Genomic DNA, 71788 nt, shown 5'->3' on the forward strand with positions numbered 1-71788 from the left:
TACATAGTTGGTTTTTCGGCCCGGTCCGGCCTGGCCCGTTACATGCATTAACCAAGCCCGGCCCGGCCCGGCCCGACACATTGAATGAATTGAACAGGCCTGTCCCGGCCCGGCCCGTTACACGTAGTTCAGTTGTAATTTTTATATTTTTTTACATAAAATCAATGATTTGAATTCATATTTGCTTTAGCGTCGTGTATTATTCATTTCTTTTGATAATTGTTCGTTACATTTGTTCTTAGAAGCTAATACTCATTTGAATTATCTTTCATTTTAACTTTGGATTAAATGAGAATCAAGTTCGGCCCGGCCCGTTAACTTCCAAAATTTTAAAAGCCCGACCCGGCCCGGCCCGGCCCGTTAATTTCCAAAATTTTAAAAGCCCGGCCCGATACAATTTTCAAAAGTGGAAAGCCCGGCCCGTGCAGGACTCTGGTATAAGGCAGTGTCGGTTGAATCTCGAGCCGACTACGTTGGCCCAACGTCGATTTTGCTACTGGGGACTTTGGAATGTATCCTTTATTGTAAGGGCCAATAAGTGACAAAATCACTGGTTTAGAATTTGATTTTGACAAGCACTTTAAATATCGTTGAATTCCTTTTCCGGATTAACCAATTTTTTCTTATTTTGCTGCCTGGTTGGCGTTATATCGTCAAACACTAATCGCTCCAAACTTTTTTTACGCTGCTTGTCTGATGAAAGTTAATATCACGCTTGAATGGAACTTGTTTTAAATGAGGCACAAACCATTTGTTTAATTTTTCAGTCAAAGACTGATTTTTCAAAATTGAGGCTCTCGCATCAATTGAATACAATATCGCACCCAGATGAGAACATTACTCTCCGAGCCCGGCCATACAAGAACAGTGGGCTGTTAATATTTCCCCCTCTTCTCTTGCAACTATCCAATAATACAAATGATTCTCAGTCGCTTTTTGAGAATGCTTAACCTTGAAAGTAAATGGTAGTAATCAAAATAGGTTCAAGGTTCATGTAAAATGGCATCTAAAATCACCCCTTTATATAATAGCGTTTCGCACTTACCTTTCCCAAAACCAATTTCAATTCTTTGTATAATTTTCTGACTAGAACTGTACCTATATTGCCGTTTGTTAGGAAAGTATAAGATTCTAGGCTTTTGTGATTCTTCATTTCGTCTAGTGTCACAGAGTGTGTCGTATGTAAAAGATACATAGAAATATCTGGGAACTGAACCCTTGGGCCTTGGCCATTCTGATGCTTCACTGGTATAATTATCAAGTTTCTCTTCGTAAGGATCGAAACTAACAAACTTTAGGAACTTTTTTTATTCTGGGAGCGCTCCGCGAGGACCCAAAGGAAAACGCTATTAATGTAAAGCAGCAAAAACAATTTGATTGGTCGGTTACGAAAGTTCAAGAGTCCACCGCTAACCTAGCCGGCGCTAATGACGAATTACTGGCAGCACTGTAAAGCGTCCTTTTTTAAAAATTCACAACCGTCAAAAAACTTGAACGAACCTTAAAGTAAGTTGTATGCAAAAATTATTTCATTTTTTTATACATTTTGAAAGATAGACTTATTTTTAAGAATTTGAATGTTTATTAACATAAGCTAGTTAAAAATGTACTGTGAGCAAAATAATCAATGTTAAAATATAAAATTTGTGAATTTTTTGGTAGAAAATCAAAATGTCAGGTATGACTTTCAATGGTGCGGTGAATGGCTTGACATTAAATGTCAATTACGAAAACGGAGGTCGCCGAGGAAGAGGTGGTCGTAGAGGTAGAGGGGGTCGTCAATTTGACAACAAAAACCCTTATGGGCGTGGTGGCAAGCCGCGCACCTGCTACAAATGCAGAAAACCTGGGCATTTCATACAGAATTGCCCAGAAATGAAAGGTGAAACATTTTTCTTATTATCTGTCCCAGCATCCTTTTTGTAACATCGTGTATTTTTAGATGGAATCGAACAAACAGAAATGGATTTAGCAACTTTGGCCACAGATGTGGCCAATGTTTTAACTGTCAATGGGGCTCCGGCTATGGAAGAAGCGGCTCAGGCAGCAAATGAAACTGTTCCGCCTACAGGTGGAACAGTTTTAGAGGAAAATAAATTACCAAATGAAGGGGAGACAAGCGTTTAAAAATGAAAAAAAAAATATAAAAAAAAACTTTATTTAAAATGTTTTATTCCGGTGCGGGGGGAAAAGTTGAAAAATAAAAGGCAATTAGCTCATTGTAATGAAGAAAGTTCCTGTTTCATATAAAGATTTTTTGTCTTGCTTAAACTTTTAGTATATTGCTAAATTTTTATTTACCTTGAAAAATAATTAAAATTTTAAAAAATAAACAAAAAATATTTAAATTGAAATAAATATATAATAAATATAAAATAAAATATGTAAAATGTAATGCATAAAAAACTAAAATGTAATAAATGAAACTAAAATGTAATAAATGAAACTAAAATGTAACAATAAAAATAAACAAAAAACATTTCGAATGTAATAAAATAAAAAATATGTAATAGAAATAATAAAATAATATGTTGTGAATAGTTTTTCTGTGAACTTCATTTATAACAATTAATCCTTGAAAAATATCAAAAAATTATATTAAAAAAATCAAATTCTATGAAAAATTAAGGAAAATTTCTACAATTTTTTATAGAACTTCTTGAAGAACCTATATTTAAGAATCAATTAATGAACTGGTCCCGAAGATCAGTAACCCCATGTATTTTTTAAATTTAAAAACTACTCCATGCAATTAATAAATAGGTTTTGAACCAGAGGGATTGTGGTATTTTCATATAATTATAATAAAGATATCATTTTGTTTTACCAGTGGTCCCTTTTTGGTTTCTACCTTTAAAATTTAGGTCCCTATTTTACCCTATTTTTATTGTGAAAAGTCCCTTTTTGCCCTATTTATTTTTGAGATTTTGGTGGCATCCCTGTCATCGGGGGAAAGAAAAATCAGGAGATTCGTCACAAAAATCCAAAAATCTGCATAAATACAAGAAAAACAATAGTAACTTGTAGAAATCTGACATCTTTGAGAAAGTACTATACCTGTTTGAGAATCTATATGACCCCTTTATGAAACCCAAAGCACTTGACGTTTAACTTTTATTTTTTATAGTTAATTTTTTTAGCAAATTTTATCACCAAAAACGTTTTCGTGGAATTTTGTTTCTTCAACTTTCATTGTTCCTCCTTTACGATTATCTCTTATGAATTTGTATTTTATTTTGTTTCCTCCAACACCTTTCCATTATAATAATCTACTAACTCTATATGTAATAAAAGGGATTTCTGAAGTACTGGTACTGCTGAAAAAGGCTGACGATTATACATTGCTTTTGTGGGTAACGTTGGTACTAAAACTAAAAATTGTACTGACTGCAGCTTCAACTATCATTAGCCATCATTTGTAAAACATGTTAAAAGTGGGTCATCAATTGTAGTCCTTTGAATTAAATTAAAATAATTGTGGACTATTAATTTAAGAAAAAAAGGTATAGGCCTACTGTTAATACTTTACTTGGCAAATCACCGTTGACGACAGTGTTATTTCTTGCGTTTAATAGCTATCAATTTACACAGAAATGTTACGTTGGGGAGGAATGTGGATATCTGCTGTAGTAAACATGGTCTTTTTTAAAGCATTACCTGATTTAAGATTCTATTCATTTGGATAGAAATGCCAATTTCTAATTAATACAATGGAGATATCAAAATAAAAGTAACAGATAATAGCACATGTGTACTAAAGAACACAACTACATTGTTAACACTATATATATTTAAGTGACTGTGTTATTCTCTATTGCTATTCTCCCTTGATTTGACTATATTAGATACAGTATCTTAAATTACTATTATTTAGCGGTACTGTTACCTTAGTTACCAGCAAACTCGATTTTTAAACTTGGGTCCCAACTCCCTAGTTTTGTTTTGACCAAGGCTTACCGAAATAAACTAATTTACAAATTACCTGATAAATCACACATATAAAGTGTATTATATTTAACTATTATTAAGTTTTTGAAACGAAAGAAAGTGAAATCAAACCTTATTATCCACCTATCTCTACCAAAAGTAAATAAATGAGGTTTTAACCGTCTTATCGACACTCGACAGCGCGTGGATTCATTCAACTTTTCAAGATTAATTCACCTTCAATGGACCATTTCATCCATAATGCTTTAGGAATAAACGCTGGAGTTATAATAAGGCAACTAAACCCTAATAAAGGCTAGTTTTGATCGCGCTGTCATTTTTCAGTAAATCGGTGTATGCCTAGTATAATATCGCAAATCAAGATATGCCGTAAATATTGTCAAAATGAATACTTAGACTTAATTTTTATCCATGAAAATCGCTTAGCGCCTAGTAAAATGTTTTACCTTTCATTTAAAACCGTTTTTAAGTCTAACAAACGTATATTTAATTCTAAAAGTGCCTGGACAAAATCGTTGTTTTCAAAAAAAATCCCATGTTATTTCTATGGGAAATTTCAAGTTTTTCGTCAAAAGGGCTGATTAATTTTATGCAAATGAAAACCACCCTTAGCAACTTTATTTTTTATAAAATAAACTAATGGATGGATCTTTTTGAAATTTTAACCACATATTGAGGACCCGAATTGTAGTTCTGTGGATTTTTTTCAAAACAGTTAATACAATACAAAAAAAATTACATCCAAACAAATAACTCTCCTTATACATTAAGAGCAGTATGAGGTCTTATCTAAGAGAGCTATCGCTCTCCTAGAATAAATAACGGTAGAACCATAAACTTATGTTCTACCATTAAGTTTCTATGACTAAAGTGAACTAGTCTGTCTGTCACCCTGCAGCTTATAATGCGTGATTCCGTCTCACCCTCAACCTGGTATAAAATATACGAGATATTACTGCGGTGAAAGCCTTCCCTTTAGTGTTCTCTAAGTATGAAACACGAGGGTTGAGTAAAAAACAAGTTGGGAAACCAAAATAAACCTCTCCGTGTCGAGACGCCATTAAGAGGCTTTTCTTAAAAAATTAAATAAATATGATTGATATTAATTATTTTAATCGTCAGTAATTTAAGAAACGTTTTTCCTAAAATAATTCAAAACATAGCTGTTGTTGACGTTTGAATTCAAGCGTATGCCTCTTTAAATATTTTCGGAAATTTAGGGTATATAAGGCGATTGATTCACTATGGCCTAAACGATAAGAAAACCCGCAATTGCGTGAGCTTTCGGTGGAGGCCCTGCCATTGTGAGGCTGGATGCTTCTCGTAACCGTAGCCGATCGTCGCGTACATTTCAACCCTAACGATGATAATGGTGGAGAAGCCAACGTTGCTTTCTGTGAACAGCGAACGCGGTCCGGATATTGCATATATACGTTTGCTCCGATTTGCCAACTGCGAACGCGGTGACAGACACACACAGATACGTCCAGTATAATACCTCGCCGTGACGTCATCGTCACTCGGAGCGGTGAAAAGCTTTCCTTGATTTCTGGCGAGGTTTTCGTTCAGTAATTTTCTCCCCCAAATAGTCTATACAATAGCATATGTTAGCTGAATAAACTATGATAAAAATGTTTTTGTCTCTTGACCTGGTTTTTATTTTTCGAATCTTAAAAACATCAGTAAAATTAAGATGGAATTTGCCTGTGTCCCTGTTAAAAAAAAGAAAAACACGGACGCCCAATCTTTATTAGGAACTGACGTAAAAAGGGGGCATAAGACTAGGATTCGAATTAAAAAAACTGCGGGTTTTATTGGGTTTTATCCACCATTAAAACCCAGTTAATAAAACCCATCACTAAGATCATCAATTTTGATGAATTTGATTGCTAGAATAACTTCATTTTATTGATTTTTGTTAGATATTTGTTGTTTCAACTTTAAATGCACTATTTAATAATATTTATTATTTTTAATGAAACAGTTTAAGACTTTATTTATTAAGCAGTTACTTTTGAATGACAATTTCTACCATGCACGCAACTGCTAAAGATAAAAAACCCAAATACCCAATAAAACCCGGTGGGCTGGGTTTTTTGAACCCTGCAGAAGCCGTTCCACAAAAGACCTAATAATGGACACTTTATGAGAGTGATTCACTTATGGTAGAGCTTATACATTGTCCTCTACTTTCTATTAATCTATACCCTTACAATCTATTCTGTTATGGACTTCAACGTCCCCTTGGTGCCGAAAGACTTATTTATTCTGCAGTTTAATTAACTAATGCGTGCTGTTATCTAGAAACGTGAAACGAGATCATTTCGTTTTTTCCTTTTCAAGGAGTTAAGCTCTGTTTTCATAGAAGCTAAAAATTCAGTTCTACCAAGAGAAAACTACTTGTGTCAAAATTTTACTTTAGCCCCGCTTTCTACCTCGTTTGAGGGTCGTCCAATTTTTTACTCCCTCCCCTCTAAAACTTCAAGCAGCCCATCAAGAGGCTAGAGGTTAGATATTGTGTTTTTGGAAAGTAGCGCTACTCATGGAATTGTGGGAGAGGGAGCCTCTCCTCGTCCGCCGCCGCTAAGCCCGTAGTGTGCTTTGAGAAAACTGTTTTTCTCTCTCTAAAAGCTGTGAGGATACTATCCTGGGAGGGGGGGTCGCGGTAGAATGAAATCTAACCCCTCAAACAAAGAGCATCACGCTGAAGCAGATCTTGGTTGGTTCTAGCAAGGAGAATGTATGATAGGGGAGACTAAGTCAGACAAAACGCACGTAGTCTACCGTTATAGAAATCCTTATATCTTTGGTTGGGATTTCTAGGGTATTCTTTATGTTCTTGGAAGAGGCTTTATTATTTAAAAAAACGTAACGACTGAAAAATACGTTTGTTTTGTTTAGTTATTTTAAAATTTTCTAAGTATTTTTCTCCATTTGGGAGAGGTTGAGAAATACTCGAGAGCGACTATCGTTTTCCGTTGACTCGTGTAAGCATTCTGGTTTATTTTTCAAAAGCATTTAACAATCTCGGTCCTGTGACCGTACAAATGGGTTTTTTATAGCTAGAGAGCGTGGCCCAGGGGTTTAACGAGTGACCACCCATTTTTTTCCATGACCTCAAAGATGTTTATCTCACACGTGCATCACTGGTAAATCCCTGGACCCCAACTCTCTTGCTTCACAAAGGTATATTTAGGTTTACAAAAAATAGTATTAGATACAGTATTGAGGAAAAAAAGAGTTTAGTAGTTTTATTTGTACAGGTGTTTTTCAAGATTTTGAAACAGAGTTTAATAGTTAAGAAAAAAAAATAAAAATAAAAAAATACAAAGAAATATTTGAATATTTCACACTTCCGCGAGTAATACATAGTATTACTAGGATGTTTTTGGCTTATTAATTTTACAATTTTAAACAATTTATTCATTTGATACATTTTCATTTTGATCTAGCTCTAGCGCGTACAATAATTGGATTGGTCGCTTAATTTCACTACCATTTCCCTTTTTAACTAAACAAGATCTTATTTTTGAATCTCTTCCCACCATTACTTCTTTTATTACCTCTAGCTTCCATATGTGTTTAGGTACGTGGTCCTCATGGACAATCATGACGTCTCCCACTTTAACTTGACTATGGGTTTTAGCTAATTTAACGTGGTGGGCACTTCTTAACTCTAAGAGGTACTCTTGACTCCAACGTTTCCAGAGTCTTTTTTGGAGAGCTAACCTATATCTTAGCCTTTTGGCAAATTCGGTTTGGGTGCTAGGGTTTTTTAGAGGTTTTTAATTTTGGGGTGGCAAACATGTTAATCGTTTTCCAATTATCAAATGCGCTGGCGATAATGGTTCGGGTTCGTTAGCGTTGTTGAAAACGTATGTTATCGGTCGCGAGTTCACGACCGCCTCCGTTTCGTGTAGTATTGTCTCGACTTCCTGGTAGGTCAAAAACGCCTTTCCTAAAGTTTTTCTAAGGATAACCTTTGTTGACTTTATTAGCCTTTCATAGTGTCCCCCACCAGGGTGCGCGTTCCACGATAAACTTCCAGTGGATTCCTTTTTTCCAAAGAATTGTTTAACCGTGTCGCTTTTTAAATTTTCCCACATAGATTTTAAATCACTTTCGGCCTTTTTAAATGTTTCGTCGTTGGGATACCGCGACGGGAAATCATTCTTCTCCGAGCCATGAGAAACTCGTAGGTACTTTGTGACGGTACGAGCTCAAGGTGTACCGCGCGCGTTACACTGCACGTAAATAAACAGATGTACGATTTTTCTATTTTTCCCCCGAGTTTAACCATCAACGGACCGCAAAAGTCAATGCCAATTAACGAAAAGGGGGGTGCTTCCTTTATCCTATCCTTAGGTAAAAATCCCATATCCGTGTCGCAAGGCTTAGCGTTGAACTTTTTACATTTGTAACAGCTTGTTACTACATGTTTTAATAATTGCTTTCCAGCAATTATCCAATATTTTTTACGTGATTGCGTCACAGTGGCCTGGATGCCTTCCTGATTTACTTGCTCATGGCTTCGTAACATGAGCAGGTGAGCCAATCTTTCTTTTTTGTGGAGAATAACCGGGTGTTTTATGGCATACCTGAATTCAGCCTCTTCTATTCTCCCGCCGAGACACAATAACCCTTGGTCGTTTAATTTTGGATTAAGTGACAAGATATTTGACGTTTTGGGTAGCAGTTTCTTTTCTTGAAGCGCTTTTATTTCTTCTTCATAAGACGACATTTGGACATCCTTGATTAATTTGATTTCCGCTCTTGAAATTTCATCCGCTGTTATTGGGCCGGCGTTTTTCTTTCCTTATTTGAATCGGTACATATAGGCTATAATTCTGATAATTTTGTCTAAGGAATTATGCCTGTTCAAGTCTATGATTTCCAAAATTCCTGTTTTTTGTCTAACTACGACTGTCATAACGACTTTTCTCCTTTCTTTCTCCACGCCTTCTATTTCCGCGCCTTTCTTGTTTTCTACGGGCCACTTGGACTCGTCTTCCGTAAGCCAAGAGGGTCCGTGCCACCAAAGAGTATTTTCTTTTAAATCCTTTCCTTTGATACCACGAGTTGGCAATTCGCCCGGATTTTGTTTTCCAGGGCAGTGGGACCAATTTTGTGGATCCACTAACCCTTGTATCTCCGCTGCCCTGTTTTGAACGAAAGGTTTCCAGATCTTGGCTGGGCTTCTTATCCAAGCCAAGCATGCTTCTGAATCCGACCACATTTTTATGGGAATTTCCTGGTTTTCAAATATCTTTGCCACGTTTTTGCCTAAACGTGCTCCTAGCAAGCAGCCCATGAGCTCCAATTTTGGTATTTCGAGCCTTTCGTCCTTTAGAGGAGCTACTCTACTCTTTGCCTTGACGAAACTGACGTGAATTTGATTGTCTGACGTCACGAACCGCAGATAAACGATGGCCGCGTATGCCTTTTTGCTGGAGTCCGTAAAACAGTGAATTTCTTGTTTTATGGTTTCATTTTCCGGTTGGAAGTAGCATCGAGGGATCTTGACTTCCATCAAATATTTCATTTCCTTGTGCCAGCTCATGAAATTTTCTCTTAGGTTTTCAGGGAGCTCTTCGTCCCATTTTAATTTTTATTCCCATAGACCTTGAAAGATTATTTTTGCCCGTATGGTATGTGGCGCGAGAATACCGATGGGATCAAAAATCTGAGCGACAGTGCTGAGGAGAGTTCTTTATGTAATTTTGTTTTCCGGCGACATCTTGACTAATTTTTCTAGGTCAACTGATAGCGCATCGGACTTTGGGTCCCAGACGTAGCCCAGTATTTTTTGAACCTTTGATTCCGATTCTCCGCTGAATTCGATTTTCGTGTTTGGATCCTCAGTTTCATTCTTCCATATTTCTCTTAAACTGTCGGAATTCGTTTGCCACTTCCGCAACTCCATTTTTGCGCCCGCCATAATTTTTTACGCAGATTTTGATATTTCATACGTGCTTTGGAAGTCGTCCTCTCCTCCCGCGAGGTCATCGACGTACAAGCTTTCATTCTGAATTTCGAAGGCTTTTGGTTCCGTTTCCTGGTATTTTTTAATGTGGGCTTTCACGGTGGCTGCCAAAAGGTACGGGCTTGACGTGACGCCGAATGGTACCCTTGCCATGCGCATAACTTGAAATTCCTTTAGATTTAATTTTCCATCTTCTCTGATCCACAAGAAACGGACCGAGTCTCTATCATTCGAGTCCAATGAAACTTGTAAGAACGCTGTGGTGATATCGGCAACTATGGCAATTTTCTTCACTCTGAATTTTAAGAGTAACTGCAGCATATCGGGGTTTAAGTTTGGACCGTTGCTGAGACAGTCGTTGAGCGAGGGTGCTCCATGGGCGTGGCTTGATGCGTCGAAAACGACTCTTAATTTTGTAGTCAAACTTTCCAAGCGTACGACCGGCTGGTGGGGTACATAATACGTTCCAGGCTTCTTGTTTCCAGGGTCCAAAACTACTTCCGCGACGCCTCGTTTGATTTGGTCGTCGATTATAGCTATATAATCCGCGTAAAGTTCGGGTTGTTTTTCGAATTTTCGCGCCAATCTCTCCATTCCTTTGGTAGCTATAGCTAAGTTGTCGGGAAGGGCTTCTTTCTTTCTTATTAACGGAAATTTAACCACGTAGCGTCCGTTTTCCTGCTTGATATCTTCCTGGAAGGTTTCTAATATTTCCAAGTTGGTAGGATCACTTGGTTTTTCTGTGATTCCCATTCCTTCGAGATTCCAGAAGGACTCAACGACTTTGGAGATGTGTTAAACTGAATTATAGACGCAGACCGCGTAACTTCCGACGGCGATGTTGCCCAACTTTACGGGACCTTGAATAGTCCAACCGAGGGTCGTTTCCAGGGCGACTAATCTTTGGGTAAAACGCTCAATTTTTCCTGTAGCGAATTCCCAATATACGTCTCCGCCGATTAGGATTCCAATTTTTATCATTTCTGGCGTTTGGCCACAAATTTCGTCTGCTAATTGATAACCTTTTTTCTTTACTTGGCATTCTATTTTCTGGACCGTGCCCGAATTTCGTGTGGCTTCACCTTCGCAGATATACGGTACTTCGACAGCTGCGATCTCGATTTTTTCTTCTTCAAGCTTCGCGTTTTTAAGAGTAAGCTTCACAATATTTCTAACCGCTTCCGTTGGATTTTCAATTCCGAAGTTTCTTATTTTAAATTCGCATTTTCCGATGACGGGTAGGTTTAACATTTTTGATATTTCTTCACTGACGAAGCTACCTTGGCTTCCATTGTAGAGAAGACAGCGAACTCGCATTTCCTGGTGGGTTGACGGATTTCCAGCCACCGCTTGGGCTGTTTGAAGTAAAACCGATCTTTCACACGTGACCGAATTGCTGTTCACAACTTGTTTTTCTACGTCTTGCTTGCAATTATTTTTCTTATTCGCGTTGTTTTTCTCGCACAAGGCCGCGTTATGATTCGAATTGTTACAGATTTTGCACGTTTTGTAGGGCGAAGTGCAATCTTTTGTTGGGTGCCCGAATCTAAAAACAAATTTCACATCGCTCGTTATCTTTAATGGGCTTTATTTTTTCCTCCAACCCGAAGTTGGTGCAGTGTGACGTGTGATGCGTTTGCTCTTTGCAAAATATACAATACGGGCCTCTGTTTCTTGAGGCGTTACCTGAGGAATTACTTTTAATTTGTGACGTAAGCACTGACGCGCTAGCCCTATTTGGCTTATTTTCGTATTTTTGTTTTGGTTTTGGATTTTCATGCACAGTTGGCTTCACAGAGTCGCCATACATACTACCCAATAAGCGACATGTTTGCCTAGATTCAACCTCTGACCCCAAAAATTCAAGGATCGCTTCCGCGTCCCATTAGGCCGCGACACCCTTTTCTTTTGTAAATTCTAACCTCATATCTTTGGGTATACAACTTAATAATTTTGGACATAAGTATAACCCGTTTTCTGATTTATGAATTCCTACCGATTTCAAACTTCTAACATGCGTGTCCGCGATATTATATAAATTTTCTAAAGCGACCAAATTCTTAGAGCTTTCTACAGGTTTTAAAGAGAATAAAACCTTCATGTGGCTATGCGAGACCAGTTCGTCTCTACCGAATTGGTTTTTTAAAATTCTTACGGCTTCATCATAGCTTTGATCTGAAGGTTTCATTCCCGATATTTTTCTTAATACTTTGCCTCCAAAATAGGACTTTAAGTAGCTGAATTTCTGTACCTTTTTCATGTTGGTCTTGGAGTCGACGACGCTTTCGAAGTTGCTCCAAAATCCTGTCCATTCCGTGGGGTCCCCGTAGAACTTTTCGACAGTCAAGGGTGCCAGCCTGGCTTCTTGAGTCGCTTGTAGTAAGGTGATTAAATCCTGTTGAGTGGCTGAGGACGCTGGATTGGCAGCCTTTGACGATGATGCAATGGATAGTTGGTCGTCGAGAACAATTCCCGCCTTTTTTAAGGCCCTCGTCACTTGGTTTTTGATGAGTTTGATTTCAGTTCTGTATTTTTCGACTGAGTCAAATTCACTGGCGAGTTCCGTTTCATCACAACCGTCCGCGAGCGAATAAATTACGGCGTTTAAATGTTCCAGAGCCGATTATTTTAATTCCAGGATAGCTAATTGATCCTCAATATCGTCAGAATTAATTACCGTGGCTTTAATTAATTTTTGAAGCTGATATATAGCCGTTGTTGTGTTAGCGCGAACAGTCTTGCGCGATGCTCTTTGTTTCTTTAATTCCGTCGCGTCAGCTAAGGCTTTCGCGATTTCTTCTGGCGTTTGATTTACCGCCATAATTGTTTATTGTTTAATTTTTAAATTTGTAACTTTACCGTTTTGGGTCCATTTGGGTCCGTAAACGAGTTCACTTGCACTTTTGTTTCACGCGTTTAAATTAATCCTTTTGGGTACGCGCTCGCGTTTCAATCCTTTTGGGCTTGTTAACGCGTTTTTGGATTTTGTCCAATTTTAGTCCTTTGTTTTTTAAAAACCGAGTGTTTTTCCCGGGTTTGCAATGCACCATATAGAACATCCTTATACTTTTGGTTGGGATTTCTAGGGTATTCTTTTTTGCTCTTGGGAGAGACTTAATTATTTAATAAACGTACTGACTGAAAAAATACGTTTAATAATTCTTTGTTTAATTATTTTAATTTTTTTTCTAAGTGTTTTTTCTCCATTTGGGAGAGGGTTGAGAAAACTCGAGAGCGACTATCCTTGTTGACTCGTGTAAGCATTCTGGTTTATTTTTCAAAAGCATTTTACAATCTCTCGGTTCTGGGACCGTACAAAGGGTTTTTTATATCTAGAGAGCGTGGCCCATGGGTTTACCAAGTGACACCCATTTTATCCATGACGTCAAAGATGTTTATCTCACACGTGCATCACTGGTAAATCCCTGGACCCCAACTCTCTTGCTTCACAAAGGTATTTTAAGGTTTTACAAAAAAATGGGATTAGATACAGTATAAAACAACTTGGGAAAACCAAAATATTACCTCTCCGAGTCAAGAGGTATACTACTACAAACTTATTAACCTAGATATGGAATTATTTCACTTTTTTGAAGTAAAAATGTGCGAAATATTGAAGCAGTATTCCAAACATAGCGAATGTACAGTAAAGCAGACGACATTTTACATCCAATAAGGATAAATCTTGGACACATGGAAATCAGTCAATGCGGAAAAGAACATTAAATGAAGTCTACGTTTCAGCTGTTTACCCTATATTCTGATAGCTACATTCACAACTGGTTTACAGTGTAAACACTATCGTCTTGTCTCACCTCAACAATATTCTTAGTTTGCCAACATGAATGTTAACGTTAACGTTAAATAACACCAGAGCTCAATTGTAGCTAGACGCACTAATAGTCAATGCGCACCATAAAGAGATTAATAAGTCTGTACCTACTACCCGTTTACCATTAGCCTTTTTACTAATTAAATTGCCACCATGATCTTTTCTTCCATTATAAAATCTTAGCATGATTATTTAAGAGTGTATTTAACTTTCGGCTCACTCTGAACCGTTGATGTCTCTTCATTTCAGACACGAAAATCAAAGCCCAAAGTTTACTTCACCTCAGGCCTCAATTATTTACTCTTTGTTTCAATAAGCCTATTGCGGATGATACTTAATATACCCGCCGGAGTCTACGTCTTAGTTTTCTTCATGAAATCACTAAACCAAGGATTATTTTATATACAGATGTAGTATAGCTTAAGTAATATATAAACAGCCATTTCAAATAACAATATTAAAAAAATCTTTGGAATATCAAAATGAAACAGAGCGTTAAAGCTACAAAAATACTAAATGCATCATGATTACGAAAAATACTTCCACATATTCACTTTATATTATAGAAAAAGGGAATATTAAGGTTCTGTATGATTTCTTAACATATCAACACAAGGCTAACTGCTAACGCGACGCACTAGTGTAACAATGGACACAGACAAAAACATAGACTGCTTTTTAACTCTTTCCGTATTAATTTTGAGTTGAGAAACTAGATTATCTTTAATATTTAAATAAATATAATTATTTTTAATTATTTTAATCTTCAATAATTAACATTAATAATTGTTAAATCGTTTAAAATAAAGTTATACCTATTATCATCTCAAACTTTGCTAATATTGACGTTTAAAGTGAAGGGTACCCCTCTTGCCCGCTTTCTTCAAATTTTGGGTATATATACGATTCGTTTCCATTATGATAGTAAGGAAAAAGCGCAATTGCGAAAAACTTTGGTGGCGATCCCACCTTAGGGAGGCTAGACGTTTCTCGTAACCCTAACTGATCGCCGCGTATATCTTAACCTTGACGATGATAATGGAGTAGAAGCCAAAGCTACAGATTGGCATGCGTGTGGAATGCACGAAAGACCAGAAGATGGTGGTGTTTAGAAGCCAGTAAATACAGGCTGGTATGCATGTAGAATGCACGAAAGAGCAGGATGTGGTAGTGTATAGGAGCCAGTAAGTTCAGGCTGGTATGCATGTGGAATGCACGAAAGAACAGAAGGTGGTGGTGTATAGAAGCCAGGAAGAAGAGTGTGGCGTCTATGTGTTATAGATGGAGAACTACTGCGTTGTAGTGGTTTAAGAGCAACAATATTATCAATGTGTGCGGAAATTGCAAACACCTTTGCTCCGATTTACCAACTGCGAACGCGGTGACAGACAGACACACAGACACACGGACACACAGACACGTCCGGTGTAATACCTCTCCGTGACGTCATCGTCACTCGAAGAGGAAAAAATTAAAGTCCGGGCCTGAACTGTTTTCAAAGGGGGATGTAAAATTGGAGGCCCCCCAGGGGCGTCCAATTTTTCAGCCTATGTGTGAAAAAATCCTAGCGACGCCACTGGGTTGACTTTCTTTCAATAAGCCCAGTCGTTCTTCCATTAACTTGAAGTATTTCAAGAACTCTTGGGATGACGCGTAGTCTCGAGTACTTAATGACATTATAAGTTGCTCGTCTCGTAGACCAGTTATCAAGTAGTCTATCATTGCCGAGTCCGAAATTCCAGCCAAACGAGCCTTCGTCATTTTATCGTGGCAATATGCTTCTACCGATTCGTTGCGTTGTTTAACGCGCTTCCATTTCGCGATAAAGTCTCTGAGTTCCTTTTACCATTCCACCAACAACACCTTCCACTCATCCCAAGAATGATTGACGCTTGATAGTCCTTCATACCAGATGCGAGCCGTTCCCTTGAGTTTGGATACTGCGTGGCTAACAATAACTCTGTCTGACCAATTATAGGCCGCCGCGGTCTCATCAACCTTCTTAATCCATAGATCAACTGTCTGGTGTAGAGACGTAGAAGGGTCGAAGTCTGCTATTAACTTTCCTGTATCGCCCCAGTGATGGTGTTCTGTAGGAGTAGCCGCCGGTGGTTGGTTATTCACCTGATTCGCTTGGTTGTTTTGAGCAGTGATAAGCTGTTGTTGAAACTGTACTTGAACTTGTGTCATTGCAGAAAGTGCTTGCTGTACCGCTGTAGCAGGCGCATTCTTAATTGCATCCTCAAGTCCCGTAAGGGGGGCCGCCGCCGTTCCCTGCGTGTTTTGATTCGTATCGGTCATTGTCCGCCACGAATCTTCGTTGGGACCTTTACGATTTACGTCGAAATTATCGTAAGGTGATTCTCTGTAAGTTTCCATAACGTCGAAGCAGTCGCTCCCGTGGTCTCTGACTTGTTCGTTAAACTCTCGTCCCAAGTCCCTTATCCCGATATTATAGTACCTTCCTTCGTGGAGGGCGCCGTCGACAAAATTTGGGTGTAAGTATTCTTCGCGTGAATCGCTCTCGATGAATGTATGACCACTAACTTCGTTATCTTCTAAGTCAACCGACACTCCTTCAATTTCTCGTGATCTTCCGTTGGAAAAAGTCGGCTTTAATCCTTTCCCGAGTAAACGTGTGGTAGTTGGATACTTCGCTGCCGCCTTTGCCCTCGCGATCTTTGATCTTGAATTTGTCGAGTAGGCCTTTCTCTCACCCTTTTCCTTTAGTCGCTTGCCGAACCTTGAGGCAGAATTCGTAGCCTCGTCATGGTCCGTGGTTAACTTTTCCTTCACGAACCGCTTTCAATTACCTCGACTTCGGAACACGTTCTCGTAACTTTCGACAATATCGCGCAAAAAATAAAACATTCCGATTTTTTTTTTGTCGTTTGAGTGTCTAAGTTCGGTCCATTGGACAACACCCCACTTCTGAATTATGTTAGCTCTATTTTAAAGCTAAGTCAGTAATGCGCCGAGTAACATAATGAAGTTTTTAAAAGTTAAATTAAAATAGTTTATTAACTTGAGTTTACATATCGAGATCACGAACAGGAATGATTTTAATCTTACAATTGTCTCTCGACGTTTTTAAAATCATGACGTCATACTTTAGATAACAAAAAGCGTTTTTATAAATTTATCAGTTGTTATCACTCATGTTTATTATTAGCCTATTATTACGCATGTCTATTATTAGCCTATTCTAACGCTTTCAATACGATTCGTTTCCATTATGATAGTAAGGAAAAAGCGCAATTGCGAAAACCTTTGGTGGCGATCCCACCTTAGGGAGGCTAGACGTTTCTCGTAACCCTAGCTGATCGCCGCGTATATCCTAAAACCAAACGATGATAATGGAGTAGAAGCCAATGATACAGATTGGTGTCTATGTGGAATAGACGGAAGACCAGTGGATTGTGGTGTTAGAAGCCAATGATACAGATTGGTGTCTATGTGGAATAGACGGAAGACCAGTGGATGGTGGTGTTAGAAGCCAATGATACAGATAGGTGTCTAGGTGGAATAGACGAAGGACCAGTGGATAGTGGTGTTAGAAGCCAGTGTAAGTGCAGACTCGTGTCAATGTGGGATTGACAAAGAATAGAAGATGGTGGTGTGAGAACTCAAGTATAGAGTCGGAAACGGAGAGAAATACAATTTTCCAAATTTCTGTGAACTGTCAATGCGGTCCGGAAATTGGGAACACGTTTGCTCCGATACGAAAACTGCGAACGCGGTCACGTGGGTGTAACAACGGACAGACAGACAGACACACAGACACACAAACAGACAGACACGGCCGTTACAGAACCTCTCCTGGACTACGTCACACGGAGAGGTAAAAACTCTCCGCGCCTCCAAGGTTTACAGTTTGCCCCAGCCAGAACTGAAGGAAGGGGGATCATGTGGAATGGATGGTGGTGGTGAGGAAATCTAAATATAAACTTTTCCTCTTCTGCTCTTTGGGACTTTGTCTTATACAAAAACTCGCTCACTACGAGAGGTTTAAGTTTGAGGGGAAAATAGGATAGGATTCGCATCTCTTCCTATAGGACCTAAAATCATCTTTCGAAAGAAAAGAAAAATGTCTTCAAAGCTGGCTTTTCTAGCTGGTAATCTTTGAAAACTATATCGTACGGGTTTACGATTTTTGGGGAGTCTCTAGGGTTGGTTTTGTTGGGTGTTTATAGAGGTCGAAACAATACATACGGCTAATTGGAATCATTGTGTAGCCATTTTCTCAACTTATCTAAGCAGATTTTATACGAATAACTATAGGGTCTTTGCGCGTGACGTCAAGTTACCTTCCCCGGTTCCTCTCCCCTTGCCGGCTGCCCGCTCTGGCCACGTTAGGACGCCTTGTTGACATCAGTAGTACATAAATGCCGATCCCAAAAGAGTACACAGGAAGGCAGGGAGGATTGAGGATTGAGGATATGAGGATTAAGGATATGAGGATTGAGGATTGAGGATTGCAAGATCGCGGGTGAGAAAACTTATGCCTTTTTGATTGACTCACCCCTCTCTCAGACCTACAAGTGGGCGTTTTTTTGATTGACTCACCCCTCTCATCCCCGCACCTGCAAGGGGTGTTTTTGATTGACAGGTCAATGAAGCGTGTTCGATTCTCGGATGTAGAAGTACATACATTGGAGTATGAAGATAGGGTGAATTATGATTTAAGAAATAAACAGTATTTTAATATGTTAATTAGATTAAAATTTGAACCATTAATTTCTCCGGTATTAATCAAATGGTTAAGGGGGTATGAATCTCCAGATAACGTTGGGGAAAAATAAAGAATCCCCAAAAACCCAGCTCAACGATTATTCTAGATCATTCCAGAAAATGAAAAATACCCCGTAAAACCCAGGTTAACGTTGTTTAAGGCCATGACGTAAAATGTACAGTCAAAGTTTTAGATTGTCGACAATAATCTTCCCGAAAAAACCCACGGCGTAAACACCATTAATGTACAGTCAAAGCTAGGACGATGATCTTATTGAATAGTTTAAATAACCAGGACCCCAAGTTAAACCATCATCACAATCTCACTTTTTGTTGAACCGTATTAATCGGGAAGTTATAGACTTAAATGGAGTAGGATGTCCCAAAGTTAAGGAAATCGATGATGACGGTCCGATGATTACATGCATGCTTAATCATAAAACTGTACGTAATAATAAGAAGTATTTATGCGCGCTATCTAAATGGATATTATTTTACGAGTGGATTTATAATCACAGGGAAATTGTACAAAGTCATTTAAGAGACGAATAAGTCGAATGAAATAACAACTATAAAATGTCTTTAATTGTACACGTATGCATCCTCTAAATTTCCTGCATCCTCTAAATTTCCTAAAGTTTCTCTTAAAATGAAACGATTTATGTGGTTTAGGACCGTCCGGTCAAATTCCAGCAATTGAGGGACCATCTCGGCATCGCCGGGGTTGATTGTCCGGGCGTCCCTCCTCCTAATGAATATCGCGTAGATCGCAGCCAAGACACTTAAAACAATGAAATAATCGAACAAATTATTAAATGACAATGCATAATTATGTTGAAAACTAATTAATAAAGTACCTAAAGCCGTCGCAGTTAGGGTTTATGTAGGCTCCAGTCGGGGTGTATCTAAAATCATCCTCATTCCTCTCCGGGCTAAATACATATGTAAATAAATATACAATTCCCTATACTATTTATATAATTAAAAACTCATACATGGGGTGCATCTGTTCGGCGGTGATGTCACCAACACCCTCAACAAGTATGCTTGTTAACAATAAATTCCTTATGAAGGCAATTATTCTATAATTGCAATTATATTAGTACTATTTATCACACCAATTATAACACCCTGTTTATTTACTTAAACCCATCACAATTCATAACGCTGGCGTTAAACTGTGGCGTAGAGTTTCCGGTGTAATAGTCTAATGAATTTCTTTAGAATTCAGGTTTAATCACTGGGTGGTCACTCACTAGTTCGGATTATACTGATAACTCAAAAGAAATGGTACATGAAATAGTACATACCCGACCCCTCGTTTGGAACCACCTTGGCGACGAAGCCGCGTACGTCATCGTTCTACTGGACTTCCCACGTCTATTTAACTTCTCGACCGAGAGGTTAAACATCCTTGATCTATGGCACATATCACGCTTGGAAATCAGGTTGTAGCCCGCCGATGGGCAAGGTATTAAGAGAATCATACCTATTACTATGGTTTAAGATGGGGTAGCTTGGGTTTTTTAAAGTAGAGCGTAGTTTTGAGAGAGGGAGTTGACACGTCGAGGAATCATGTTGAGTTTACACTACCTAGAAAGTAATCCGAATTGGGATGAAGTTGTCAACCACCTCAATACAAATACGATGCTCTTTTCGTATTACACCAAGTTTGAACCAAGTGAGATGGATGACGTCAATGTGAATTCCGTAATACTGTGTTATATTGCGAATTTGCAACGTAAAAACTTAAAAACCTAGAAAACACACGTAGAAAGACACTGTTAAGGTTGACAATAATTTTGGCCGATAAGAAAATTAGGAAAGGATGACCAGGCATAAACAACGCTGGGAAAAATTAAAAAACCGTAAAATACGCGAAGAGTTGAAACTATTTTAAAACAAATAAACAGAGTTGCTAAAAGGGTAAAACTTTGTCGAAAGTGTTTTTAAATGACTAAATCTTGGTTAAAAGCGTGGTTAAATGACTACATCTTGGCTGAAAGTGTTGTTAAATGACTAAATCTAGGTTGAAAGTGTTGTTAAAGGACTAAATCTTGGTGAAAAGCGTGGTTAAATGACTAATCTTGGCTGAAAGTTTTGTTAAATAACTAAATCTAGGTTGAAAGTGTTCTTAAATGACTAAATCTTGGTTGAAAGTGTTGTCAAAAGAATAACAAGTTGGGAAAACCAAAATATTACCTCTCCGTGTTGAGAAGATTATATAACCTTAAGTATCCAATGAAAACGTCGACCTTTTTGCCCTCATCCTTTCCCTCGCTTTGCGCTTCCGCATTTCATCCTTACTCTTAACATTATCTTCCTCCATTTTACATACAAAAATTAAATACTCACAAAAAGAAGCGGCAAAAACCTGCTGGCTCTTTACAACCACTTAATTTGACTTAATATCCAATTTCCAACATTAATAATATACCGGTAGTTTATTTGACAACCTACTAGCATCGAAATTCTCATTAAGAATGGCTCCCGCATATAAAAAAGGGCAATTTTCAACTAGGTGGGCGTTATCTCATTAGATTTGAAAAATATCATTTGTCTTTTTTACCAATGCCACGAGAAGAACAAATACCAAATTGCCCCGCTTGGACATGCCAAAACTTGGAGGGGACATAACTCAATTCAACTCTTTCTGGAGCAGATTTAAGGCTGCTGTGGATGATGATGAAACCATCCCAAAGGTAGAGAAATTTAATTATTTAGTTTCATAGCTAGAAGGTGAAGAAAAGGGTGCTGTTACAAACAATAACGCTTCAGATGAAGCTTATGATGAAATAGTTAAAGACTTAAAAAACAGATTTGGGAGGTCAGATTTAATAATGCTAACTCATATGAACAATTTGATTAACTTAACACCTGTCAAATCAACTAGAGATATTAAGGCCTTACGCCAACTTTTAGAAATTTGTGAAGTAAATTTAAGGAGTTTAAAAGGGTTGGGTATTGACACGGCCTCCAAAAACACGTGTTTGGCTCCCTCGATTTTGCAAAGCATTCCGGAAGAAACTCGTTTAGAGTACAGTCGTACACGCGTTTCGGACGATGATTGGAACGCGGAAACTCTGGTAGACTTTTTAAGAAAGGATGTAGAAAGCCGAGAAAGGGCTAATATTTTGGGAACCAACCTCTTTGGAGCCTCCTCCTCAGGGAGCCAATGGTCAGAGAGAGATAAATACCCCGTAAAAGCAAAGACTGACTTCCGTCATAAAACACCTAACAAGTATGGCTATACGCGTAACGGACGCGGAGCCGCTGTTTCTTCAGCATCCGTACTATTTACACAAACAAAGAAAGCGGGTTATTGCATCTTTTGCAAAAATGATAAACATCCGTCGGTCAACTGCACTGTCCATTCCCTAAAAGACAAAAGGGATTTGATAAAGGCATCGATGCGATGTTTTGCGAATGGTACATTCTCTATCTGAGTGCAGATCATATTTGCAAGGCTGCATGTTACGAAAATTGGCACGTTTTCCAAAGAATTTTACTTTTCGTTTTCGATTCTCTAAACAATGTTCGTTTTCCGGCAAGACCGGCAAAGTCTTGAAAATTGGCTAAGAAATAATTTCTCACAATTTTGGGATCGAATTGATTGGGTTTCCATGCAAACATATGCAGTCTATAGATTTTTGTCTTTAAAATACGTAAAAAATTCTCCATCAATGCTTTGGCAAGTTTTCCAATTATCAATTTAAAGTAACACATCCAGCAGATCTTTGAAACACGTAATGGAGTTGCTGAATTTTACAGAACTTGACAAGAAAACCTATTGATCGGCAGGAATTATTGTATTGCAAAAAAATGTTTTGTGTAAGATTTTTCGATAATTCAACTACAAATAAACTATTTCCACTTCTTCTAAATCTTAGGCATTTTAAACCATGTACATTGGCTTCAGATTCGTGCAACATTTCCAAGGACCAATCACATGCATCTAAGTTTTCCATCTGATATCCTAAAAATTCTCGGGCTAGTTTTTTCTGAGAATATACTTCCATTTAAGTGTAAGGCATTCTGATTCCGAGGTGCGCTCATTTATCAAAAATGATGCAGTTTCTGTATTTGTGAAATTTGATGGTTGATCTAAAACTGGAGTTGTTCCACTCAGCGGTAATGTAGCAGTTGTAGTCTAAACTGTACTATTTTCAGAAGATTCTTCATTTTCTACCATTGGCTCAGTTATATTTAACGGTGTTCCAATATTCTTCTCAAATAGCAGGCCTAGGCCATAGATTTGGTCACCTGAAGCTGAATTTCAAACACTTGAAAAATTTGAACCCTGTGAAAATATGCACAACCTAGGTTAACTATTTGGGCTTGCTGAGAATTTGAAAAAGAACTGCTTTCCAAAGTAATGTTCGCCTATTCTACAGGGCCGGTAGGCCCTTGTAGATATGACTTGATACCGTTTTGTAACGTTAAAGTAATATTCTCCCGCTTTTGCTAATTTCCTATGGAGATTAACATGGGTTTTTCGTGATTTTTCCCCACCGATAACTTAAAAACTACAGCGAAGATACTTTTCGGAATTATCTTAAATTAACAATTAAGTATTCAGGGTGTGCTATCAGCCAGTTTGATCAAAACAATTAAGTCTAAGTATGTTAATTTTAGTTAATTACAGAAGTACGGCTTTGACCATCGTGATTGGACATAATAATTAGCTAGATCTCTTGGAAACTCAGTGTTATTACGTATCTGTAGTGTGGTGGTTATCACGTCCGCTTCACACGCGGAAGGTCCCAGGTTCGAGCCCTGGTAGATACATGTTTTGACCATCGTGATTGGACATAATAATTAGTTTGATCTCTTGGAAAACTTAGACTTACCACGTGTCTGTGGTGTAGTGTTTATAATAAATATTTAACAATTATTTCACTTCACTTGGTTTAATAATGTGACATAGGTAGCATACTTTTTCCCTACTTTTAAAACCATTAAACTAAGTAATATTAGAAGTTCAACAGATTGTCAAAAACAAAGATGTGTAAAGCCACTGTAAATGGTGCTTAAATGCCTAATACTTCCAAATAATATTAGTAAATGGCGTGAATTGATCATAGAAATGGGGTTAAAGTACACCCTAAATGATGTCTTTTTTGGCACTGGAAAAAACAGCATATATGGTGTTTGAATGCACCATTATATTTAATGGTGCTTAAATGCCTAATATTTCCTTAATACCTCCAAATAATATAAGTAAATGGCGTGAATTGATCATAGAAATGGGGTTAAAGTACACCCTAAATGATGTCTTTTTTGGCACTGGAAAAAACAGCATATATTGTGTTTGAATGCACCATTATATTTTAGAGTGCAAATGTATGACGGTTAAGCAAACATAATTATTCAAAATTTAATTACATTAAGACTGAAGTGACAGATATTATATAAAAACGTCTTGGTTTGGACCAAGGCCGAAAAAACAAACGATATGTGTGAGGTTTATCAATTGACTGAAGTTTCAGATATTGAAATTCTTTTCTAGTTATTTTTATCCACTCAATCCTTAATCAATATTTAATTCAATCAACTGATTTTACGGTTAATCGATCTAGTCCCTCTAAATTAATTTAAAAAGTGACATATCTACGCTTTTTCAAGAACAATTACATTTTCGAAAGTATTTTATCATGAAATTAATATCTGTTACTTCAGGCAATTAATTTATAAACTTATCTCTTTCTTTTTCTAGTCTTTGTCTGCAAAGACAGTTTTTATTAATGTAGAATTAGAACCCTTTTAAGAATGGCGCAAACATGCTCTTCTGTTAGATTTAGTTATTTAATATATTGAAAAACGTAGCGGATTTAATCGAGATGGTGCCTTAAGACTTCATTAATAAAAGGCTGTTTCTATTTAGGCCCAAGTTTTGTACTTCAAAAAGCCAGGAACACTATTTAGGACCATCCTCTCTTAATAAAAATCATGGCGTTGCTTTTGCCTCCTCTTCTTGTTTAAGAAAAGACATAAGAGATTCAGACAAGACAGTCTGATTGGGCAATGGGACATGAGAGCCTGTCATATTTGACACTGTGATTTCAGGACCAGTTAGGGTTAAATTATCCGCCATTAAATCTTCTTCATCCTAATTGGTGGAAATACAGTGTAATTTTACTAATTTCATTGTTAAGCTGCTAAAAAAACCAACTTACCCAATTGTTCCTTGCATCTTGTTCTTTAATGGGAGTTGACTGACAACTAAAAGAAAAATAAAATAAAATTAACTTATAGATTTAACAGATTTACAAAACAATTAATTAATTTATACAAACTTAGGACTGAAATTTGACAATCTAGATGCGGTATTTGATGCCATGCCTGACTTGGGCTTATAATTTTCTTTCAATAAATCTCCCCATCTTGTTTGAATTTCATTTGATGTTGATTTTGTAGGTGATTTAGTAGAATTTGTGTTTGAAATAATTGGTTCGGGCAACGGTTCGTGTGTAGATCTATCAAAATTATATTAATAATTGAAATTAATTTACTTCTCAGATATTACCCAAAATGCATTTTTTACTAATTACTAGCTTCATAAAGGAAACCGCGGTCCTATACCGACAAGTATGCGGTCGGATTTTTACAAAACTTTAGAAATGAACATTTTTCACTTCATATTTACCAAAAATTAAGGAATTAACCTTTCCAGGAAAATGTCTTTACTTACTCTTCAACTAAGTCCATAAACATAGTTTTCAGTCCTTCTTCTGTTGGGTGTTCACTACTCTTGTAATTGTTTACGAATCTGCGCCGAAACATTCTAGCCGCATTTTCTCTGCTTCTAACACTTACGCCCAATTCAATCGCAATTTGTCGAAAATGAACAAGTTGATGAATCGGATCCAGGGGTACTTGTTGATTTAAGTACCTTTCGTATAAGGACCTTGCTATTACCTTATTGCTAATTTTGTGTTCGGCTTCGAAAACCATTATTAATGTTTTTTATAGTTAAACAACCTTCTCGAAATGACCAAGCAGCTAAAATATTTTGATAACATACGAAACGCCTATAATTTCAGCTCGGTTAAAGGGATAATGAAATGGTCAGACAACCTTTTTTTTATCGCTTTATATGTATAAAGGTTTCACTAAGTTTCGATATGATCTTAACCTTATAAATCGATGAAAAAACTGACCATTTAATTATGCTTTTAAAAAACCCTGATAAAACAGATTTTTTTATCTCACTCTTTACCATTCCGAGTGACGATGACGTCACGGAGAGGTATTACACTGGACGTATCTGTGTGTATATTTGTGTTAGTCACCACGTTGGCAGTTGGCAAATCGGAGCAAACGTATACACTACATCCGACCGCGTTCGCAGTTCACAGAAAGGAATATTGGCTTCAGCTCCATTATCATCATTGGGGTTATCGTCGCGGCGATCGGCTAGGGATGCGAGTAACGTCTAGCCTCCCAATGGCTTTCACCAAAGGTTCACACCATTGGGGTTTTCTTATCATTTATTATAAATCAATATACCCTAAATTTCCAAAACTTCTTAAAGCGGCATATGCTAGAATTCAAACCTCAACAATAGCTGTTTAAGATGGTTTTAGGAATAACTTTCTTAAAACAACTTAACTAGAATAAAGGAAAATTACTGACGATTAAAACCTCGACTCGGAGAGGTTTACATAGGTTTCTCAACTTGTTATATTGTACATGTTAGTATTTCTTAAAAATATATATTTATTATTTGTAAATTTACTTTTTAACATATTGGTGGATATTTTACACAGGATAGAAATTAATGGGATGGTTTTTGAAGTAATAAAAAAAGGCATAAGGTTTCTTATCTTTGTGAAGCTACTAGGAAAGAGAAAATGTTTTGGTAGAAACATAAGCATATGGTATAATCATAAGTCTTTTATGTAAGGCCCCCATAATTCAGAAACAAAGTCAATTTAAGTCAAGAGCAAATGCCCCTAATGAAGGAAGCAGGTCAGGAAATTTCATCGCCCCATGTCGGACTCTGGAGGTACCACAAAGCGGATCTGACGTAATCGAATTTCTTATTGCGCATGTCCTAGTCTTAAAGATCGAATCGTAGGCAGGTTTAAAAATGGCGGCGGCCAGGAATGGAGCTGGGAGGTATTAGCCTAAACTAAAGTAGTATTTAAATGAAGAAGTGCGTTTAATTAACACATAAAGAGGTAGAATGTATTGAAGGTTATTGGAAAACAATTTGCACAAAAAGTATATAGTGTTACTATTAGATTATCTTTTTAACACCGTTAAAGATGTTTAATCTGAAGTTAAGCCTTGCTATTAAAAGTCTTATCAAGAAAATCTGCCCGATCCATTACTTCAGTCAGTTAACTGAAAGTGTAGCTTGTTTTCATCTTGTAACTTAACTTAATCCTCCACCATGGATTTATAATAGAAGCTTACGCTTCCTGGATATTTCACTGCAGCCTTCAGTAAGGCATTTTGATTTTAAACACATTTATGCCTAAAAAATTCGCGCGCGTGGGGACTGGGGGGCTGATGACGTAGAAATTGAGGCAAACTTTTTTCTCTCGGAGCGCGTGTGCGCGCGCTTTTCTAAAAATTATTTCTCGCGCGCTATTAAAAATTAGAACTCGTACGCGTGAAAAGCTTCCACCCCCTCTGAATTTGCCTCAATTTCTACGTTATCAGCCCCCCAGTCCCCACGCGCGCGAATTTTTATGGCATAAATGTTGTGCGCGTTTTAAGGCGAGTGGAATATCCAGGAAGCGTTAGCTTCTATTATAAATCCATGCCTCCACGTAAAGATGACAATGACCGCTTTTATTTGTCTCCGCCATTAAATTCAAAGTATGTGAGATGATTTTACCAAATTAACAACAATGTAAACGGTACCCGCCGCCATTCCCCAATTGGTGAAAAAGTTGAAAGTTCTACCCTAACATCCGGTATAAGCAAACAGCCTAGGAATTATAGATGGCGCTTTTATCGTACCCCCCAAATTTTCAAAATGTTAATACGAGAACAATGCCGGTAGTATAAGACCTAATTGGGGACTCATACTTATGGGGACCTTACATAATAGACTGGTATAATTAACATTGGTAATTACCTCTCCGAGTGACATATGTCACGGAGAGGTTCTGTAACGATCGTATGTGTCTGTCTGTGTGTCTGTTGTTACACCCACGTGACCGCGTTCGCAGTTTCCAAATCGGAGCAAACGTGTTCGCCATTTCCGAACTGCTTTCACAGTCACGGAAATGGCTCCTCTACTTGAGTTCTCACACCACCATCTTCTGGTCTTTTTCCATCCCACACGGACACCAGTCTGTACTTACTGGCTTCTAATCACCACCATCTTTTGGTCTTCGTCCATCCCACACGGACACCAGTCTGTACATACTGGCTTCTAATCACCACCATCTTCTGGTCTTCGTCCATTCCACTTGGACACCAGTCTGTACATACTGGCTTCTATTCACCACCATATTTTGGTCTTCGTCCATCCCACTTGGAAACCAGTCTGTACATACTGGCTTCTATTCACCACCATCTTTTGGTCTTCGTCCATCCCACATGGACACCAGTCTGTATATACTGGCTTCTAATCACCACCATCTTTTGGTCTTCGTCCATCCCACATGGACACCAGTCTGTACAAACTGGCTTCTAATCACCACCATCTTCTGGTCTTCGTCCATTCCACTTGGACATCAGTCTGTACACCTGGCTTCTACTCCATCTTCGGGTTTAAGACATTCGCGGCGATCAGCTAGGGTTACGAGAAACGTCTAGCCTCCCTAAGGTGGGATCGCCTCCAAAGGTTTTCGCAATTGCGGTTGTTCTTGCTTTTAACTGTAGTTCGACACCCTTATATACTACCTATTTGAGTAAGGGGAAGCAACCGGCGTATGCTTCATTTCAAACGCCAATATTAGTGAAGTCTCTCAAGAATGTTTAATTGTTCTTTTTTAAAACGATGTTACGTTCAATAAGTCGAATAACTATCGAAGAAAATATTTAAAATTAATTATATTTATTTTAATATTTAAGATAATCATGTTTCTAAGTTCAAAATTAATACGGAAAGAGTTAAAAAGCAGTCTATGTTTTTGTCTGTGTGTGTCCGTCCGTTGTTACACTAGTGCGCTGCGTTAGAAGTTCGTTTTGTTTTGATGTGTAAAGAAATCCTACAGAACCATAATATTCCCTTTATCCATAATATAAAGTGAATATGTGGAAATATTTTTCGTAATTATGATGCATTTTGTACGTTTGTAGCTTTAAAGCTCTGTTTCATTTTGATATTCCAACGATTCTTTTTTAAATTGTTATTTGAAATGGTTGTTTATATATTACTTAAGCTATACTACATTTGTATATAGAATAATCCTTGGTTTCGTAATTTCATGAAGAAAGCTAAGATCTAGACTCCGGTGGGTATATCTAGTATTACCCGCAATTGGCTTAATGAAATGTCGTCCGCACTCAGCTCGCCTATCTCTCCGGATGAAGTGACCTCAACAATGAAGAGCATGAGAAACCGTAAGGCTCCCGGTCCTGATGGTCTCACCGCGATGTTTTACCGCACGTACTGGTTTGCCCTAAGAAATGTCCTGACTGACGTTTTTAATGAAAGTTTACAGAACGGTTCCTTTACAGACTCTTTCCGGTCGGGCATCGTCAGCCTCTTATGTAAGGACGCTGACAAATGTCGCAAACTTTCTTCTTGGCGACCCTTGACGCTTCTTAATCTGGATCGTAAGATTTTCGCCAAGGCAAGGTTCTGGAAAACCGACTTTCCTCCGTCATGGAGAGTATTATTGGCTGTACTCAGACGGCAGGGGTCAAGCACCGCACACTCTACAGCAGCTTGCTGTATTACGTAATACTTTAGTTCACACGGCTGACCGGGGCGCCTCTGGCTTCCTCCTGTCGCTCGACCTCAATAAAGCGTTTGACCGCATCGATCACGAGTTTCTATTCAAAGCCATGGCCGGATTCGGCTTCCCTGATTCCTGCACTACAATGATCCGATCGCTCTACAAGAACGCCTACAGTAGAGTTTTGGTGAATGGCCACTTCACGGAGAGCGTCCTGATTGAACGAGGTGTCCGGCAAGGGTGTCCTCTTTCCCCGGTTTTTTTCACAATTGCTATCGAAATCCTGCTTCACAACGTCCGCACAAATAAGAACATACTGGGGCTGGTGGGCCCTGGGTCACCATGCACAGACGCTGTTAAATCATTGAGCCATGCGGATGTCGTCAACTTCCTTCTGGAGGACACCGCCTCGGTCATCAACACAGTCAACACGATACGAGATTTCTGCTCCGTTTCTGGCAGCAAAACGAACCTTGAAAAAACAAAGATCCTCGAAATTGGCCGCAGGGGAGTGCTTGAAATCCCTCCCTCACTAAACGTAAAGATAACTGACTCCCTGTTGAAGATTCTGGGCATCCTCTTTTCAAACTCGCGACCCTGCATTTATAACGACCACGTCTTCACTAAACGCTTTACGGACCTTCTCGCGGCTTGGAGTGGGAGAAATTTATCGTTCCTGGGCAAAGCTCATGTTGTCCGGCAGATTGGCGTGCCCATTCTTACGTATGGAACACCCGTGGTCTCCATCAGTCGCGACAGCATTGACAAGATGACCAAAGCGATGTTCCGTTTTCTTTGGTCGGGCAAACCAGAATGGGTGTCACGGGAGACAGTCTTTTTATCTCCCAAGGATGGTGGTCTGGGACTTCCCAACTTGGAAACTGAAATAGCAGTAGCCAGTTTTTTAAGAAACGCTCGAAGCATATCAACCACGAGCCATCCTGTTCACCATTCAATTCGATATTTTATTCGCAAACGCCACTGAATAGGGCGGCATTCTAATGGAACCTGGGAGAGAAGGATACCTAGCAGACGACGTTAGTGGGAATTAATGTGGTTTAGCAAATTGGCTATTTATTTTATAATTATGCCTCAACCAAGCAATGTTTATTGCTCTGTTCCTCAGTGCAATTCATCTAAAAAAGATGTATACCTGGTTTAAGTATGCACGCCTTCCCCTGAGATAAAAAACAGCGGTCTTTGTGGCAAATTAAACTCAAAATAGGTAAAAACATAGCAAATTCGATGCGAGTCTGTAGCCTACATTTCCTACGGTCAGACTACTTCTTCCCAGGTTAGTACTATTTTGGTTGTGGTATTTAATTTTAAATTAATTAATGTTTTTCATAGATTTACCGAGTGAGAAAAAAAGATTAAAGAGAGGAGTTATACCCTCTAGATGCTTGCCAGTTAGTCAGTTGGAAGTTAATGTAATTATTAAACGGAAAATTCCCCGGAAAAGTCCACGCAAAAGCCCCAGAAAGAGCCCCTTTAAGAAGAGAAATGAAAATTTAAATGAAGCTGGGATTGAGGCAAGGGGGGACTATCTCTCAAACTTTGGGCTTTCTTCCGAAATTCGTCGCACTCGAGCCTGCATGGGGTGAGTGACGTAGCTGAATGTCTAGGATTTCCTCCAAAACATGTAAGGCGGGCTCATAGTATGTATGACTTTGTCTGTCTCTATTGAACATGGGAATTAAAAAGGGTGTTTGCTTCAACTGAGATATTAAAAGTGAATTCACTGAATTGATACCTTACTATATTAAATAAAACACAACCATTGATATTTTAAAAATTTATTTGCTTCAACTGAGGTTTGCTATACAGCGCAGTGTAAACTCAGCATTATTTGCCTTAGGAAATTCCCTATCAAATACAAAATATCAACCTGACTAATTGAACCTGTAAGAATTAAGCCTTGGTTAACTACACTTTAGAAATTAGATTACATTGGTTGTCAGTCTAAAATTAACGTGACACGGACAGTGTGAAAACTAAATATTTAAATACTAAATAATATAATTATTTATTTATTTATTTACCTTGGTTGAACGCTGTGAATCATTATATTTTAATATATATGAAATGCAACGGACATGAACCCGAGCGGCGGCCGAGCCGAAGTCCCCAAGCTGACGGGTACTCTACCATAGATAATATATTATATATTAAGATATTATCTATGACTCTACTCGAGACTCTCGGGTAGAAGATGGGATGGGAGAGGCAAGGAGAGAGGAATGGAAAAAAATCGAGGGCAAAAACGCTACGTCTTGTTTTATTTTTTAAGACATTCAGTGACGTCTCTCCTAGGGAAATCATAGGTGTCGTGCCCCCCCACCATCCGTTCCAAAACTCCGAAAAATTACCCCCCATTATAAGCCAACCTATATAAGCCGATGCGAGTTTAAGAACCTTGGGATTGAGGTAGAAGAAACAAGTCACATCCGAGAATGCACTTTACGGGAAGCTGATGTTCAATGTGACAGTTGTGAAATGGCAGATGTTTCTGTGCAAGTTAAAACGCTGACAATAGAGAAATTTAGCCAATAGTCTCATTAAGACTGATAAAGATCTAAATACGATGTGCGGTCTTCCATCTTTTGAGTGTTTTCGAACAATTGTAAACTGCATGGAAGACATTATCACAGTGAAAACCTTACTGCCCGTTGAAGGTCTCGTAACTTTGGTTCTTACAAAAATGAAGCTCAATTTGACATACAGTGTGCTCTCAACTATGTTTAAAATTCCCGAAACTAGTTGTAGACGATATTTTCAAGGAGCAGTGTTAGCGTTAGCGGATGTTTTGAGAGATACAGTAGAATGGCCATCAAAGGATGAAATACAGAAAAATATACCACAATGTTTCGAGAATTTCAAAAACATAGTGGTAGTTTTAGACTGTACTGAAATACCTATTGAGAAGCCAAAGTGTCTGAGGTGTAGTTTGTTGACATACTCATTCTACAAGGGAGTTAACACAGCTAAGTTTTTAGTTGGTATTTCTCCCGCAGGGCACATAACATTTTTCAGTGAGGCTTATGGTGGTAGAGCCTCGGACAAATTTATCACGTCAGACACTAAAATTCTTGACCGATTAATACCTTACGTAGATGGGGTCATGGTAGACAAAGGCTTTTACATAGAGCAAGATTGTTACAACAAACGTTTAAGTTGGTTAAAGCCATCCCAAGTTGAATCTGGCCATAATATTTGTGTTTCTTTTTTAGGGCATAAACCCCATTGGTTTTAGTCAAATACTTAATTTTTTTGTTGTCAAATATTTTATCGAGAGAATCATTTTGGGCTTCGAAGGAGCATTTAACTTTAATTAGGGCTACTGGTATGCCTCCTTCCAAAACTATTCCATCTGGGCTATAGCCTAGCCACGGCAATAAATAATTAATAATAAGGCCTGTAGATACAACAGTTGAGCCCGTTACTTCTTGGTATTTCCTAATTGCGTTTAATTCGTTGGCCTGACCAAATTTTGCATACTTATTTCCCTTGAACTCAATGCTTTTTAAGTGATTTGTTAATTTTTTCACCCAATCCCCATTATACGTAAATAAGGCATAGCTGGTTGATCCTGTAATTCGAACTCTCCTGAGTTGTACCCAAATTTCATTACAGTCGGAGCCATCACCACCCTGCTTTTTAGTCTCGATAGCGATTTTTAAAGCTTCTTCTTCAGTGATAACAATTCTTTCGCGGTAAAAGTTTTGCTGTTCCAGCTTTTCTATTTCCATCTGAGGTGCACTAATGCTGTCTATTACACAATTGTTATCTGAAGCGTGCTTCAACAAAACCCTACATGATTCTTTATTTGTGTCCAAATTGCTATCCAAATTACCTTCATTCTGAAATTGATTAAAATAATTGATAACGCCACACAATGTTTACATTTCTCTAGAGGGCCTGATTTGCAAGAGCAAACAACCGAGAAGTCGCCTTTAACATTTAATGAACAATTTAATTCGTGGGGTTCGCCTTTTAAATCACTCTGTAACGGAAAATTGTTCGTCCCGTTCCGTTGACATGGGCGTTCAGTCAATCCTTATAAAAGGAGGACCATCGTCACAACGCTTAGTGTTAAAATCAAATTACCCAGGTTCTTCTTCGTTGTGCCGCTTTCTGGAGATCCGCGATTGGAGACTAACTCTTAAGTAAATATTGAATCGGGCGCTAAAAGGCGTGAAAAACGGAGGAAAAGTGACCTTTTCTTGAAAAGTCAAAAAGGCGCACTCCATAGGTTTTTGAAACCGAACGTACCAATTCTACCGAAGAATACTGATAATTATGAAAGTGACGTAGAAAGCGTCGAAAGAGAAGCTCCTAAAAATCCAAATGAGCCGTCATTACCAGCTTTAATAGGAAAAAACGACGTCAAAATTGCGGGTATTGAACTTGAAAGCAGTCAAAAGACTCAAAGCACGTCGCCGTCCAGTGTAATAACTGAGAATTTAATAGACTCAAACAATATTAACGCTAGTATTGACACATCACTAGTAAACAATGTTTCGTCATGTTTTGAGACTCGTGAAGACTGTGAATCTCTAAGGAACGATGAAAAAGAACGTAATGATGATCGGGACGAAAGTATCATGGAAAACTATGTGGACATTTATAAGAGTAAGAAAAGCATCTTTGATTTTTCTAAAGATTCTACTTTCGTTCGCAATATAAGCCAAGATAAAGATTGGATACCTGTCCAGCCAAAATTGACATTATACCCAAAAAAACGTGCTGGCAATCAATACCGAAGTTTGAGCCACTCTTGTTACGATAATTTTGATATGATATAATATTCGGTGAAATACGACAAAGTTTATTGTTTTTGTTGTCGCCATTTTTTAAACTCCGAGAATTCCTCTTTTGTCACTGGATTTTCTGATTGGAAAAATTTGAAGAGAAGATGTAAAGAACACTTCTGTTCTGAAAAATCTAATCACCAATTATCATACCAAAAATATTTGAACTATTTAAAATGTAAGAAAACTGGTTCTATATCAACTCAAATTAACTCCCAACAGCGGGTCGACGTATTGAGAAACCGCGAAGTTTTATCGGCCCACTTTGAGGTAATTTTACTCTGTGCACAGCAAGACATACCTCTTAGAGGTCATAGAAGCAATAGCGAACTTGAAAATCGAGGTAACTTTATAGAAATATTAGAGCTGCTCAAACGAAAATGTCCGGAATTAAAAACCAAATGCGACAGCATGCCAAACAACTCAAAATACTTGCATAGCACTATACAAAATGAGCTTATCAATATTGGAGGAATTTTAATACGACAGATGATTGTCGGAGAAATAAACGATTCAGGTGGGCTATATTCCTTGATAGCGGATGAGACGAAAGATAATGGGGGAGTCGAACAGTTATGAGTCCTATGAGTTGAGCATGATTCAGTTATATACTTGGTCCGTTGGTCTAGGGGTATGATACTCGCTTCGGGTGTGAGTGGTCCCGGGTTCAAATCCCGGACGGACCCGAGTTTTTGCAGAAGTAATTTAGAGACTATTTAAATGCAACTATTGACAGGGTAGTCCTATGAGTCGAGCATGTTTCAGCTACATACATGGTCCGTTGGTCGAGGGGTATGATACTCGCTTTAAGTGCGAGTGGTCCCGGGTTCAAATCCCGGACGGGCTCAATTTTTGCAGAAGGAATTTAGTGACTATTTAATTGCAACTATTGACAGGGTAGTCCTATGAGTTGAGCATGATTCAGTTACATACATGGTCCATTGGTCTAGGGGTATGATACTCGCTTCGGGTGTGAGTGGTCACGGGTTCAAATCCCGGACGGGCCCGAGCTTTTGCAGAAGTAATCGACTATTTAAACACAAATAGTAAAATTGTAGGCCTATGAGTTTAGCATGTTTCAGTGTCATACAGTCCCGTTGGTCTAGGGGTATGATACTCGCTTTGGGTGCGAGTGGTCCTGGGTTCATATCCCGGACGGACCCGAGTTTTGCAGAAGTAATTTAGTGACAATTTAAATGCAACTATTGACAGGGTATTCCTACGAGTTGAGCATGTTTCAGTTATATACATGGTCCGTTGGTCTAGGGGTATGATACTCGCTTCGGGTGTGAGTGGTCCCGGGTTCAAATCCCGGACGGACCCGAGGTTTTGTAGATAGAATTTAGTGACTATTTAATCGCAACTATTGACAGGGTATTCCTATGAGTTGAGCATGTTTCAGTTACATACATGGTCCGTTGGTCTAGGGGTATGATACTCGCTTCGGGTGTGAGTGGTCCCGGGTTCAAATCCCGGACGGACCCGAGTTTTTGCAGAAGTAATTTAGAGACTATTTAAATGCAACTATTGACAGGGTAGTCCTATTAGTCGAGCATGTTTCAGTTACATACATGATCCGTTGGTCAAGGGGTATGATACTCGCTTTGGGTGCGAGTGGTCCCGGGTTCAAATGCCGGACGGACCCGAGTTTTTGCAGAAGTAATTTAGAGACTATTTAAATGCAACTATTGACAGGGTAGTACTATGAGTCGAGCATGTTTCAGCTTCATACATGGTCCGTTGGTCGACGAGTATGATACTCGCTTTAAGTGCGAGTGGTCCCGGGTTCAAATCCCGGACGGACCCGATTTTTGCAGAAGGAATTTAGTGACTATTTAATTGCAACTATTTACAGGGTAGTCCTATGAGTTGAGCATGATCCAGTTACATACATGGACCGTTGGTCTAGGGGTATGATACTCGCTTCGGGTGTGAGTGGTCACGGGTTCAAATCCCGGACGGACCCGAGTTTATGCAGAAGTAATCGACTATTTAAACACAAATAGTAAAATTGTAGGCCTATGAGTTTAGCATGTTCCAGTGTCATACAGTCCCGTTGGTCTAGGGGTATGATACTCGGTTTGGGTGCGAGTGGTCCTGGGTTCATATCCCGGACGGACCCGAGTTTAGCAGAAGTAATTTAGCGACAATTTAAATACAACAAGTTAAATTATAAGCCTATGAGTTTAGCATGTTTCAGTGGCATACATTCCCGTTGGTCTAAGGGTATGATACTCGCTATGGGCGCGAGTAGTCCTGGGTTCATATCCCGGACGGACCCGAGTTTTGCAGAAGTAATTTAGTGACAATTTAAATGCAACTAGTTAAATTGTAGGCCTACGAGTTGAGCATGTTTCAGTTTCATAATTGGTCCGTTGGTCTAGGGGTATGATACACGCTTCGGGTGTGAGTGGTCCTGGGTTCAAATCCCGGACGGACCCGAGTTTTTGTAGAAGTAATTTAGTGACTATTTAAATTCAACTAGTTAAATTGAAGGCCTACGAGTTGAGCATGTTTCAGTGTCATACTTGGTCCGTTGGTCTAGGGGTATGATACTCGCTACGGGTGTGAGTGGTCCCGGGTTCAAATCCCGGACGGACCCGATTTTTGCAGAAGGAATTTAGGGACTATTTAATTGCAACTATTGACAGGGTAGTCCTATGAGTTGAGCATGATTCAGTTACATACTTGGTCCGTTGGTCTAGGGGTATGATACTCAATTCGGGTGTGAGTGGTCCCGGGTTCAAGTCCCGGACGGACCCGATTTTGCAGAAGGAATTTAGGGACTATTTAATTGCAACTATTGACAGGGTAGTCCTATGAGTTGAGCATGATTCAGTTACATACTTGGTCCGTTGGTCTAGGGGTATGATACTCGCTTCGGGTGTGAGTGGTCCCGGGTTCAAATCCCGGACGGACCCGAGTTTTTGCAGAAGTAATTTAGAGACTATTTAAATGCAACTATTGACAGGTTAGTCCTATGAGTCGAGCATGTTTCAGCTACATACATGATCCGTTGGTCAAGGGGTATGATACTCGCTTTGGGTGCGAATGGTCCCGGGTTCAAATCCCGGACGGACCCGATTTTTGCAGAAGGAATTTAGTGACTATTTAATTGCAACTATTGACAGGGTAGTCCTATGAGTTGAGCATGATTCAGTTACATACTTGGTCCGTTGGTCTAGGGGTATGATACTCGCTTCGGGTGTGAGTGGTCCCGGGTTCAAATCCCGGACGGACCCGAGTTTTTGCAGAAGTAATTTAGAGACTATTTAAATGCAACTATTGACAGGGTAGTCCTATGAGTCGAGCATGTTTCAGCTACATACATGGTCCGTTGGTCGAGGGGTATGATACTCGCTTTAAGTGCGAGTGGTCCCGGGTTCAAATCCCGGACGGACCCGATTTTTGCAGAAGGAATTTAGTGACTATTTAATTGCAACTATTGACAGGGTAGTCCTATGAGTTGAGCATGATTCAGTTACATACATGGTCCGTTGGTCTAGGGGTATGATACTCGCTTCGGGTGTGAGTGGTCACGGGTTCAAATCCCGGACGGGCCCGAGTTTTTGCAGAAGTAATCGACTATTTAAACACAAATAGTAAAATTGTAGGCCTATGAGTTTAGCATGTTTCAGTGTCATACAGTCCCGTTGGTCTAGGGGTATGATACTCGCTTTGGGTGCGAGTGGTCCTGGGTTCATATCCCGGACGGACCCGAGTTTTGCAGAAGTAATTTAGTGCCTATTTAAATGCAACTAGTTAAATTGTACCCTACGAGTTGAGCATGTTATACTTTCATACTTGGTCCGTTGGTCTAGGGGTATGATACTCGCTTCGGGTGTGAGTGGTCCCGGGTTCAAATCCCGGACGGACCCTAGTCTTTGTAGAAGGAATTTAGTGACTATTTAATCGCAACTATTGACAGGGTAGTCCTACGAGTTGAGCATGTTTCAGTTCCATACATGGTTCGTTGGTCTAGGGGTATGATACTCGCTTTGGGTGCGAGTGGTCCCGGGTTAAAATCCCGGACGGACCCGAGTTTTGCAGAAGTGATTTAGTGACTATTTGAATGCAACATGTTAAATTGTACCCTACGAGTTGAGCATGTTTCAGTTACATGCGTGGCGCGATGGTCTAGGGGTATGATACTCGCTTTGGGTGCGAGTGGTCCCGGGTTCAAATCCCGGACGGACCCGAGTTTTGCACAAGTAATTTAGTGACTATTTAAATGCAACTAGTTAAATTGTAGGCCTAAAAGTTGAGCATGTTTCAGTTTCATAATTGGTCCGTTGGTCTAGGGGTATGATACTCGCTTCGGGTGTGAGTGGTGCTGGGTTCAAATCCCGGACCGATCCGAGTTTTTGTAGAAGTAATTTAGTGACTATTTAAATGCAACTAGTTAAATTGTAGACCTATGAATTTAGCATGTTTCAATGTCATACAGTCCCGTTGGTCTAGGGGGTATGATACTCGCTTTGGTTGCGAGTAGTCCTGGGTTCAAATCCCGGACGGACCCGAGTCTTGCACAAGTAATTTAGTGACTATTTAAATGCAACTAGTTAAATTGTAGGCCTATGAATTTAGCATGTTTCAGTGTCATACACTCCCGTTGGTCTAGGGGTATGATACTCGCTTTGGGTGCGAGTAGTCCTGGGTTCATGTCCCGGACGGACCCGAGTTTTGCAGAAGTAATTTAGTGACTATTTAAATGCAACTAGTTAAATTGTACCCTACGAGTTGAGCATGTTTCAGTGTCATACTTGGTCCGTTGGTCGAGGGGTATGATACTCGCTTCGGGTGTGAGTGGTCCCGGGTTCAAATCCCGGACGGACCCGAGTTTTTGCAGAAGGAATTTAGTGACTATTTAATTGCTACTATTGACAGGGTAGTCCTATGAGTTGAGCATGTTTCAGTTACATACATGGTCCGTTGGTCTAGGGGTATGATACTCGCTTCGGGTGTGAGTGGTCCCGGGTTCAAATCCCGGACGGACCCGAGTTTTTGCAGAAGTAATTTAGAGACTATTTAAATGCAACTATTGACAGGGTAGTCCTATGAGTCGAGCATGTTTCAGCTACATACATGGTCCGTTGGTCGAGGGGTATGATACTCGCTTTAAGTGCGAGTGGTCCCGGGTTCAAATCCCGGACGGACTCGATTTTTGCAGAAGGAATTTAGTGACTATTTAATTGCAACTATTGACAGGGTAGTCCTATGAGTTGAGCATGATTCAGTTACATACATGGTCCATTGGTCTAGGGGTATGATACTCGCTTCGGGTGTGAGTGGTCACGGGTTCAAATCCCGGACGGGCCCGAGCTTTTGCAGAAGTAATCGACTATTTAAACACAAATAGTAAAATTGTAGGCCTATGAGTTTAGCATGTTTCAGTGTCATACAGTCCCGTTGGTCTAGGGGTATGATACTCGCTTTGGGTGCGAGTGGTCCTGGGTTCATATCCCGGACGGACCCGAGTTTTGCAGAAGTAATTTAGTGACAATTTAAATGCAACTATTGACAGGGTATTCCTACGAGTTGAGCATGTTTCAGTTATATACATGGTCCGTTGGTCTAGGGGTATGATACTCGCTTCGGGTGTGAGTGGTCCCGGGTTCAAATCCCGGACGGACCCGAGGTTTTGTAGATAGAATTTAGTGACTATTTAATCGCAACTATTGACAGGGTATTCCTATGAGTTGAGCATGTTTCAGTTACATACATGGTCCGTTGGTCTAGGGGTATGATACTCGCTTCGGGTGTGAGTGGTCCCGGGTTCAAATCCCGGACGGACCCGAGTTTTTGCAGAAGTAATTTAGAGACTATTTAAATGCAACTATTGACAGGGTAGTCCTATTAGTCGAGCATGTTTCAGTTACATACATGATCCGTTGGTCAAGGGGTATGATACTCGCTTTGGGTGCGAGTGGTCCCGGGTTCAAATGCCGGACGGACCCGAGTTTTTGCAGAAGTAATTTAGAGACTATTTAAATGCAACTATTGACAGGGTAGTACTATGAGTCGAGCATGTTTCAGCTTCATACATGGTCCGTTGGTCGACGAGTATGATACTCGCTTTAAGTGCGAGTGGTCCCGGGTTCAAATCCCGGACGGACCCGATTTTTGCAGAAGGAATTTAGTGACTATTTAATTGCAACTATTTACAGGGTAGTCCTATGAGTTGAGCATGATCCAGTTACATACATGGTCCGTTGGTCTAGGGGTATGATACTCGCTTCGGGTGTGAGTGGTCACGGGTTCAAATCCCGGACGGACCCGAGTTTATGCAGAAGTAATCGACTATTTAAACACAAATAGTAAAATTGTAGGCCTATGAGTTTAGCATGTTCCAGTGTCATACAGTCCCGTTGGTCTAGGGGTATGATACTCGGTTTGGGTGCGAGTGGTCCTGGGTTCATATCCCGGACGGACCCGAGTTTAGCAGAAGTAATTTAGCGACAATTTAAATACAACAAGTTAAATTATAAGCCTATGAGTTTAGCATGTTTCAGTGGCATACATTCCCGTTGGTCTAAGGGTATGATACTCGCTATGGGCGCGAGTAGTCCTGGGTTCATATCCCGGACGGACCCGAGTTTTGCAGAAGTAATTTAGTGACAATTTAAATGCAACTAGTTAAATTGTAGGCCTACGAGTTGAGCATGTTTCAGTGTCATACTTGGTCCGTTGGTCTAGGGGTATGATACTCGCTACGGGTGTGAGTGGTCCCGGGTTCAAATCCCGGACGGACCCGATTTTTGCAGAAGGAATTTAGGGACTATTTAATTGCAACTATTGACAGGGTAGTCCTATGAGTTGAGCATGATTCAGTTACATACTTGGTCCGTTGGTCTAGGGGTATGATACTCAATTCGGGTGTGAGTGGTCCCGGGTTCAAGTCCCGGACGGACCCGATTTTGCAGAAGGAATTTAGGGACTATTTAATTGCAACTATTGACAGGGTAGTCCTATGAGTTGAGCATGATTCAGTTACATACTTGGTCCGTTGGTCTAGGGGTATGATACTCGCTTCGGGTGTGAGTGGTCCCGGGTTCAAATCCCGGACGGACCCGAGTTTTTGCAGAAGTAATTTAGAGACTATTTAAATGCAACTATTGACAGGTTAGTCCTATGAGTCGAGCATGTTTCAGCTACATACATGATCCGTTGGTCAAGGGGTATGATACTCGCTTTGGGTGCGAATGGTCCCGGGTTCAAATCCCGGACGGACCCGATTTTTGCAGAAGGAATTTAGTGACTATTTAATTGCAACTATTGACAGGGTAGTCCTATGAGTTGAGCATGATTCAGTTACATACTTGGTCCGTTGGTCTAGGGGTATGATACTCGCTTCGGGTGTGAGTGGTCCCGGGTTCAAATCCCGGACGGACCCGAGTTTTTGCAGAAGTAATTTAGAGACTATTTAAATGCAACTATTGACAGGGTAGTCCTATGAGTCGAGCATGTTTCAGCTACATACATGGTCCGTTGGTCGAGGGGTATGATACTCGCTTTAAGTGCGAGTGGTCCCGGGTTCAAATCCCGGACGGACCCGATTTTTGCAGAAGGAATTTAGTGACTATTTAATTGCAACTATTGACAGGGTAGTCCTATGAGTTGAGCATGATTCAGTTACATACATGGTCCGTTGGTCTAGGGGTATGATACTCGCTTCGGGTGTGAGTGGTCACGGGTTCAAATCCCGGACGGGCCCGAGTTTTTGCAGAAGTAATCGACTATTTAAACACAAATAGTAAAATTGTAGGCCTATGAGTTTAGCATGTTTCAGTGTCATACAGTCCCGTTGGTCTAGGGGTATGATACTCGCTTTGGGTGCGAGTGGTCCTGGGTTCATATCCCGGACGGACCCGAGTTTTGCAGAAGTAATTTAGTGCCTATTTAAATGCAACTAGTTAAATTGTACCCTACGAGTTGAGCATGTTATACTTTCATACTTGGTCCGTTGGTCTAGGGGTATGATACTCGCTTCGGGTGTGAGTGGTCCCGGGTTCAAATCCCGGACGGACCCTAGTCTTTGTAGAAGGAATTTAGTGACTATTTAATCGCAACTATTGACAGGGTAGTCCTACGAGTTGAGCATGTTTCAGTTCCATACATGGTTCGTTGGTCTAGGGGTATGATACTCGCTTTGGGTGCGAGTGGTCCCGGGTTAAAATCCCGGACGGACCCGAGTTTTGCAGAAGTGATTTAGTGACTATTTGAATGCAACATGTTAAATTGTACCCTACGAGTTGAGCATGTTTCAGTTACATACGTGGCGCGATGGTCTAGGGGTATGATACTCGCTTTGGGTGCGAGTGGTCCCGGGTTCAAATCCCGGACGGACCCGAGTTTTACACAAGTAATTTAGTGACTATTTAAATGCAACTAGTTAAATTGTAGGCCTAAAAGTTGAGCATGTTTCAGTTTCATAATTGGTCCGTTGGTCTAGGGGTATGATACTCGCTTCGGGTGTGAGTGGTGCTGGGTTCAAATCCCGGACCGATCCGAGTTTTTGTAGAAGTAATTTAGTGACTATTTAAATGCAACTAGTTAAATTGTAGACCTATGAATTTAGCATGTTTCAATGTCATACAGTCCCGTTGGTCTAGGGGGTATGATACTCGCTTTGGTTGCGAGTAGTCCTGGGTTCAAATCCCGGACGGACCCGAGTCTTGCACAAGTAATTTAGTGACTATTTAAATGCAACTAGTTAAATTGTAGGCCTATGAATTTAGCATGTTTCAGTGTCATACACTCCCGTTGGTCTAGGGGTATGATACTCGCTTTGGGTGCGAGTAGTCCTGGGTTCATGTCCCGGACGGACCCGAGTTTTGCAGAAGTAATTTAGTGACTATTTAAATGCAACTAGTTAAATTGTACCCTACGAGTTGAGCATGTTTCAGTGTCATACTTGGTCCGTTGGTCGAGGGGTATGATACTCGCTTCGGGTGTGAGTGGTCCCGGGTTCAAATCCCGGACGGACCCGAGTTTTTGCAGAAGGAATTTAGTGACTATTTAATTGCTACTATTGACAGGGTAGTCCTATGAGTTGAGCATGTTTCAGTTACATACATGGTCCGTTGGTCTAGGGGTATGATACTCGCTTCGGGTGTGAGTGGTCCTGGGTTCAAATCCCGGACGGACCCGAGTTTTTGTAGAAGTTATTTAGTGACTATTTAAATGCAACTAGTTAAATTGTAGGCCTACAGCTGCATTTTCATGGTAGCGCGTAGCGGAAGAAACTCAGCTTTAGCGTAAAAGTAATCTAAAAATCCGTTAACACTAACATATTTGCAAATTTCATGAACGCTTTTAAACATCGCGCGTAGCGTATTTTTACGAAGATTTAGCGGATATTGAGAATACGTTCGTATCAGATCGAGATAGATATTTTCGATTGAGCTAACTTTATCAGCTTGACGTCACAGCCCCGTGATCTTCCTGCAACCAATCAGCAGTAGGGGTTGGAGAGAGATCGAAAAAAAAGAGCCCAGCAGCCTGTCACTGTGGTACGGATTTTTTTTCGGGACCGTCGGTTTTTTTAGGAAAATAAAATTTAGAACTAGACAAGTTGGGAAAACCAAAATATTACCTCTCCGAGTCAAGAGGTCTACTACAACAAACTTATTTACCTAGATATGGAATTATTTCTCTTTTTTGAAGTAAAAATTTATGAAATATTGAAGCAGTATTCCAAGCATAGCGAATAATACAGTATAGCAGACGACATTTTACATCCAATAAGGATAAATCTTGGACACATGGAAATCAGTCAATGGGGAAAAGATCAGGAAATGAAGTCTACGCTTCAGCTGTTTACCGTATATTCTGATAGCTACATTCACAACTGATTTGCAGTGTAAACACTATCGTCTCGTCTCACCCAAAGAAAATATACGCTCCGGGAATGGAAGCTATGTCTCGGGGTTGGGTTGACCAAGGAACTTCCGGTCTATGCAATTTCAATGTAGCCGGAAATACCTCGGTCAACCGAGCCTGCCTTTGGAGCGTACTAGGAGGGGAGAGACAAAAATTTACACTAGAGGAAGCTACACTTTCCATTCCTGGGGCGTGTATCTTCTTTGTCTCACCTCAACAATATTCTTAGTTTGCCAACATGAATGTTAACGTTAAATAACACCAAAGCTAAATTGTAGCTAGACGCACTGATAGTCAATGCGCACCATAAAGAGAATACAAGTTGGGAAAACCAAAATATTACCTCTCCGTGTCGAGAAGATTATATAACCTTAAGTATCCAATGAAAACGTCGACCTTTTTGCCCTCATCCTTTCCCGCGCTTTGCGCTTCCGCATTTCATCCTTACTCTCAACATTATCTTCCTCCATTTTACATACAAAAATCAAATACTCACAAAAAGAAGTGGCAAAAACCTGCTGGCTCTTTACAACCACTTAATTTGACTTAATATCCAATTTCCAACAACAATAATATACCGGTAGTTTAATTGACAACCTACTAGCATCGAAATTCTCATTAAGAATGACTCCCGCGGATAAAAAAGGGCAATTTTCCACTAGGTGGGCGTTATCTCATTAGATTTGAAAATATCATTTGTCTTTTTTAACAATGCCTAACCGTTTGGATTTTTTTAAAGCAATCTTAGCACCAAAAAATATTTTTTGATACAAAATAAATGTTTTATATTCTTATTAAGAATAAAACAAGAGGATAAAAAAGGTCTGTTTTCTCGTAATTTTTTAAGCTTTTATCATGATTACTCTATACAACAGTAACAAGGAGTGTAAACCCATTAGTGGAAGCAGTATTTTTTTCCCAAAACAATCTCGCTTATGTTTATCCTCTCTTGACTTCGCTAAAAACGTATTACTCCTACATAAAATATTAATAGACAGGAAAGGATTCATACCATTAAAGGAGCGCAATATTATCCATATTTTCATTTCATATACAGAGAAAAGAAATTATTATGTTTCTGAGAGGAGCTTCCCATTTTTGTTGTTGTTTTGAAAAAATATATCGCAATGCACGGGCCTTGATAGATATAGGAGGCAATGAATGAAATATATCACAATGCACGTGCCTTGATAGATATAGGAGGCAATGAATGAAATATATCACAATGCACGGGCCTTGATAGATATGAGGCTATGAAGGAAATATATCGCATGCACGGGCCTTGGTAGATATAGGAGGCAATGATAATCTCTCTCTTTGCACGAGAGGTTTATCTTTAATATTTAAATAAATATAATTATTTTTAATTATTTTAATCTTCAATAATTAACATTAATTATAGTTAAATCGTTTAAAATAAAGTTATACCTATTATCTTCTCAAACTTTGCTAATATTTACGTTTAAAGTGAAGGGTACCCCTCTTGGCCGCTTTTTTCAAATTTGGGGTATATATACGATTCGTTTCCATTATAATAGTAAGGAAAAAGCGCAATTGCGAAAACCTTTGGTGGCCGATCCCACCTTAGGGAGGCTAGACGTTTCTCGTAACCCTAGCTGATCGCCGCGTATATCCTAAAACAAAACGATGATAATGGAGTAGAAGCCAATGATACAGATTGGTGTCTATGTGGAGTAGACGGAAGACCAGTGGATGGTGGTGTTAGAAGCCAGTGTAAGTGCAGACTGGTGTCAATGTGGGATTGACAAAGAACAGAAGATGGTGGTAATTAGAAGCCAGTAAGAACAGACTGGTGTCCGTGTGGGATGGACAAAGACCAGAAGATGGTGGTGTGAGAACTCAAGTAGAGGAGCCATTTCCGTGACTGTGAAAGCAGTTCGGAAATGGCGAACACGTTTGCTCCGATACGCAAACTGCGAACGCGGTCACGTGGGTGTAACAACGGACAGACAGACACACACACACACAGAGACAGACAGACAGACAGACAGACACGGCCGTTACAGAACCTCTCCTGGACTACGTCACACGGAGAGGTAAAAAGGTCTGTAGCTACTACCCGTTTACCATTAGCCCTTTTACTATTCTAATTGCCACCATGATCTTTTCTTCTATTATAAAATCTTAACCTGATTATTTAATAGTGTATTTAACTTTCGGCTCACTCTGAACCGTTGATGTCTCTTCATTTCAGACACGAAAATCAAAGCCCAAAGTTTACTTCACCTCAGGCCTCAGGCCTCAATTATTTACTCTTTGTTTCACTAAGCCTATTGCGGATGATACTTAATATACCCGCCGGAGTCTAGGTCTTAGTTTTCTTCATGAAATCACTCAACCAAGGATTATTGTATATACAGATGTAGTATAGCTTAAGTAATATATGAACAGCCATTTCAAATAACAATATTAAAAAAAATCTTTGGAATATCAAAATGAAACAGAGCTTTAAAGCTACAAAAGTACTAAATGCATCATAATTACGAAAAATACTTCCACATATTCACTTTATATTATGGAAAAAGGGAATATTAAGGTTCTGTATGATTTCTTTACACATCAACACAAGGCTAACTGCTAACGCGACGCACTAGTGTAAAAATGGACGGACACACACAGACAAAAACATAGACTGCTTTTTAACTCTTTCCGTATTAATTTTGAGTTGAGAAACAAGATTATCTTTAATATTTAAATAAATATAATTATTTTTAATTATTTTAATCTTCAATAATTAACATTTATAATAGTTAAATCGTTTAAAATAAAGTTATACCTATTATCATCTCAAACTTTGCTAATATTGACGTTTAAAGTGAAGGGTACCCCTCTTGCCCGCTTTCTTCAAATTTTGGGGTATATATACGATTCGTTCCCATTATAATAGTAAGGAAAAAGCGCAATTGCGAAAACCTTTGGTGGCGATCCCACCTTAGGGAGGCTAGACGTTTCTCGTAACCATAGCTGATCGCCGCGTATATCCTAAAACCAAACGATGATAATGGAGTAGAAGCCAATGAGACAGATTGGTGTCTATGTGGAATAGACGGAAGACCAGTAGATGGTGGTGTTTAGAAGCCAGAATGTACAGATTGGTGTCCAAGTGAGATGGACAAAGACCAGAAGATGGTGGTGATTAGAAGCCAGTATGTACAGACTGATGTCCATGTGGGATGGACGAAGATCAAAAGATGATGGTGATTAGAAGCCGGTAAGTACAGACTGGTGTCCGTGTGGGATGGACAAAGACCAGAAGATGGTGGTGTGAGAACTCAAGTAGAGGAGCCATTTCCGTGAATGTGAAAGCAGTTCGGAAATGGCGAACACGATTGCTCCGATTTGTAAACTGCGAACGCGGTCACGTGGGGTCTGACAGACAGACAGACAGACAGACACACACACACACAGACACGGTCAGTGCATTACCTCTCCGTGACGTCATCGTCACTCGGAGAGGTAAAAAGTGTCAATAGTTTATTGTAAACTTATATTATGGCTAGTAAAGCCTTGAAGGATGCTAGACTTGAACAACGAAAATTAATAACTGAACAGAAAGAGAAACTTATCGAAAACGAATGTATTTGGAACCGAGGCCTAGATGCACACAAGGAAAAGAATAAAGTTTGACGCAGCGTGGAACGAGGTGGCCTTAATTTGTCAATTAAAAAATAAAAACATAATTAAATATCACATAAAATTGATTGCAAAATATGTAAAATACAAGTTTATATTTACATGACTCAACGTAATTACTTTGCATTAAAATGCGAGGAGTCCGAAGTGCCGAAAAACTCATAGTTTTAAGCCTCGGATTTCGAATGTAAACATAAAACTTCTCAGCAATGCATGTGATGTTGTTGGTTTAAATAACATACGTATTTGAATTATTTTGATATAATATCTGGTTGCCTTTTGAAGTTATGATTACAAGGTTTATAAATATCTATGAAATATTACAGAGGAAGAATGCAAGCGATTGTGGAAAACTTTAGTCGACAATTTCAGGAATATTTTAATAGTGTCACCATTACAAAAAGTGGAGATGGCTATGATGAAGAAAAGGCGTTTTCTTCTGTGAAATGGAGCTTTTTTCAGCAAATGTTGTTTATTCGTGATGTGATAGCAAGAAGGGAGTATGTTTATGCACACATGACTAGAGGTGGAAAAATCCTGGGATATGTTTAAACCCAAAAGTATATTTTTTGGAACATCTTCAAATTACTCAAGTGCATTTAATGAGGAAAGGTTTGATACCGTTGACGCTACGAATGAAGATGCTTGCGTAACATTTAATCTTAATTATATTTCAAAACCAAAGCATGCCAGCAGGAATTTATAAAGTGCTACTTGAAATCTTCAACCTGTCATTTACTCCATACATATATCTTTTTGAAGAGACCTAGAAATGGCCACATTAAAGATTCTAAGAAGAAGTTTATACATTCGTGATGCCAGCTATAGAAATGTTGTTAACGCTATTTTAACACCACAGGACTCATTTATTGCTCCCGATGGCGCAGAATTTGAAATTTTTGACACTGAATCGAAGGATATGAACAGAACTATAAATGGAGAAGTCAAGGACAGTACGTCGAAAGCTGGACAGTCTTCGAACAAATCTGATGGGTAAAAATATGGATAAATTTGAAGGCGTCTTAAGCAAGGCTGAACTTGGTTGTTGTCATTCAAAGTTCTGCTTCAACGACGGTAACGTCGGATGAGAGCGAAACTACCTTGAGGGGCAGAATGAAAAATTTGGAAGGGAAAATCGATTCAAGAAAGAGGAAAAGACAAGATGGAAGGGAATCTGATGACATAAATGCCCCCATCTTGAAAGCATTGAACGGATTAAATAAGTATAAATTAATATCATAATTAATTAATAGTCTTTAAGAATTAAATTTAAAGCGCTTTCAAATAACCAAAATTCTTGTTTTTACTAGTGATATAGCAATGTTAAATAAAGAGACGCCTGCTGATCATTGCAGTTTATTTGGGGAATATGTTGCTAACCTGTTACGCCAAGTGCCAAGTCATTCAAAGCCAGAAATTGAATGTAAAATAATTCAAACTTTAAATAATTGTAATCAAGATAATACAATAATGTAATTTGTGTATCATTAAAAGTTGCATTATCATTTATTTTTTGGTAATTCTACTTTGACATATTTTATAAATACAATAAATAAATAAATAAATACAATAAATAATAATACTAATAATAAAATTATTTGAATTTGGAATATAAAGTCGGAATGAAAAATTTAACTACGAATTGCAACTTTTCAGGGTCACGATTTCTACAGCATTTAGTTCAATTTTCTGATCTTGGATTAATCACTCCTGGTAATTCCCATTGCCATTCAATTTCACCGTGTTCACTACAAAGGTATTTGGCAAACGTATCTTTGTTATCGTTTGCTTCTTTGGAGAAATTACGCGCTGATGTTGGTGCCATATCAGATAAACCTTACGCTGGGTTTTTTTCAAGCATCTATTTCCATCCTTTTTCGGCGAACCCTTTTAAACAATATGTTTTATAGTCAGGAGTTTTGGCTTCCTCTGTAATTAGGAAATTATGAGGGACAGTTGTAGCCTTCACTACAAAATCAACATTTGTAGGCTTCATTGCGATGGGTCTAGTGTATACTCTCCACCTTGCTGCGAGTATACCGAAAGCACTTTCTACACATCGTCTGGCTCTACTGAGTCTGTAGTTGAACAGTCTCTTTTCACTGTTTAAATCCTTAAACGGGTATGGCCTCATAAAGTTCGGCATAAGCTGAAAAGCTTCATCACCGAGGAGTACGTGTCTCACTTTTATATCCGTTCCTGGAAGAGTGCTTTAAGGCGGTTTGTTAATATTTTGGGAAGTTACATCTTGGCCAAAGTCCGAAGACTTAAAAAACACCTCCGTCTGAGCTTGATCCATATCCGCCAACGTCAACGGTTAAAAATTTATATCGTGCATCAGCAACTGCCATTAGATTAATTGAACTAAACCCTTTGTAATTGTGATATTTCGAACCCGAACTGGCTGGTTTGATAATGTTTACATGCTTGCCGTCAACTGAGCCACAACACATAGGGAAATTTTCATCTGTTGTAGTACAGTTTAGCGGCAGACTTCCATATTTGCTCTGATGGCTTGGGCATGTAGATCGGTTGGAGAACTTCACAAATGGCTCGGCAAGTTTTGTTAATTATGTTGCAAGTGGTTGTTAAGCCGATTCGAAAGGCGTACGACATGCTTAGTCTCTGATCACCTGTAGCCAGAAAACGAAGAGCAAGGGCTAATCGTTCTTCCGAGTTTATTAAGTCGCTTCTTCCAAAACACTGTGGCTAAAATTTGTGTCTCACTAATGAGAGGAGAAAGTCTAATTTCTGAGGTAACATTCTAGTATAGTTTCTAAAATATGCGTGGTCATGTTGTCTCATAGCTTTCAACTGAAAACGACAAATATTGATTGAAATCATTGGCTTATTTGCTCATACTCAAATTTACCAGTGTACGATGTCCTTCCCTATTTCTTTTCCTCCAAATAGGATGAACCCACCATCTTTTCTTGCGGTATTTTTTTTGGTAGGCACCCGATTCAGTACTAGTAAAGCAATCAATAATAATTTCTTGCGCAAAAGAGCGTTTAAAAGATTCTTCCGATTTCTTTGCTTTTGAACCGCCATTTTTAAAAACCTTCAATAATGAACTTTCAACAATAAGCTAGCGCTGGTGTACTCCTCGCGCCAGCTCTCTCAAAAGCATGAAAATAACCACGCGCTCAAAGTTCCTCAGACTTTAGCGGAAACGCAAATTACGCGCGTATTCCGAGCTCCAGCGCAAAACCGGTTTTCGCTCACGCCCACGCTAACAACTCGGTACACGCTACCATGAAAATGCAGCTTCAGTGGATGAATACACTGCCAGGGCCCCTAGAGATCCTATTGCTCTTATAAAATCCTATATTTTTGAAAATGGCCTATTTTATGCTCTTACTTCACAAATCGTCCTAAAAGTCCTATATCTTTGTGATTTCGAAGTATTTATTTATAATACTAGCTGTAGGACGTTTAATCAGGGAGACTAAATTTGAACAGATAATAATATCGCGAAGATCGCTTCGCTCGCTTAGGAATTTTTATCCTCAATTTTAACATAATTGCTACGATTTGTTTTGTTTTTATATGAAAATATAACAATTACTTTGCATTCTGAGCTGCGCTCCAATATAACTCAATATAATTTCGCCTTAGACCTTTCATATAAATATCGAAGCTGACAAATTGAGCTCAATTATACGACTAACCTTTAAAATATTTTTATTTATTAAAAGGAATTATGAAAATCCGTTATCTCTGAAAAACATCTATTTTTACCATACCCTTTTAAATAGCATTCTTTGCTTACTTTATTTGTTTTTTGCTTACAAATTAGCCCCATTTTCTAGTAAATCTAAATGTGTGTCTTCATGTGCCCTATTTTTTATTAAATCAATATGCGAAGTTAAAAGCAAGATAGAAGCTAAATTTTTACCCCCTTTTTTCCCTTTTCGTTCCGTCAAAGAAGCTTATTCTCCTCGAGTTTGAAACCCGCAATTGTTCATTATCGTAAAAAGTATCCACGTTCAAGGCTCGGAAGACAAGTAAACTATAAGCGGTATATTTGATCTTTAAATTTTAGGTTTGTTGTTTTAAAGATATTGTCAATTAATCAAGGTTTAAGGGATTATTTTTAGTTAAATTGAAAATAAATTTAGATCAATGGGGTTTTTTAAGGCAAAAAGGAAAAAATATCCGTTCTACACATTATACCTTGCCAGTATCGAATAGATCCCATAAGCCTTGTATTAAAACGATGACATTTTTCTTATTATTATGTTTCTTGCTTACAAAAAATTACAAAAACGAAATGCCATCTCTTTATATCGTTACAAAAAGGCAATAAAAGCCAAACAAAAAAGCAATATATTTGTCATTTCAAGACAACATCACAAAAAGTGAAGTGTAAAGATGAGCGTACGTTTTTGATTTTTCATTTTTTTAGTCGCAGTTGTTTTGTTGAGGAAATATTCTATGCCTAATTTCCTGTTTCCAATCATGCCTATCATTACCAGGGACTTGACTAAATACATTTGACTCAACATCAGTGTTTTCATAATATTCAGAACCCCAGCGTTACATGGAAACAGAAAAGCGATGCTACATTTTTTCAACTTGTTCCGTTTTTAAGTTCTTTCAACTTGTCTAGAATTTTACGATCTGATTTTGTACCTCTTGGTATGAGAACTGAAGCCGCGTTAATATCTCCTATTACTAGTCCAGCTCCAATATACCTAGATCTCATAGCTAAGCATTCGAAGGCTTAAAAAGAGATGGCATTACCTACGGCACCACCGAATGCTATTTGATAAGACACTTCTGAAAATATGCGGCAATATTGGTAGTTGCGACCAAGAGTGCAAGAAACTTTGTGTTAAAATATTTGTATGCTTTAGCAAGCTTTTGACACTAGCATTCTGAGGTACTCCAGTTAACCCGAAAGAAATATTCCATTACTTATTCCACACTATTTTCATTTTCATACTTGACTATCTCATCCTCTTTTAATACATTTATTGTACATTCTCTATATCGTTTAAGTAGAAATGGGAACTCAAATATATACTATTCACCTCCAAAGATATTTTAAGTAAAACAATAGCCCAGATATGGTGGATTTCTTTTCAATTCCATATTTTGTTCATGTGTGTTCCAACAACACCTAGTGTGAAGGCAAAAACCAAACGGATGATTTTATGGGTAATTTTTTAAGATCCGTATTGCTGCAAACACAAACTTTATTTAAAATCTGGGTTTTTCCAAAGAGGAACTAATTATTTATTAAATTACGATTTTGTTTGATAAAACTCTACAAGCAGGGGTTTTGAGAAATGTTTATTATCTAAGTTGTAAGCTCCCTCCCTACTTGATTTTCAGTTAGGGCAGAATGCGTTCAATCACAATGGTGGTAAGTTCAAAAATGTGAAATGTTAAGAATTTTTTCTCCTTAAGTCCCCTAGGTTTGATAAACTCTGTAAAATAAGTTTCCAAATGATAAGAGGCGAATTACAACAGTTATGGCTGATTACCATAATAATCTTACCCACAAGCTCTTTCCATAAAACAGATTTCAAATTGCAATTTCTTCAAACAAATTGAAAGGAAGAAGTTACATCTAGCATGACTCACATACCACTCCTAACAACCAACGTTGTTTCATTATTAAAAAACATTTATTTGGCAAAATTCTAGGTAACTTTCCTTGTTTCACTGCGTTCTAGAGCAGTTGGTATCTTTATTTGGAAATAAATGAAGACTTCCATCAACATTTCTCTTCGACTAACAAATTATTAAGAAAGCTGCACTTGCGTTCCGAGAGCACAATAAGGCTTGTCAGAGAAATACGCAATTCTCTTGGACCTTAAATTGAATTTAATCAACTAAAGTTAAGTTTCATTAGAATTACGACCTAATTTCAACCCTTAAAAAAACACCCGCCTCGTGGTCTTCGAAGAAATGACTCGAATGAATGTTGCTGTGAAAAATAGCGGAAAATATGTCTTGTTCTTGTATTTATAAACAATTCAGTAGCAAAAAGCATCGATCCAATGTTTCTAGGAAACACACCAACATCAATTTTTACATCGTGAATTCATGGGTAAACTTACATAGAATGATAATTAAATCAAGTGCCTTTTTTTTAGATATATATCATTGACTGTTTTCTCACTTTCTCTTCTACAAAATGTTAGATGTTTTAAATTCTAGAAACCCAATGACCAAAGGTTTAAAAGCACCGATTCGTCTTTCAAACCTAGGAAAAAAAAAGATCTCATTAAAACAAATAAAAAGAACCAGTATTTAATTTAACGGATTTAGAAGGAAACTTGATATTTCATAGTGTTAGGAAAACGGCCATCTTGGGCTTTGGTGTGACTATTCAAAGCCTATTGTCAATCGTGGAAAAATATGTAGTACCCTGTAATGCTTCACTGAAGTATAAAGTTATTTTTACTATATTTAAGCTTTTGTAACCACGTTTTGTAAATTATGTTATATTTATTTAAGGCACCTCTTAACTCACAAATTTTCTCAGGACCACCTAGAACTATATTTTAACACCATCCCTCAGAGGGGTGGCTGGAATAATAATCCCACATCTAGGCAATTCACTGCGGCCTAAAAAATCCTTTGGTCACAAAAATTTAAACATCCAAAAGCGTAAATGTTATCGGTTTGGACAATACTCACGTCCCATATCTTTGTGAGTTTTTGGTCCCAAAAACTGACAATTAAACTAAGCATTATTCTCAAGAAGAAGGTATTGATAATTTCGTTATGTTTCTCTCCGATGAAACATCAACATGCCCCTTTTTTCGAGTGAATATTGTAAATTATATAAGTGGCTTTTTCCGCAGAAAATTAAAATGGGAATTGAAACAAAACACGTGCTTATACGCTTTGGACGAGAAAAATTCTCCAACTGAAACCACAACTTTGCCAAAGTAGACCAACACAAGCTTCTAATTCTCATAAAGGACAACGGTGGCCTTTTCTATTCATCCCCTTGTGTGGAGAATATTTGCAGTCTAACAGCAAAAGCCATATGGTTTTTAGGGCCTGGCCAAAAAAACTGATAAAAACATAAACTTAAAAATCTAATGCCTTGTAAAGGGACAATTAGTTTCAGAAAACATTTTTCCAACTTTAGCAGAACACATGTTTGATGATGAACTTGACTTGCAACATCACGTCAATGTTTTAATCAAAAAATTGTTAAAATTTACACAAACTTTCGACTTAGGAAAATCAGCAATTATTTAAATAATCAGCTCAAAAAGGAAGCTATCAGGAAAAAATTGACAAAACTTATATTTTTCTAAGGACAATAATAACCCTCGCAGATATAATTACCAATTCATGTTTTATATTATACTTAGGGCCTAAATGGCCTTTGTCCATGCTTTGTACCCTACCAAAAGTTTTTATTCATAATTTGTTTAAACCTCAAATCGTAGCTAGGCATAATATCTTTGAAAAAAAATTATGTTATATTGATTTGCGAAGTTACGACTCTTAATTTAATTTCTTCTCAAAATAAATCGTTTCTTTTCTTTGCCGAAAAGAAAGAGCTTCGTATTTTTAGTTTACCTTCGCCGCCTGTAGGGGGGCACCAGTCTTTCACCCCATCACACATGCAAAGAGGCGAATGCCTTAAACCGTCACAAAGACTGACTCAACTGTTACTCTTGTATGTCTATGGACGTAGATGTAAAAACGTACCCACCAACATTTCATACGAAGAAACCTTACCTATATTCGGATTCACTCCTCAAAATATGTTGGAAACTATTCCAAGCAAATGCAAAAACTTAAGCTATGTCTGCACTATTGCAAAACATTCGCTGATCTCGCTATGCACGCTATGCTCGCCGACAAAATCGCCTGTACATACTCAGAAAAGTTCGCGCCTAGCGAAGACAGCGAGAGAGACAAAAATGTTCATCGAGATGAACTTTTTACGTCGATCTCGCCGACGTAGGCGACGCACGACCAATCAGCGTCCATCTCTTGGTCGCGTGGGATAAGTTCTGTCAATAAATCGGAGAAGAAAAATGGCGGACATTTGCAGTAAATTGAAGCGTTTAGCTCACGCTAATAATTTAATTATATCACTCCCCTGTTAATTCGAAAACAAAACAAAAACTCCCATCGCTGAAATAATACTAGAAACTTGCAACGCTATTTGTAAAGTGTTGTTGCCATTGTACATGCGTCCTTTGACAAAAGACAATATTATTTCAATTGCGGGTGATTTTTATCGACTCTGGAAATTCCCTAATTGCGTTGGAGGCATTGACGGCTAACATGTAAATATAGTGGCGCCAGCAAACAGTGGATTCAAATATTTTAATTAGAAAGGCCACTACAGTTTATTTACTGATGGCAGCTTTTGATGCCAACCTTGTATTCACCTTTGTTGATATTGGTAACTTCGGAAGAATTAGTGATGAAGGGATTTTTGGTGCATCATATCTTGGTATTGCAATTGAAAATCAGCACTTTTTCCCGGAACCACGAGTTGTTCATAAGAGCCATGTACAATTTCCGTTTGTTTTTGTCGGTGATGAGGCATTTCAGCTGAAGGGAAACCTCATGAGACCATATTCAGTTAAAAACCTACCAGAAAACAAATGCTTAATGACGGGCATTCAAGAGCGAATCCAGGTTCTGCGGAGCACTGTCCCTCTCAGCCCGAAAATGCTGAACCGGTCATAAAAGCCAGTGTGACGCTCCACTATTTCCTGATGATAAAGGATGATAACTTGGGCGAAAGAGCATTTTGTCCAAAGGATTTTGGGCATTATGTCAATGCAGAAGGCAAGGTGCTTGAAGGGCGTTGGCGTCATGAGCCTGGAAATGTTTTACCTACAATTAACCATCAAGGATCAAGCACCTACAAAACAAAATGCGTCTGCAATCAGGGATGACTTGGAGTTTTTCATGGGTGAAGGGCAGTCTGAATGGTAAAAGAGATATAACCCATAAAGGAATTGACCGCAATCATCAGTAGACGTTTCAATAGTTTTTGTTTACTTTTTTTAAATCATCTAAAAAGGTTATTAAACTTATTCTGGCATTCCTTTTTTCCTTGGAGACAAAGTTTTAAAATCTTGTAATAAACTCAATAAAATAATTCTTCCGAGTCTCGATTCTTTTTGTTTGAAAGGCAACATTACGTTTGTCCAATAATTTCATTATTATGTTTCATCATTTCAAGAAGCATCGCTTCGGTAGTATCTTACCTGCCTCGTTTTTAAGCTTTTGCGCATAGCAAAAGCTTTATACGGAGACCCCTGGAAGCAGGCTGGCTGGCAAGCAGGGAGGCAGGCAGGCAGGCTGGCTGTTTCGCGTTCGCGTACATTTTCGTAAATTTAAATTACGCGGCAGAGCTCGCCGGAATTTTATTCTCCACCGCACTAGCGACATCTACACTAAATTCGATCATATTATCGACGAGAAAATGCGGTCTTTCGGAGGTAGCGGGTCTCGAACTGACGACGCCGGTGTGGGATGTGGATACTCAACGTCTGCGCCACTACGATTGTTGTTTAGCTATCGATATTTTCCCTATACTTTTCCACGCCTTTGCTTATTGGTAGCGGGAATGGAACTGACGTTGCCGGTGTGAATATCCCTTATTTCGGGTTTTGTTAAAGACAATATCACACTGCAAAAAGCGTTAATATGCCTTGGGGCATATCTTGTTAATTTTTGCGCGTCTGTCATAGAAGGCGCTCAAAATTGATAGATTTATACGGGATCTTTCGTGTTTAGTGTTTACGCGTGCGACGGTGCGAGACAGGCAAGGGGGCTCGCTTCGGGATTTTATCTCTCTCTGCCACAGCTCGCTTGTGCGACGTTCCACTAGACCTCCGCAACTCTGCTTGGTGAACGTTGGCATAGGAATCAGAGCGTGCGCTTTAAAATTTTTTAACTTTAATCTTAATTATTCTTTAAACTGCGGTAAATTAAAGAATTGAAATTTGGGTTTGTTTAATTACTATTTATTGATGTTACTTGAGGAAAATATAAATTTTTTGAACCTAATCTAACCCATATAAACCAAACCTAACCTAACCCAAATAAACCAAACTTAACCTAACCCAAATAAACCAAACCTAATCTCACCCAAGTAAACCAAACCCAGCCGAACCAAACCCAACCCAACCTAACCAAACCAAACCAAGCCCAACCGAACCTTGTTTGGAGGTAAGAAGATTATTTATATAATGAGTATTAAAAGCCCGCCTTTTGCCGCGAACATTTTATAAGCAATAATAGAAATATTTTGGAAAAGGTGGCAGCTAATTAATAGTACAATATTTTGGAAAACGTGGCAGCTAATTAATAGGACAATATTTTGGAAAAGGTGGCAGCTTGTTAATAGGAAAATATTTTGGAAAAGGTGGCAGCTAATTAATAGAACAATTTTTTGGAAATTGTGGCAACGAATTATTGAGACCATTGTTTTGGAAATTGTGGCAACGAATTATTGAGACCATTGTTTTGGAAAAGGTGGCAACTAATTACGTAACTAAATAATCACGAGACCAAACCGTCCCGAGACCAAATAGTACCGAGACCGTAAAATCAAGAGACCAAATAGTACCGAGACCGTAAAATCAAGAGACCAAATAGTACCGAGACCGTAAAATCAAGAGACCAAAAAGTACCGAGACCGTAAAATCAAGAGACCAAATAGTACCGAGACCGTAAAATCAAGAGACCAAATAGTACCGAGATCGTAAAATCAAGAGACCAAATAATACCGAGACCAAAAAATCACGATGTCAGATGGTCCCAAAACGAAATCGATGAGACCAATAAGTCCCGTGACCAAATCAGCGATACCATATATTCCTGTTCCGTGCCGATCTTGTTTAGGCAATTTCAATAACCTCCAATCTAGAAACGATATTGAACCCTTATCTTGCAAATGTGTAAGTTTAGGGGTAGAAGGGTGCCTAAGCTGATAATGTAAAGTAGTTCAAAGTCTCAAGATATTATTCCTTTAATTAAAATTAATTTGAAATTAATTTTAAATTTAAGTGATTACTCACAAATTTCACAATTCGTCTTAAAGATATTCCAAGATCGGAAACGCCCCTAGTTTGGCTATAATGTTCTTCTAAGTCAGACGGGGCGATATTTTTATTGTACCTTCATAAAATTGCTGTTCTCACATCAGTGTGCTAAATCGAATATATGTTGAGCTTAGTGTTTCACATAGTATTTGCAATTTAGATTATTGCTGGATTTCTAGTTGACTCCTGGGATGTTAAAATCGCCGAGAATGACTATATTACTAACATAATCGCGAAGTTCAGTATTGAGATGGTTGGTTAGATTTTTGTAATCAAGGACGGTTAAGCTCGAAGGGAGATAAATACCAAGTAGTATTTTCCTGTTCCGCGTGAAGAATAATTCAATCCATGTAGCCTCAAAATTCTCTTCATATTCTGGTCTACGGATGCTTTTAATACAAGTTTTCGCAACTAATAATGTACCATGCCCATAATTGTCAGGAAAGTAGTCGTTTTAGAAGTGCTCGTGGGATAACCACGTTTCTGTTACGCAGATTATGGGAAAGTCTAAAATTACTAAATTCAGAAGAAATTTTAAAAAAAAGTTCAGCTAGCTAATTGGACCAAGTCATCTTGCGACTTATTGCCACTTATCTAACGCCTTTACAATGCATAGAGGGGTGGTGGCTAGCCCCTATGCCACAGCTAACCGACAGCGCCCTATACTAACTATTACCGTTAACCTCATCTGCTTTTGTACGTAAGCCTCTAGTATTTTGATAGAATATTGGAAATGTGATGTGGCTAGTCATGAATAGTTGTCACAGTGTTGTTGGAATCTTCAGGGATATATTTCAGGGAGTCATATAACCGACCTCTAAATTCGCTCACCAAACAATCTGCTGGGAAGTTACTTGGGTCTTTAAGTGTTTCGAACTCGTCTTCCTCTGAGGAAACGTGAAAAGTCGCGTAATTATTTTTTGTATTCATGCAGGTACAGATATTAGTTTTGAGGTTGGTGTCCGAATTTATGTATCGTTTCAATGGGTCGTTGGTAATATTGGTTGGTAGCCATGATATAAACATGGCTTTCCTTCATTTAGGTCTTTCAATCGCCTTTATCTTATCGCTTTTTTTGCTTCCGGTTAAATATTTTCTATAATTTTTTAATCTGACTTGGGTTTTTTCAGTGGAGGGAAGATTAGCTACTGTGTCCTTCTTGAAGTTTTGTGCTGGAAGAAAGCCGCGCGAGGCTCCTTCCATTAATTTGTTCGCAAAGGAGGGACCCATATATATAATGTGAAGATTGCACTCCTAGTCTGTTCAGTTTTACTTGTTTTATGTACTTTAAGCTACCTGATCTCCGCGTGCAGATTTGCTATTTCTGATTTCATTGCCTCGAATGACACGGTCAAGGTAACTACAGTTTCTAAGACCTTATCTACAATTGAGTTTTTCTCACGAGTAAGACTCTCCAATTTAAAAATTGATTTAAAATTTCTAGATGTTCATCCGCGTTGATTTGTTTATGCCTATTATTATAATCTTGACCTCTACCTTTCAACTCCTCTTCGTCTGAGTCAGCAATGGACTCGTCGTCAATGGTACGTACTAGCGAATTTTCGTTTCTACCTTTTCTGCAGGAATTGCATTTGAATTTGCTGGTAATGCCGTCACATAGGAGGTCGAGGTCGTCCGGATTTGGAGTAACACATGTTGTGTAAAGAAGATTTTGCCCATTTTACACAGTATTGAATCACTTTTGTTGGGGATAGCTTTTACACAAATTCCACACTGATCTTTCGAATTTAGAGTTTTTTTAGGCTTTGAATGTCTACTCGGCGGAATTTTATCGGGATAACTTCCGCACGTGGTTAGTAAAAAAAGCTTATCGCGGAAACAATTGTGACACGACTATGTAAAAAAGACTTATTTATATCTCACGGAGCGAATAAAAATTGCGACCTTCCTAGTCAAAATCTAAATAATAATCAGACTTATTATGTACATGAACTGTTACAAAAATATATTGAAAGATTTTTACAAAATAAGAAAACCCAAGGTTTTCTAAACTCAGTAATGAGTAATGGAAGAAACCACACAGTACAAAATAATGGTCATAGATTAAACCTTTGAGAGGTTTGGCAATTTTGTCAGAAAATCAGTACCCAAGTGGTTTGTTTGGAACCAATGAAGGGTTTTCTTCCTATCCAAGTAACACTAGTGTTCAAACCATTTTAAATCTCTAATTGTTATTAATTTCCACCGTTTTTAAACCCTTACAGGGGGCAAATTCTACCATTAAGTGTCGTTTCAACAACCTTTTCAAATACTGTACTAGTACTAGTAATATTAGCTGGTATATTTCTTTTCCATTAGTGGTTAACTCCCCAACCTTTCTCGAACCATGTACGGCGTTATTTTAAACCATTTTTTGATTTTAGAACAACCTTGTTTAAATCCAAAATGGTGGTATATTCTACCATTAAGTGTTGTTTCAATAACCATTTTGAAACCCAACCCAATACACTGTTGTAATGACGGGTCTTACTTAAAAACTTTTCGAGGCACTTAAAAATTTCCCCTTTTGAAAACCCCGCTAAACCTCACGAGTCCTTATTCAAACCCTGCGAGATTTTATTCAAACCCCCGCTAAACCCCACGAGTTCTTATTGAAACCCCACGAGATTTTACTCAAACCCCGCGAGATTTTATTCAAACCCTCGCGAATTCTTATTCAAACGCCCGCGAGTTCTTATTCAAACCCCCGCGAGTTCTTATTCAAACCCCCGCGAGTTCTTATTCAAACCCCCGCGAGTTCTTATTCAAACCCCCGCGAGTTCTTATTCAAACCCACGCGAGTTCTTATTCAAACCCCCGCGAGTTCTTATTCAAACCCCCGCGAGTTCTTATTCAAACCCCCGCGAGTTCTTATTCAAACCCCCGCGAGTTCTTATTCAAACCCCCGCGAGTTCTTATTCAAACCCCCGCGAGTTCTTATTCTAACCCCCGCGAGTTCTTATTCGGATATTGAAATATTAAAAAGTAAAACGTTCGTTAGTCACACCTATCTTCCTTTTACCAGCTTCTTGATTTTCTATCTTGTAACTTTAAGGTCCTTACGAATAATTATATTCTACTCTATTGAATCAGGGGGGTTTTATACAAAATTTCTTACGTAGCTATTGCGAAATATCTATTGTCCTTGACTATTCCATTGTTCGACTGTAAGCGCATTTTATGTCAAAGTTCTGAAACCAGAGATTAAGGAAGTCCAGCATTCCCAAAATCAATAAAATAAATAATACAATAAGTAGTTTTTGGGGATTAATCTCCAAGATCTGACGTATTATGGACATCCTTAGTGTACTTGACTCCATAACAACTTACGAGTAAATAAGTTATACAGTAGTAAACTTGACCTATTTATCTATTAATAGCGACAGCCCTAACCTGTCAATATTTGATTGATTTAAGAAATACTTTCTTAACAATACATTTTTATGTAATGTCGTAAAAACTCCACTAATGGGATGACGCATCATCTCTTTGTTACAATCCTTTTGTTGAAATCTATTGATGACTCATCCTTTTGTTACCATCTGCCACCTCTTAAAATCCTCGGATGTCAATCTTACATCACCTATTGTTGAATGGCAAACAATATTAGACGTGTTTAAACACGTCCGAAGGGTCAATGTACCCATGGCCAATAGAAGATTAGGTAAACCTCCACCCCCTTTACCGCCCTCCCCCCTGCTAATAAGGCTAGAGAAATTTAGTATAAAATAACAAATGAGAACAACAGAATATCGCATTCGAACTTAGATCTCATAACATCAAGATGGATCCTGAATCGCTTCGTTGGAATTTGAATGAACTACCTGTAAATAGGCCTTGGCCACGACCAGTACTATACAAGTTTAATTTTTCCTATGTGCCTATTTACACATCGACCCTGCTAATGTACCCTCAACTTTACCCAGATTTATTATGAATGGAGGTTTAAATATAATTCAGACATTCCTTGATGTCATTGAGTACATGAGAACCGTCCCTAGAACACCGGAAGACCGCCATACAATAGACCTCTAAATATTTCTTACGCCGAACGCGTCGAAAGACGCCGTTATGAATTACTACCACTAACTTGCAAGCTGGTCTCGATACATTTCCGTCCTGGGATACAATCACGTAACTAAACCCGCACGCAATGTGTTGCACAATTTTCTTGGTCGGGGAAAGGTTAGCGTCCGGATCACAGCCCTGTATCTTGCTTAAGATAGACTCGATATCCGCATAGATAACGAATTAAAGCTAAGGGAAATAAAAATAGTAAACATTAGTAATACGTCGTCTGCTTTTTTCTTTTCATGGCACACTTTATCGCACGCTTCTTGTGTGTTAGTAAAACCAAAAGTGGATGGAAAAACTTACTTTTTGCTCCCAGGCGATGTTTTTGAACTCCAGGATGGGCTCCTTGACAGGAATTTTATTTTCTGGGGACCGTGTAAGCTACACTCTTTGACGTGCTCTTCATGTCTTTGTTCTGACCCGAAGCCGGAGAAACGACTTAGACAATAACGACAGTAGAAGGCTCTACCGTTATGTGCGATGAATGATGATAGAAGTCGACTCAAGCTAAGAATCAAACAAAAATGCTTCCCTGTCCCCTGGGATAGTAGCAACAGATCTATTTGACGCGCATCGTCGACCCTGTTCGAGCTCACATAAAGGAGGAAAACCTCATCCTTATAACCATAAATGTTAACTGATAAGTTATAAACCTGTTCAAACCTTTCAGCTACATTAACTTGTACAGGGAATGTGATTCCTGTCAAGTCTAACTCGTTTTGAAAAAGGAGATAATTTTCTACGCAATTCGGGTTATTTCTAAAATTTACAGGATGTAAATGAGCTAAAATTGACCATAGAAAACACTTATTATCATGGCTGTTAACATTAAAAATAGCTTTCTTAGACACGAGTTTTTTGGGGGTTTCGAAGTACGTACCCCCATGTTAAGGCATATACGCAACTATGTTAATTTGTAGAAACGTAATTCTATCTAATGACCAACCACTACCTTGCGCTTCAAACTCTTCCATTAACCGTTTTAATGTTACTATCCCCTGATATATTTGTCCCGGAATAAGGTCGGGGGTTAAAATAATAAGACCGGTGTGTGGTAACCATGGGTTTAGGTTCGTCATTGGCTCGCTTGGTCTCCTCCCTGTCCATCAGGGCCTGTAAGGCCTGGTTTTCGTCACTGATTAGATCGTCCAGTTTGTCTGGATCGTGAAATTCCTCGTGGTCCATCAGGGCCTGTTAGTCCTGATTTTCCTGACTGGTTAGATAGTCCAGTTCGTCAGGATCATGAACTTTCCCTTGATCCATCAGCATGCGTCGAGCCCCCATTTCCTGCCTTGTCAGGTCGTCTAGAGTGAGAGCTGGCGACACTCTTTTCGGCGTCGATCATAGGAGCGGGGTAGGTAACTGAGAGGTTGTTATTGGTCGAGGGACCGGGAACTGATACAGAATGTCTAGTTTTCTGCTTTTTAGGCTTAGGCTCATTATGGGCGTTTAAATGCTTTGCTAATTTATTACGTCTTGTGAATGTAGACGGACAAATAGTACAAGGAAATTTTACCCCAAAATGCTTTTCCCACTTATGTCTTGAAAGTTCCTTATTCTGTGCGTACTTGCACCCGCAAATATTTTATTCTTATTTTATAAATATTGATTAGTATTCAAAACATTTGAAGAAAGCATTTGCCTACAAAATGTAGGACTTAAAAATGTTTTATTATTAAATGAGTTAACAATTTAACTCTAAATTTAATTTGGACACGGCATTACAATTATGCATGTCCACTCGGTCCTTCCATTCCTCCATGATGCAGTCATGTTCCAGTTGCGAGGGGTGGTCGATAAGACATCCATTACAGCTGCCAGCGATGAGGTCGGTCAGCTGCTTGGTGACTGTTTCCCTGATGAGTGCATCCACCGTTTTTGCCACGGCGATGAACGTTATTATTTGGACGTGTACTCCCAACAATTTTCCCCATAAATATGGGCCCATGGCGAATACTATCTTGGTCGGGTAGAGGTTAGCGTAGTCCGAGCCCTTACACCGTACCATCTGTCTGATGTTCAGCAGTTTCCTCTCCTGATAGGTAACGAGTTGAATGCGTCTCTCCTCCGATCCCTCGAAGAAGTGGGTGCTGGGTTCGTCATCCTCCCACTCGAAGAAATCGTTGATGACATCACGCATATTGTAAAGTTGAAGGTATTCGGCTTCACTGAGCGAAATCCCAGTTGACTCGTCGGTCATTCGGAGTCTAACCTTGCAGTCTGGTGTAATGCTGCATGATTTGGTGTGGGAAAGCTCGAACATGTGGGTGTTATCCCTGAAGAGATACATTGAATATGTTAAGAGGGTAAAGGGTTTAACTATAAAACTAAGATTTAAAGTAAAAATAAATTGTACTTACATTTTTCAAATGTCCTGGAAAGTCGCAAAGTTGTCAATATACGTCGTCTTGGAGAAAAGCTTGGAGAGTTGTAAATTATATTTAAACCTACCCCGTATTTTATACCATCCTATCACGCGTCCTATCATCTATATTTCCTCACCGACCACAACGCCAAAAGATAACATCACGCCTGCATTTCGTAATTCTAATTTCCCAAGCCACGCCATGGTATTTACCCTATACATTTCCACGTCATTCACAAAGTCAACACGGTGTCAAGGGGTGTCGGGTTTTTTCCTGCCGAAAAATTTGGCGTGAGGACGCCATGTTGGTGTAAGGCGCCAATTCGGTGTCAGGCGTCAACTGGGTGTCAGACGTCAATGGGGTTATCTTTTCTCGGGACTTGGCCTGATATGGGTGCGGCACTGGCGGCACAATTATGTTGCTATCTCAAAAAAATACTACTGATACTAAGTTTAACATTGAAGCGTGTTGGACCGCAAGAACGACTGATCCGCGATGTGTTTAGCGACCTCTGATTGGCCGCTGGAAATTCAAGGAGTTTTTATATTCATAATTTGCTGCAAAATCAAATTAGATTTAACGATCTTAAATCCAACTGTGAATTAGAAATTGTCGCAAAGTGAAAAACATGGAAAAAAATTAGGCCTGATATTTTTAGATGGGTGAAAAACTTTGATTTATTTCGACATTTTTTACAGCTATTTGATTTGTGATAAGGTCTGAAGAAGTTGTTTTTTATATTTTTTTTACTCTTCTGGCGGGCGGTGGTTCTTCGCAAGTCTCGTTCAAAAGTTGACCTTAACAAATATTTTCTAAGTTACATAAAATAACGATTCAGTTGCATTAAATTAGGAAACTTACTTATCTCACAAGGATTTGTGTTTTCGGTGGAATATCCCAAAAAATATTTATATGTACGCTTTTATATTTTATCAAATTGTGATAAAGCACTCGCCAATTACTTCATTCATAGCAACATTCAAAATATTTAAACTTGTACCCACAACATTGGCGTTGACATTTGCAACAAAAGCAGTTTCATTTGAGATTTCTAGTTATTAGTATAAATATATTCTATTATATATTGCCATTAAAATCCATTAGAAGAAAGAGTTGAGATTAATGTTAAAATCAGGCACACTTACGGTTATATACTACTCAAATATCATTTTCCAGATTGATATCATTAAAGGCTGTAATAAACAAAGTTGCGATATCAGTTTTCAGAAAGTTATTTTTCTCTGACATTTTCAAATTTCGTTGCTGCATAGACTTAATATTGAAACTTTGAAAACGAATTCAAAATTATCGAAAAAACACATTATTATAACCCTTGATGGATTAACAAAACACTTGCTACTTTTAAAAAAGTCGGCCCCTTTTTTCCACCGTTAGAAATAAAATTTATACTAACCATCATTGATATTCACATTTTGGTCTTGAGCAGGGTTTATTTCTAAAGTAAATTTTATATAAAATGAAACAAACTTTGGTAATAAAGTTTTTGCGTTTAATAAGACCCTTCCGAACGGGTCAATAAGTGCTAATTTAGCATTTGAACTTACCATCTTCGATGTTTTCTGACTTCTCTGCGCTTGTATTTTCCCCTTCGGAATTTGCTAAGGAATACATATTATTTAGTAAAACAGAAAGGTGTTGAAATTTGAAAACATAAAAACTACCGAAAAAATGGGTCAAGAGACGCTTATTAATATTTATACTTACAATACTCGTTATTTTCAAAACTGTCCATAGAACATTGTTCATCTGTATATTGTAAATATAATAAAAATATATTCAAATATTTCCCTAGTCGTAACATTTAAGTACGCCCTAGGAAATAGGTCAAGAAATAATAAATTTCACTTTGTAATTACCATCCGTGAGCTTTTTGGACGTTTCAACATTTTTTGGAATTTCTCCATTTGAACTTCCTGGCAATAAATTGAAAAATTAACGAAAAAGAACGATATAGTTGAAATCAAGTGTTACCATTAATTAGCTAAATTCACCATTGTACTTACCATCCGTTAAATCTTTCAAGTTTTCATCATTATTTGAAAATGGTGTATTAGAACATTCTGTAGAAAAATTTCGAAACAGAACGATATAGCCACATGCAATTGAAAAATAATATAAATTTTACGGTTTTAATATAATCGCCCTATCTAATTAGATTTAAAAAGGGTACACTAATATTTACATTATACCTTTAAATTATACTCTAAATATAGAGTAATGAAATGCAAAAAAGTCTGCATACTTACCACCGACCTTATGCTCAACCGCTAAACCTACTGGGAACTATAAAGGAAAATTAATTTAAATTTGCAAACTGAAATACAATATGTCATAAAGATTACCTCTTTGGCTCATTTGCATCACAAATTTTAAAGCGTGTTCGTACGTGCCGACTTTCAGTTGTTCTTGTAGAGTATCTAAAAATGGCACCACGTTGCACAACTGGTCAATTTTTTCAGAAAAATGTTTCGGAATTTTTTTCCGTAGTTTCTCGGCGGCGTTTTCGTTAGCAATTTTTATCTTAATGTTTTTCTTGAGATCTTTTATTGAATTTTTGGTTTTTAAAATTTCGTCTTCGGTGATCTCTAAATCTTTTTTTAAAGAGTCTCGTCTCGTTGCAAACGGAGTTTCTTGATACAAAAAAAATCAACTTCGGGATTCAATTATAATTAAATAAATCAAATTAGTAAGAATATTTTAGAAGAATTTAAATGGACTAGAATTTAACTAAAATTTCGAAAATAATTTACTGCATACATAATATGACCGCCCATTAGGTCACTCAAACTGCAACTTTCCACATCATCTTCACATGCATTAAATTACATACCTTTAATTTTTTTCTTTTAAAGCAAATTGTTCCTCCAATGAGGAAAGAGCCTCTACTACGACATTTTGTGACAAAGTTCTAGTCGTTTGAGGGGCTTGGAAAACTTCTCCTTCCTCGTCTGTGTTTCCTAAGGTGGAACCAAAATAAGAAAATTTAATTTAACAAGTTTGGAAATATAAATAAACCTCTCTAATAAATCAATCCAAGTAGTACAGATATTAGAAACTGTACTCTGGGATATACAAAATCTAAAGGCTAAATCATCCTCCAAAAGTCCTACTCTTAACCTGCACAACACCATGAATAATTGATTTTTAAAGGACAACACCATTGGGCGACCCAATGGTTTAACCTTCTCTCTGCTATATTTTCTATTATAACCTCTGGAGTTATTATACAATTTTACATCTTTTAAATCTGGCTCAATCAAAGAAAACAAATCATCAAAAACTTCCATACACTCTCAAAACCTGTATAAAAGTTTAGCATTCTAGAGGAATGCGAAACAGTTTTCAAAGAAAATCGGGTAGATTCTTCCATTTCTCTTTTCAAATCAGTAATGTCATTAGTACACTTGTTATTAATGTTAATAAGGGCTTTGATCTGTTCCGTTTAAGCTGCATTAGAATTTTCTAACTCTTGAAAGTCTTTTACTGTAGATAAAAGAATTTTCATTTTATCATTTTCACTTTTTAAGGTCTTATTAGTCGTTTCTAAATGTTCATTTTCATAGTCGTTTCTAAATGTTCATTTTCATCTTTTAAGTGTTCTATAGAATTGCTGTTTTGTTGACACTCTAACTGAAGATTTGATATTGTTTTTTAATGATGCATAGTCTTTATAAAGGCAGTAATTATGATCTGAAGATAAAAAAATCGGTTTAGTTTACAGGAATTTTGAGTAAATTAGAGTATAACCAACCATCTGCATAGCTGTTGCTGTTTTTATTTAAATCTTAGTTATTTGGCAAAGTAATTTCATTTTCATGATCAGGGGCAGATGAAATTATAATTTCAGTGATATCGAATGCACTGGATAAATCTGGGCCATCATTTTCCTCAGCTAATTTCCCAAAATACAGTGGTATCTTATCTTCAAACTTTCGTCGCCCTGAGGTATTTAAATGAAGCCCACAAACATTTTGATGCTTTTACCAAGAACTCTTCTAGTCGGAGTACTCCAAGGTTTCCTTTCAACAGTTTTATGACAATCTAAAGCTCGTGTTTCAATAATTCGTATCCATTCTTTGCAAAGATCTTCATTTTTCGTGAATGGACTAAATGTTATGTATGGATTTCTAAGTGGTGTAGATTTACACCCAGGTACCCAGCATTGGCGAACCATAATTAATGACAAAACGTAAAACTCTGAAAGATCAAGATGAAAATGTGACCAAGGAATATGAATTTTTATCAAAAAATATACAGAAGTCAATATTTAGGATCAAAATAGTATTATCAGACGTTACATTGTAAACAATATGTTATACCTAAATTACTTTATTGTATAATTAAGTCGTACTTACTGTTAATAACTCTCTTAATACTGTTTAAACTGGAACTTCGGCCAAAGTTCGTAAAATCGCAAACTTAGGCCACCATTTTAAGAATAGCTGTAATCACGTGGGAATTTAATTTTATTTTCTTACGCTAGATGGTACTCTAGTTTCTCTAGGTCACGTGAGCACCATCTTTTCGGTCCTCTCCGAATTTATAGTTTCGCCTATTCTGCTTAATAATTTCAAGGGATTTAAAACAATTTGGCTTTATTTGTGCATTAATGTATACAATTCGTCAACAATTTTGGGGCAATAGTTAAATTTTAACAAATACATTTTTTAATTTTTTTTATATTTCAGGAGATTACTTCTTCTTGTTTGTAAAGCTCCAAGAAGTTAGACTTTTCCTTAACTTTTGAAATCCGGACTTGGGTCGCTTTTTAGTATTTTCGCTATATTCAAAGCTCATTTCCCAACCCAAAGGTCCAGCAGGAAGATTTTTGGCCTCAAAGATTTCCCTTTGTCTACGATTGGTTCGTTCTTCCACGAGTTTCTTGAGTACGATGTTAAATAAGTCTCTGTACTGACAGGAATGACAAGCTGGATGTTCTGGAGAACTTACGTCGTCCTTAGAGGAACCAAGGCCTAAGTAATAACCCCCCAAAATTTAGTTCAAAGTTTGATTTTAGTAAACTATAGCTCCTTCAAAGTTACTTACGTTTTGGTTGAGTTTCTTGACAACAACTGGTAATTGTAGTTTCTTTATTATTATTATTGTTAGTACTTGGTTCGGTAGTACTAACAGGAACTGCTTCGTTTTTAGCTAAGCTTTGATTTAGTATTTCGCCGAAGCTCTTAATTTTAATTGGTGTTTGAGTACGTTTTGGTACACACGGGGCATTTGTACTTCGTTGGATTACTTCTTGAAGCATGGTAGCTTTGTCAGTCAGAGATTTAACTTCCATGATAAACGAAATAGTACAGCGCGACTGGTCTACGAAGCTACGTGTTTGAAATTAGGCTTAACTGTGTTCGTTTTTAAAAGTGGAATTTGGCGCGTGATCTATCGAGAAGTCGTTTTTTTATCCACGCGCTGCTAAACTAAAATCCGGCATCTAGTGGCCAAAAGTGACGTCAAAAATCATTAGTTTCATGGTTTTACTTATCAAAAATAATTAAACCAGTTTAATTATGCAAGTTTATTGTTAATTTTGAGTGCATTATTTTGTGAAACAAATTAATCTAAAATGTTTTTGGATTAGTATCATTAGACGACGCTAGATAGCAGTAGTAGAAGAGTTTTAAATTTGAATTTCTATTTTACAAGGCCGGTAGACCCTAGTAGATATGACTTGATACCCTTTCGTAATGTTAAAGAAAAAGTCACACCTTTTAGGGTTAGCGTCCCATAGAAAAAGCATTAAATATTTTTCAGTTTTTTAACGAAATTGTGACAAGCCACACTGAAAAACTACAGCGAAGTTAGTTTTTCTGAATTCTTCTAAATTAACAAGCATATATTAAATGAAAAACTTACCTGTTTCGATTTTTAATTAATGAAGTCGCAGCCTTAATAAGAAATACGTCGTTATCAGGTCGAATTATCGTCTAGAAAAGTAATTCAGGTAAATAATTAAAGTTAATAGAGGTTTTTATATCATTTTAAGTAAGCTTTTCGACGTTCTTTACGGCCAAGGCTTAAGTTGTATTTTAGTTTGTCAATGTAATATAGTGACTGTTTATAGTGTCTTTCCTTTTAAAGATTATAAAAAAGTTAATTTCCAGCAATGTTTTGGATTGGAATTACAAAAATTCGCAGTCTGCTTTGATTCATGCTACAAATCCTAACCCTAGGGCCTAGGTTTTACGCTACTTAATACTGTATTCATCATGACTGTTTGTTGGCGCTTCTAGTTTTAAGTAAAAAATTATTATGGTTTAGAAATCAACGGTAGTGTTTTCACCCTGTGAAGAATTCAACTTCAGAATATTACAGGAAAGATCACAAAATGTTCAATGTGTTTTCCCTACGGTAGTTAAAAGAGTGGTGTTTACGTTAGCGCAGTTAATTCAACATTCTCATTTGAGGACAGGTATACACGGTTTCATTATTTGTTAATCTCACTATAATGCTACTAATGGTGAAGGTGTGTGATATAATTCCTTAAAACTAAACCAATGTAGAGGACCAGTTTATTAATTAAAACTATTTTGATCCTATTGAATCAGTCATACTGTGATG

At 38.2% G+C, this 71788-nt stretch overlaps 21 non-coding genes across 21 annotated transcripts; all 21 read left to right on the top strand.

The window, feature by feature from the left end:
- Positions 1-23209: 23209 nt before the first annotated feature.
- TRNAV-CAC (transfer RNA valine (anticodon CAC)) lies at positions 23210-23282 on the top strand. The gene has a single exon. It is a non-coding gene; the product is annotated as a tRNA-Val (tRNA).
- An 11502-nt stretch (positions 23283-34784) lies between these two features.
- TRNAP-CGG (transfer RNA proline (anticodon CGG)) lies at positions 34785-34856 on the top strand. The gene has a single exon. It is a non-coding gene; the product is annotated as a tRNA-Pro (tRNA).
- Positions 34857-35421: 565 nt separating this feature from the next.
- TRNAP-CGG (transfer RNA proline (anticodon CGG)) lies at positions 35422-35493 on the top strand. The gene has a single exon. It is a non-coding gene; the product is annotated as a tRNA-Pro (tRNA).
- Positions 35494-35582: 89 nt separating this feature from the next.
- Positions 35583-35654, top strand: TRNAP-CGG (transfer RNA proline (anticodon CGG)). The gene has a single exon. It is a non-coding gene; the product is annotated as a tRNA-Pro (tRNA).
- Positions 35655-36700: 1046 nt separating this feature from the next.
- On the top strand, positions 36701-36772 carry TRNAP-CGG (transfer RNA proline (anticodon CGG)). The gene has a single exon. It is a non-coding gene; the product is annotated as a tRNA-Pro (tRNA).
- Positions 36773-37019: 247 nt separating this feature from the next.
- On the top strand, positions 37020-37091 carry TRNAP-CGG (transfer RNA proline (anticodon CGG)). Its single transcript has one exon. It is a non-coding gene; the product is annotated as a tRNA-Pro (tRNA).
- A 249-nt stretch (positions 37092-37340) lies between these two features.
- TRNAP-CGG (transfer RNA proline (anticodon CGG)) lies at positions 37341-37412 on the top strand. Its single transcript has one exon. It is a non-coding gene; the product is annotated as a tRNA-Pro (tRNA).
- A 564-nt stretch (positions 37413-37976) lies between these two features.
- TRNAP-CGG (transfer RNA proline (anticodon CGG)) lies at positions 37977-38048 on the top strand. Its single transcript has one exon. It is a non-coding gene; the product is annotated as a tRNA-Pro (tRNA).
- Positions 38049-38137: 89 nt separating this feature from the next.
- TRNAP-UGG (transfer RNA proline (anticodon UGG)) lies at positions 38138-38209 on the top strand. The gene has a single exon. It is a non-coding gene; the product is annotated as a tRNA-Pro (tRNA).
- A 726-nt stretch (positions 38210-38935) lies between these two features.
- TRNAP-CGG (transfer RNA proline (anticodon CGG)) lies at positions 38936-39007 on the top strand. Its single transcript has one exon. It is a non-coding gene; the product is annotated as a tRNA-Pro (tRNA).
- An 89-nt stretch (positions 39008-39096) lies between these two features.
- On the top strand, positions 39097-39168 carry TRNAP-CGG (transfer RNA proline (anticodon CGG)). The gene has a single exon. It is a non-coding gene; the product is annotated as a tRNA-Pro (tRNA).
- Positions 39169-39733: 565 nt separating this feature from the next.
- On the top strand, positions 39734-39805 carry TRNAP-CGG (transfer RNA proline (anticodon CGG)). The gene has a single exon. It is a non-coding gene; the product is annotated as a tRNA-Pro (tRNA).
- Positions 39806-39894: 89 nt separating this feature from the next.
- Positions 39895-39966, top strand: TRNAP-CGG (transfer RNA proline (anticodon CGG)). The gene has a single exon. It is a non-coding gene; the product is annotated as a tRNA-Pro (tRNA).
- A 410-nt stretch (positions 39967-40376) lies between these two features.
- On the top strand, positions 40377-40448 carry TRNAP-CGG (transfer RNA proline (anticodon CGG)). The gene has a single exon. It is a non-coding gene; the product is annotated as a tRNA-Pro (tRNA).
- A 403-nt stretch (positions 40449-40851) lies between these two features.
- Positions 40852-40923, top strand: TRNAP-CGG (transfer RNA proline (anticodon CGG)). Its single transcript has one exon. It is a non-coding gene; the product is annotated as a tRNA-Pro (tRNA).
- A 247-nt stretch (positions 40924-41170) lies between these two features.
- Positions 41171-41242, top strand: TRNAP-CGG (transfer RNA proline (anticodon CGG)). The gene has a single exon. It is a non-coding gene; the product is annotated as a tRNA-Pro (tRNA).
- A 249-nt stretch (positions 41243-41491) lies between these two features.
- TRNAP-CGG (transfer RNA proline (anticodon CGG)) lies at positions 41492-41563 on the top strand. The gene has a single exon. It is a non-coding gene; the product is annotated as a tRNA-Pro (tRNA).
- A 564-nt stretch (positions 41564-42127) lies between these two features.
- TRNAP-CGG (transfer RNA proline (anticodon CGG)) lies at positions 42128-42199 on the top strand. The gene has a single exon. It is a non-coding gene; the product is annotated as a tRNA-Pro (tRNA).
- Positions 42200-42288: 89 nt separating this feature from the next.
- On the top strand, positions 42289-42360 carry TRNAP-UGG (transfer RNA proline (anticodon UGG)). Its single transcript has one exon. It is a non-coding gene; the product is annotated as a tRNA-Pro (tRNA).
- Positions 42361-43086: 726 nt separating this feature from the next.
- TRNAP-CGG (transfer RNA proline (anticodon CGG)) lies at positions 43087-43158 on the top strand. The gene has a single exon. It is a non-coding gene; the product is annotated as a tRNA-Pro (tRNA).
- Positions 43159-43247: 89 nt separating this feature from the next.
- On the top strand, positions 43248-43319 carry TRNAP-CGG (transfer RNA proline (anticodon CGG)). The gene has a single exon. It is a non-coding gene; the product is annotated as a tRNA-Pro (tRNA).
- The last annotated feature ends 28469 nt before the right edge of the window (positions 43320-71788 follow it).

The sequence above is a fragment of the Phalangium opilio genome, unplaced genomic scaffold (genome assembly GCF_054372755.1).
Source record: "Phalangium opilio isolate 3A_F unplaced genomic scaffold, DU_Popi_V2 ptg000094l_1, whole genome shotgun sequence".
NCBI lineage: Eukaryota > Metazoa > Arthropoda > Arachnida > Opiliones > Phalangiidae > Phalangium > Phalangium opilio.